General features: G+C 43.5%; 1 protein-coding gene across 1 annotated transcript; it reads left to right on the top strand.

The window, feature by feature from the left end:
- Positions 1–11686: 11686 nt before the first annotated feature.
- LOC134342060 (sterol 26-hydroxylase, mitochondrial-like) lies at positions 11687–68630 on the top strand (the record flags this gene model as incomplete). The annotated part of the gene is made up of 6 exons (XM_063039992.1): positions 11687–11884; positions 28725–28888; positions 43109–43275; positions 55213–55294; positions 62679–62885; positions 66060–68630. Coding segments are annotated over 6 exons (935 nt in total), but the record flags the coding sequence as incomplete, so codon positions are not given.
- Between the last annotated feature and the right edge of the window lie 3459 nt (positions 68631–72089).

Below are 72089 nucleotides of genomic sequence, written 5' to 3'. Positions count from 1 at the left end.
ACCTGGAGTATTGTGTGCAGTTTTGGTCCCCTAATCTGAGGAAAGACATCCTTGCCATAGAGGGAATACAAAGAAGGTTCACCAGATTGATTCCTGGGATGGCAGGACTTTCATATGAAGGAAGACTGGATGAACTAGGCTTGTACTCGTTGGAATTTAGAAGATTGAGGGGGATCTGATTGAAATGTATAAAATCCTAAAGGGATTGGACAGGCTCGATGCAGGAAGATTGTTCCCGATGTTGGGGAAGTCCAGAACGAGGGGTCACGGTTTGAGGATAAAGGCGAAGCCTTTTAGGACTGAGATTAGGAAAAACTTCTTCACACAGAGAGTGGTAAATCTGTGGAATTCTCTGCCGCAGGGAACAGTTGAGGCCAGTTCATTGGCTATGTTTAAGAGGGAGTTAGATATGGCCCTTGTGGTTACAGGGATCAGGGGGTATGGAGGGAAGGCTGGTGCAGGGTTCTGAGTTGGATGATCAGCCATGGTCATAATAAATGGCGGTGCAGGCTCGAAGGGCCGAATGGCCTACTCCTGCACCTATTTTCTATGTTTCTATGTTTCTATATGTTTATCAGTATAATAAATATAATAAATGTGTTGGCACGTGGTCCAGTGGTTAATGCGTTGGTCCAGTGATCTGAAGGACACTAGTTCGAGCCTCAGCTGAGGCAGCGTGTTGTGTCCTTGAGCAAGGCACTTAACCACATATTGCTCTGTGACGACACCGGTGCCAAGCTGTATCGGCCCTAGTGCCCTTCCCTTGGACAACATCAGTGGCATGGAGAGGGGAGACTTGCAGCATGGGCAACTGCCGGTCTTCCATACAATCTTGCCCAGGCCTCCGCCCTGGAAACCTTTCAAGGCGCAAGTCCATGGTCTCACGAGACTAATGGATGCTTATATATATATTAGTATAACATATATTATAACTACTATAAAGTCATCCACTGCATACTAAATATTTAATTGTCCTAAAGATTTAATCGCTTTGGAGGATTTCTTACTTTCAAGGGATAATGTCTTTCCTGACTGGATGGTGGGTGTGCTCTTTCTGCTCAGCTGAGGCTTGTGGCAGTGAAACAATCCCAGTTTCTGGGCCCTCCTCCGTGGTGGTTGTAGGAGTTGACTCTGGGACTGCAGCAAGTGGTTCTGACAGCTCTGGACACCTTTCTTCTCTAACATTTGACTCTGCTCTCCTCAACTGATCAATGTGTTGTCTCCGGATGATATCAGATGCAATTTCCACTGTTGCAGTTCTGTCCTTAATCTTTCCGAGTTCCCACTTTTGATCACCTCTGTAGTCCCTTGTCAGGACTGCTTGTCCAGGAGTGAAACATCAAATTCCTTGTTTGAGGGACTGCTTGTGCTGCATACTCCTTGAAAGTGAGTCTAGGTTGTGGAATCAGTTCAGCGAATTCATCCACACTGGTTCAGGAGCCTGATGGTTGTGTAATAACTTCCTGAACCTGGTGGTGTGGGACCCAAGGCTCCTGTACCTTCTTCCCGATGGCAACAGCAAGAATAGACTGTAACCTAGATCAGGGGTTCCCAACACGTATAGGCTAGATCCTGAAAAGAGTTTTCCTCACGGACACTACTAGGCCAATGAGGAACTTCGCACAACCACGCTATCTAGCGCCAATACCTTAGACGTGAAAATCTTTCCTCACCAAACCTGGGAAAAGCACTCAAACGTTGTTCTCTTTAGAATATGGTAACTTTTCTTTCTACTCCACCCGTACAAAATGATGTCACCATTTTCTCTTAGAGGCACAGGCTGCTGTTTTAACATCACCAAGTGCACTTTAACAATAAATAATGATACTCACTGGTCACCTGGTTACATGTATAATGTCTATCATCCATTACTGTATAATATCACAGTAATTCTTGCACTATCATCTTATCAGTGTGAATTTGTAAATCTTATAATCTTTGACTTGTTAATATTGTACATCTTATTTTAAGGTATTTTTTATTCTTCCTTACTTCTAATATTTATACCTGTGCATTTGTAATGCTCCTCGAAATATATTCAGTTCATCAGCCATTTCCTTGTCCCCCATTACTACCTCTCCAGCACCATTCTTCAGCAGTCTGATATCTACTCTCATCTCTCTTTTACACTTTATTTATCTGAAAAAACTTTATCTGAAAAATTTATCTGAGAAAACTTTATCTGAAAAATTCGGATTGGAGGATTGTGACTAGTGGTGTCCCACAAGGATCTGTTCTGGGACCTCTACTTTTTGTGATTTTTATTAACGACCTGGATGTGGGGGTAGAAGGGTGGGTTGGCAAGTTTGCAGATGACACAAAGGTTGGTGGTGTTGTAGATAGTGTAGAGGATTGTCAAAGATTGCAGAGAGACATTGATAGGATGCAGGAGTGGGCTGAGAAGTGGTAGATGGAGTTCAACCCGGAGAAGTGTGAGGTGGTACACTTTGGAAGGACAAACTCCAAGGCAGAGTACAAAGTAAATGACAGGTTACTTGGTAGTGTGGAGGAGCAGAGGAATCTCGGGGTACATGTCCACAGATCCCTGAAAGTTGCCTCACAGGTGGATAGGGTAGTTAAGAAAGCTTATGGGGTGTTAGCTTTCATAAGTCGAGGGATAAAGTTTGAGAGTCATGATGTAATGATGCAGCTCTATAAAACTCAGGTTAGGCCACACTTGGAGCACTGTGTCCAGATTTGGTCGCCTCACTATAGGAATGATGTGGAAGCATTGGAAAGGGTACAGAGGAGATTTACCAGGATGCTGCCTGGTTTAGAGAGTATGGATTATGATCAGAGATTAAGGGAGCTAGGGCTTTACTCTTTGGAGAAGGAGGATGAGAGGAGACATGGTAGAGGTGTACAAGATAATAAGAGGAATAGATAGAGTGGATAGCCAGTGCCTCTTCCCCAGGGCATCACTGCTCAATACAAGAGGACATGGCTTTAAGGTAAGGGGTGGGAAGTTCACGGGGGATATTAGAGGGAGGTTTTTTACTCAGAAAGTGGTTGGTGCGTGGAATGCACTGCCTGAGTCAGTGGTGGAGGCAGATACACTCGTGAAGTTTACTATATATATTAGACAGGTATATGGAGGAATTTGAGGTGGGGGTTTATATGGGAGGCAGGGTTTGAGGGTCGGCACAACGTTGTGGGCCGAAGGGCCTGTACTGTGCTGTACTATTCTATGTTCTGTGTATTCTCTTTGATATTATTGACCAGCTTCACTTCATATTTCATCTTTCCTTCCTTATAGTTTTTCCGTTGCTCTCTGTTGGTTTTTAAAAGCTTCCCAAAAATGCCCTCTCTTTTGTTTTTATGTTGTCTTTGACTTTCCTTGTCGGCCACGGTTGCCTCATCCTCCCTTTAGAATACTTCTTTGCCTTTGGATATCCTGCGCCTTCCAAATTGCTTCTAGAAACTACACCCATTACTGTTCTGTCATCACCTCTGCTAGAGCCTCCTTCCAACCAACTATGGCCAGCTCATCTCTCTTGCAATATAATTCCCTTCACTTCACTGTAATACTGATACGTCTGACTTTAGCTTCTTCTGCTCAAACTGCAGGGTGAATTCTATTATGTTATGATCACTGTCTCCCAAGGGTTCCTTTACCTTGACTTTCCTAATCAAATCTTCATCATTACACAACACCCAATCTAGAAAAGCCTTTCCCCTCATGGGCTGTACCACAAGCTGCTCTAAAAAGCTACCTCGTAGGCATTCTACAAATCCTCTCTCTTGGGATCCAGCACCAACCTGATTTTCCCAATCTACTTGCATATTGAAATCCCCCATGACTATCATAACACTGTCCTTTTTACCTGTCTTTTCTATCTCACATTATAATTTATAGCCTACATCTGGTTACTGTTTGGAGGCCTGTCTATAACTCCTATCAGGGTCTTTTTACCCTTGCAGATTTTAACTCTACCCACAAAGAGTCTACATCTTCCAATCTTGTGTCATCTCTTTCTCAGGATTTGATATCATATCTTACCAATAGAGCCATGCCATCCACTCTGCCTGTCCTTTCGATACAATGTGCAACTTTGAATGTTACACTCCCAACTATAATTTTCTTTTTGCCATGACTCAGTGATGCCCAGGACAACATGCTTGCCAGTCTGTAACAAGATCAGCTTCCTTATTCTATATCCTGCATGCATTCAGATAACACCTTTTGTCACCCTTTTCCATTTTGTCCTGTTACGTACCCCGTAACTGGGTTGCCAAACCAGCAGAAATGGATCACTCAGTTGGAGTCTGGATTACTAGAACTAAGAAAGTTTTATTAAGAAACAAGCAACACAGTACTCTACTTAAAAGGATAATAAATGCAACAGTTCAGCAATGATAAACACACATGTACACAGAATTAAGATAACAGGATTAATCAAGCTCTATCGTTGTCTAGGGGTAAATGACCAGTCTCAAAGTGACGCAAAGTTCAGTTCAATTTAGTTCAGTTCAGTTCGCAGTAATTGCTGCCGTGGCGATGGACAGTGGGGGGATGGAGAGAGAGAGCAAAAACGAATGAATATTCAAGGCTTCCAGACAGACCTTCGCAGTCAGCTTTCGGGTGAGTCCTTTGTGATGTCATCTGAGGTCACCGACCGTGACCCCTCCGTTTCCAGATACGATCGTTTCCCTGTGCTGAACCTGGCACCCAGGCAAGGGTGGACACACACCAGGTTCCCGCCGATCGTGCCTTTCCACCCTATGCGTTTATGGTCCGGTACTTCCCACCGACTCGTGAGAGGCGCACCGCTTCCAGGGTCTTGTTACCTCGGGTGTCGTGTGTGTCCTGCCTTAGCGAACCTGTCCCTTTTTATCCCCCTGCTGGGGTATCGCCTGTCCATCACTTCAAACAGTTCAGGGTTCAAAGGGGGAGCCGCTCTAGACAGCTCTCTCTCCCGTCCCTTCATTGCACATCTCCAAATGCTGCCCCATTGTTTTCCTTATCTCTCTCTCTCCTGAAGACAGGTGGCAGACCAACTGCTGACTTCACAGGACAGCTAACATCTTAATCTATGTGTATTCCTGTCACAGTCCCCATGTTGAAACTCATCCCACTGCCTGCAATCTTGCCTTGCCATCTGCCTGTTCTTTCTGACCACACACCACATGTGCTTGTATACCAACTGCCCTGGATGCCATCCTCCTGCTAAATTAGTTTAAATCCTCTGGAGCTGCTCTAGCAAACCAGACTGCAAGGATATTGGTCCCCCTTCGGTTTAGCTATAACCATTCACTTTTGTACAGGTCATTCCTTCCCCAGAAGACATCCCAATGGTTCAAAGTTTTGAATTTCTCCCCACTGCACCAGTCCCTCAGCCACACATTCATCTGAATAATCAACCTATTCTTACTCTCACTGGCATGTGGACCTCCGAGGATACTACTTTGGAGGTCCTGCTTTTCAGCTTTCGAACTAGATCCCTAAATTCTCTCTTCAGGAACTCCTCCATTTTCCTACCTTGTCATTGGTTCCAGTATGTATCAAGACTTTTGGCTTTCCACCTTTCCCCTTCAGAATGCCATGGACCCAATCCGAGACATCCTTGACCCTGGTACCCGGGAGGCAACATACCACCTGGGTCTCTCTATTGCGTCAACAGAGTCTTGTGTCTACTCCTCTAACAATGGAATCCCCCATTCTCCCTCCTTCCCTTCTGATCCACAACACCACAGACCTGGTTGCTGCAGAAACCTCTTGGTAGGTCATCCCCCTCAACAGCATCCAAATAATAAGTATTGAGGGGATTGGCCACAGGGGTACTCTTCACTGGCTGCCTATTTCCTTTCCCTCTCCTGACAGACATCCACTTATCTGCCACCTGCAACTTAGGGCTGACTACCTTTCTGTAGCTCCGATCTATCACCTCCTCATTTGCCCATATGAGCTGAAGGTCATTGACCTGCAGCTTCAGTTCCTTAGCACATTCTCTGAGGAGCTGTAACTCAGTGTACTTGGTGTGGATGTAGATATCTGGGAGGCTGGGGGTCTCCCAAAGTTCCCACATCTCACACAAAGAACACAACACAGCCCCTGCAGCCATTCTCACTGCACTAACTGTGCCCTAAAGGATGAAAAATGAAGAAGAAACTTACCTCATCCAAGCCTGTACTTTCCTCAACCTTTTAAGTCAAAGCCTCCCCACTGCAACACTGGCCCACTCCAACAATGGCCGCTCCACTTGTCCCTACTTTATTTTTATTTGGGTTGTCCATTAAATACTTGCAAATGTTGTGAGCATTTGTGTCCATCACACTCTCGGGCAGCATACTCTAAAAGTGATCCAAAGTTCCTCAAATCCCTTACAATCTTTTAACCCTTAGCCCATGTCTTCTTATTTTAGACAGCTCTGCTAAATGGAAAAGTCTCTTTCTTTCTTTATAAATCTTTTTATTGAATAAGTATACAAAAAAGGTAAGCCATATAAACATTAATACAATGTTAAAGTATAATAAAATTCCAAAAGGTATCAATACCAAAAAAAATACTACAAACAATGTAATTTAAACATAAGAAACCAAGATAACATAATAGTATACTAAATTTTAAATATATCAATGGAAAAAAAAGAAAAAAAAACCCCCCAAAAAAAACCCACCGTGCTACTAACTAAAAGCAAAGCAAAGCAATGGGCTAACTTGAAACCAAACAGAGTTAAACTTAAAATTACGTCCTCAATCCCGACCTCCATTAAAAACAGTGAAAAAAAAACAAGAAGGGTAAATATTACATTAAATGAAAATATCGAATAAAAGGTCCCCAAATCTGTTCAAATTTAAATGAAGAACCATAAAGGTTACTTCTAATTTTCTCCAAATTCAAACATAAAATCGTCTGAGAAAACCAAAAAAAGGTAGTTGGAGCATTAAGCTCTTTCCAATGTTGTAAAATACATATTTTCGCCATTAAAGTAAGAAATGCAATCATTCTACGGGCTGAAGGGGAAAGATTACTAGAAATTTTAGGTAGTCCAAAGATAGCAGTAATAGGGTGAGGAGAGATATCTATATTTAATACCTTAGAAATAATATTAAAAATATCTCTCCAAAAAGTTTCCAAAGTAGGGCAAGACCAAAACATATGAGTTAAAGAGGCTATCTGCCCCGAACATCTATCACAGAAAGGATTAATATGCGAGTAAAAACGCGCTAACTTATCTTTGGACATATGTGCTCTATGAACCACTTTAAATTGAATTAGGGAATGTTTAGCACAAATAGAGGAAGTATTAACTAATTGTAAAATCTGCCCCCAATCATCCACAGAAATGGTAAGCCCCAATTCCTGTTCCCAATCTACCCTAATCTTATCAAATGGAGCTTTCCTAAGTTTCATAATAATATTATAAATCATAGCCGATGCACCTTTCTGACATGGATTGAGGTTAATTATCGAATCTAAAATATATGTAGGAGGAAGCATTGGAAAGGAAGAAAGTATAGTACTTAGGAAATTCCTAACTTGTAAATATCTAAAAAAATGTATTCTTGATAAGTTATATTTATTAGATAATTGTTCAAAAGACATAAGGGAACCATCTAAAAATAAATCCAAAAACCGTAAAATACCCTTAGTCTTCCAAGTTTGAAAAGCGCGATCCGTAAAAGAGGGAGGAAAAAATATGTTACCTAAAATAGGAATCACTAACCCGAATTGATTAAGATCAAAAAATTTTCTGAATTGAAGCCAAATGCGCAAAGCATATTTAACTATCGGGTTAGAGACCTGCTTAAGGCGTTTCGAATCAAAAGGGAGAGAGGAGCCTAAAATAGAGCCAAGTGTATAACCCGGAACAGATTGTAGTTCCAATGCTACCCATTTAGGAATAGATAGTATATCCTGGTCAAGTAACCAAAATTTCATATGTCGAATATTAATAGCCCAATAATAGAATCTAAAGTTAGGTAATGCTAAACCTCCATCTCTCTTAGCTTTCTGTAAATGTATTTTACCCAGTCTCGGATTCTTATTCTGCCAAATAAATGAAGAAATTTTAGAGTCAACTTTATCAAAGAAAGATTTTGGAACGAAAATTGGTAATGCCTGAAACACATATAAAAATTTTGGCAAAAAAAACATCTTAACTGCATTAATACGACCAATCAAAGTTAAATATAAGGGAAACCATTTAGATGAAAGTTGAGTAATATGGTCTATTAATGGTAAAAAGTTAGTCTTAAATAAATCTTTGTATTTACAAGTAATTTTAATCCCAAGATATGAAAAATAATTATTAATCAATTTAAATGGAAATTTATAATATAAGGGAAGATGTTTATTAATCGGAAAAAGTTCACTCTTACTAAGATTTAATTTATAACCTGAAAAAAAACCAAATTGTGCTAATAACTCTAAAACAGCAGGAATGGATTTCTCAGGATTAGAAATATATAAAAGTAAATCATCAGCATAAAGTGATAATTTATGGGACTTTAATCCCCAAGTTATCCCAGTAATATTTGAAGATTCTCGAATAGCAATTGCAAGAGGTTCTAATGCAATATCAAATAATAGGGGACTAAGAGGACAGCCTTGTCGAGTACCTCGAAAGAGAGGAAAAAAAGGTGAGTTTAAAGAGTTAGTACGAACCGAGGCTACAGGGGAATGATATAACAGTTTAATCCAGGATATAAATTTCAAGCTAAAATTAAACATTTCAAGCACCTTAAATAAATAAGGCCATTCTACTCTATCAAAAGCTTTCTCGGCATCTAAAGAAATAACACACTCAGGAACATTTTGTGAGGGAGTATAAACGATATTTAACAATGTACGAATATTATAAAAAGAGTAACGACCTTTAATAAAACCCGTTTGGTCTTCCGAAATAATAGAAGGAAGTACTTTTTCTAGTCTATTTGCTAATAACTTAGAAAAAACTTTAGAATCAACATTTAATAAAGATATTGATCTATAAGATGCACATTGAGAAGGGTCTTTATCCTTCTTTAGTATTAGAGAAATTGATGCTCTATTAAAAGATTCAGGAAGTTTACCAAGTTTCAGAGAAGCCTCAAAAACCCTACAGAGCCAAGGGATCAATAAAGAAGCAAAACATTTATAAAATTCAACGGTAAACCCATCCGGGCCAGGAGCTTTCCCCAGATTCATAGAAAAAATAACATTCTTAATCTCATCTCTTAATGGAAGTATCTAATAAAGAAGACATATCCTGTGAAATCTGAGGGAAATCTAACTTATCTAAAAAATCATTCATATATTTAGAATCTCGAGGAGACTCTGATTGATATAAAGAAGAATAAAAATCACAAAAGGTTTGATTAATCCCCACATGATCCAGTATCAATCGATCATTTTGGTTATAAATCTGATTGATTTGAGATTTAACATAATTAGATTTCAATTGATTAGCCGGCAGCTTGCCAATTTTGTCACTGTGAACATAAAAGTCACTTCTTGTTTTCTTTAATTGGTTTACAATCGAGGACGAGAGTAGTAAACTGTGTTCCATTTGAAGTTCAGTTCTTTGTTTGTATAACTCCTCAGAAGGAGCCATAACATATTTCTTATCAATTTCTTTAATCTTGTCCACAATTGCCATCTCCTCCTGCTTCTGTTTCTTCCTCAAAGCAGCAGAATACGAAATAATCTGACCCCGAATATAGGCTTTAAAAGTGTCCCAAAGAGTGTTAACCGAAATATCCTCTGTATGGTTAATTGTAAAAAAAAGCTCAATCTGTTCATTCATAAAGTTAACAAAGTCCGAGTCCTGAAGCAACAGCGAATTAAAACGCCATTGTCTATTATTTGGTATATTGGCCATAATTTTAATAGAAAGCTTAAGTGGAGCATGATCCGAAATGGTTATAGAATCATAATCACATTTAATCACTGAAGGAATAAGACGGGAATCAATAAAAAAATAATCAATTCTTGAATAGGAATGATGAACATGTGAAAAGAAGGAAAAATCTTTTTCCTGAGGATGCAGAAAACGCCAAATGTCCGTCGACCCAGAATCAGAAAGGAAAAAATTAATCAAATTTGCAGATTTATTAGGTAAGGTCCGTAAAGGAGCCGAACGGTCCAAAGCTGGAGACAAACAGGTATTAAGATCTCCGCCCCAGATCAATGAAAACTCGTTCAAATTCGGAAACTGATTAAACAATGATTTATAAAATTCCGGACAATCCATATTAGGAGCATAAACATTAACCAAAACTACTTTTTTATTAAATAGTAAACCACTAACCAATAAAAATCTACCATTCGGATCAGAAATAATATCCTGTTGTATAAAAGTAACTGAGGAATCTATAAAAATAGAAACGCCTCGAATCTTAGCATTGGAGTTCGAATGAAATTGTTGTCCCTTCCAGAATTTAAAAAAACGTAGTCTATCCCCCCTCCATACATGGGTCTCTTGTAAAAATAAAATTTGTGCTTTAAGTCTCCGGAACACTTTAAAAACTTTTTTCCTTTTAATAGGATGATTAAGACCGTTAGTATTCCAGGAGACAAAATTAATAATAGACTCCATAAATCCTAAAGTCAACCCACAACAAGGAGGATTGACGATAGGCTCGACCCACGAACCCGGAGAGGAAACAGAACATACGAAAGATACCGGGAAAAAGGACGCAACCAGTACTTCAATAATGTATATAGCCCAAAGAGAAAAAAACTAAAACGTGAAGCCCCTCCCACCACCCGCCGCCCCAAGACCCCAAGGCAAAATCTAAAGCAGACCCGCCCAAAAGAAGCAAGCGCTAAAACTACCCCCATGACTTCTGGTATACGCTCCCTAAAAAAAAGGTATAAATATGAAAAAGATCAGCTAATTGTAAAACAGTAAAAAAGTAAAAAAAAGGTAACTCAATTAAAATACACACACAACAGAACAAAAGCCAGAAAATATATATTAAAAAAAACCACAATAAACCCCAAACCCATGAATAAACACAACAACAAGAAAAAATAAGATTATTGACATAAAGTGGTTATAAAAAGCAAAACAGAATAAAATTTAAAAAAACTACAAAATTTAAGGCCACACAGGAAATACGTAAGATGACAAAAAGGAAGTAACCACCCAGAATCCCCTGGGAAAAGAAAGAAATGACGCAGTTGAAAAGGAAGTTTAGCAACCATATTAAGAAATCAAAAATAAACTTTTCTGCCCAAATAGGGCACGAAAAAGTTAAAACCAACCAATTCACAGCCTCCGATCAACGGAGATTAAAAAAAATAGCAATTAAGATGTTGAAGGTGAAAGTTGATCCAGATAACTCTGGGCATCCGATGGAGAATCAAAAAATCGAAAGACTCCATCTGACATGCGAATCCTTAGACGTGCAGGGTACAGCAGCGCTGGTCTTAAATCCATCTTATAGAATTCCGACATCACAGATCTGTAGCGAACCCGTTGGTCCCAGATTGGTTTACTGAAATCTTCCACGAATTGGAACCTAAGATCCGAAAAATCAATGAAACCTTTAGATCGAGCGAATCGAAACAGTCTCTCCTTGTCTAAATGGAAAAGTCTCAGAGTTCAAAGTAAATTTATTATTAAGGTACATTTTATATATATATATATATATATATATATATATAAAATCACCATGTACCCTGAGATTCATTTCACAATAGCATCAATGAAAATGCACATAAATGCTGACAATACTTGTTCTACCTTGTTTTTCCTAGGAATCTGCACCATACTGTTTGAAACAAGAATGGGCTGTTTGGAGGAAACTATTCCCGAGGAGACACAGAAGTTTATTGCGTCTGTCCTTGAGATGTTCTACTACTCAGCTTTACTCCCTTTCATTCCCAAAGCAATGTGGAAGTACATTCAGGCCTGGGAAAAGTTTATAGCTGCGTGGGACTATATCTTTTATATCAGTAAGATGAAATTAGTTGTGTTGTTATTAATTTGAGCAGGTTGGAAACAGGACAAGTTGATGGGGCACTGGCACCATTGATCCTCTTCTTCTTTGGCAGTCCCGTGGGAGTCAGGATGACTTACTTTTACCAGAGCTGAAAGTGAGAGATGCTTTGAGTCACAGAACACAGAAACAGGCCCTTTGACCCATCTAGTCTGTGCTGAGCCATTAATCTGTCTAGTCCCATTGATCTCCACTTGGATCATAACCAATGTTCCCTCTAATTTTTAGTAGTCAGTGTGTGCAAATATCTTATGTTGTGCAATTTTTTTTCCTGGGACAAAAGTATGTGCGCACTGAATGCACACATGGGACAGTTTATGTAGGTTTACAAAATACTTAACATAAAACTGCACAGAATAACAACAAAATAACATACATATTTAAGTCATGCACTCATAAAAGTTGCTGGTGAATGTAGCAGGCCAGGCAGCATCTATTGGAAGAGGTACAGTCGATGTTTCGGGCCGAGGCCCTTCGTCTAATTGAAAGAAGAGCTAGTAAGAGATTTGAAAGTGAGAGGGGAGGGGGAGATCGGAAATGATAGGAGAAGACAGGAGGGGGAGGGATGGAGCTAAGAGCTGGAAAGCTGATAGGCAAAAGGGATACGAGGCTGGAGAAGGGAGAGGATCATGGGACTGGAGGCCGAGAGAAAAAGAAAGTTGGGGGGAGCCCAGAGGATGGGCAAGGAGTTATAGTGAGAGGGACAGAGGGAGAAAAAAAGAGAGGAAAAAAAGGAGAAAGAAAAAAAACATAAAAATAAACAAACAAACAAACAAACAAACAAATAAATAAATAAGGGATGTGGTACGAAGGGGAGGAGGGGCATTAACGGAAGTTAGAGAAGTCAATGTTCATGCCATCAGGTTGGAGACATTTAATTTTTATCATATTTAAATCACTCTTATTTTTTCTCTCTCCTGTCTTTGGCATTTACCCATTCTTTGCAAACTCTATCTCGACTAATAGAACTTCCGTCCCATTGATAGCTTTTGATTCTCATTAGCATATCCAAATGACATTCACCTAAATGGTTTCTCAGCTTGTTTTTGAGTTGATTCATTAGGCTAAAACCTCGTTCACAGTCCGCATTAGACGCAAGAAAGGTTCCCCCAGTGTCCATCATCTGTGCAAGGTCACAAAACTGTTCATTTTGAAGTACAAATGCCATCATTTGAGCTAAGTTTGAAATCAATTTGGATTTAATTTTTTCTTGCACGGAAAATTTGAAATCATTAACTATTACAATATTTTCTGCTAGAAGATCAAGATATTTTAGACATAAGGCATTAACTTGTTCATCACCAAATGTGAAGTCATAATCTGCAATTACGGAGACATCAAAAGCTGACCATTCTTGTACCTCAACTTTGATCTCCTCTGGGTTTGATCGTTTTCGCTGTTGCTCATCTGCACTCAACCCTAACATGTGTAGCATTCCTGTAACGGGTAATGATGGGTTCTGTTGCCTGAGCTTTTGTACACCGTCCAAATGTGATTTATTTGCCAAATGACGCTTCAAAACGTCAAGTTTCCAAATATCATCCCACTTCTTTCCACTAGCAAATTCTCCAGCAACTTTTGCATCACGACAATACAAACAAATAACTCCAGTTTTCGAATCATAAATAAATATTTCTCGTAGCTGAACGTTCATGACCTCATGAGCTTTCGGTGTAGCAATTTCTACTATTTTGTTAAGCCTGTCATGGTCTGGTCCGAAGTTCGCCTTCCGGTTCACGGTCTGGTCTGTGGACTCTGGACTCCGGGTCTTCTGGCTGTCCCTTGTTTCGATTGGACTTAACCATAAGCACCTGATGCTCATCTGGGGGCTGGGAATATAAGTTGCCCTGGGATCGAGGGTGGTCATCTTGTCAGTGTCCCTTTGGAGCAATCCGCTGGTGGAAGGCTAGTGCAGTCATCAGGATATGGATTTGGCTGTTCTGCAGCCTGCCGAGGTTACCGGCTGCCGCGAGTCTTGGAGCCGTCCTGGACCTAGCTCCCTTCCTGTCCCTTGCCTCTGTCGTGTAAGCCAGGCTGATTGCCGTTACCCTGCGGTTGGTTCTGCCCCTTCCTGTCCCTTGCCTCCGTGGGGTAAGTCAGGCTGATTGCCGTTACCTTGCGGTTGGTTCTGTCCCTTCCTGTCCCTTGCCTCTGTAGGGTAAGTCAGGCCATCCTGCTGTTACCCGACGGATGGACCCATCCCACCTTGGTGTGGACAGAAAGTTGAATCCCGACTCTATATCTATGTATTGTCCAGTCTCATGTTAGTGTTGTGTTAAAAATGAGTCCCGGCTTTTTGAAGGATAAGTCTTGAGACCCCGGCCTCATCCAGTCCTAGCCTAGCTTTGGGGATCTGAGCCCAAGGCAAAACCCAGGTTCTGGGTCCTTGTCCAGTCTCTGGCTCGGAGTCCAAGCCCAGGCTCCTAGTCCGTAGTTCCTTGTCCGAGTTCCCTGTTTCTTGTCCATGTCCTAGCCCAGGTCCTGCATCCTAGTCCCGTTCCTAGTACTTCAGCGTCTGTGTCTTGCATTTGGGTCCGTTCCCAACGCCCCCATTGTGACAAAGCCATTCAACTTTAAACAAATTTGCAGTTCTTTTGCGCTTCATGCCCTTTGCTTCTTTGGAACGTGACATAGTGAATCAATATTTTTTCCAATAAAAACTTAGTAAGCTATCTACAGGATTTGAAACAGATCTTTGTAAACTTTACGATATGAACACTGTCTATCAAACATGGCTGCCGCCGCGATGCAACTGTACAAACCGGAACAGGAGAGGTGAGGTGCCGTAAATTAGTGACATTCATTGTGGTATTTGAAAAACCGACTGATTAGTTAACAGAAGCAGTTAGCTAAAAGATTATTTTCCATAAGTATAATTATTAACTACTACAGTATTTTAGGTAACTAACTTTTTGTGCACACATTAACTTCCTTTCTGCACTGGTTGAAAAATGTGTGTGCACGTGCACACACGCACAGTTTAGAGGGAACTATGATCATAACCCTCCATACCTACCCCCCATCCATGTAATTTTCCAAATTTCTCCTAAATATTAAAATATTGAAGGGGAATGTGAAGGGAAACTTCTTCATTCAGGGAGTGGTGAGAGTGTGGAACGAGCTGCCAGCACAAGGGGTGCATGCGAGCTGGATTTCAACGTTTAGTAGATAGCAGGGGTATGAAGGACTATGGTCCAGGTGCAGGCCAACGGGACTAGGCAGTTTAAATGGTTCAACAGGGACTAGATGGGCCAAAGGGCCTGTTTCTGTGCAGCATTTTTCGATGACTCTAACTTCCCCTCAATTCTTCCACTCACCTCTACACTAGGGACAATTTACACTGGCTAATTAACCTACCAACCCACATGTCTTTGGGATATTGGAGGGGAACACTGCACATGGGGGAACCCATGCAGTGAGAGGGAAAATATGGAAACTCCACACACAGCCTGACGTCAGAATACAAACCCTCTTCACCTTCTTTAACATGAAGAGTAAGAGGCAGATTTAAAGTGGTTGTATGTAATAAAATGCTTTGCCTTGTTTTAAATAGAAGAATGTTTAAATGTTTATCAAAATGTTTAACAGAAAACTGGCGGGGAACATAAAAACGGACTGTAAAAGCTTTTATAGATATGTAAAAAGGAAAAGACTGGTAAAGACAAATGTAGGTCCCCTGCAGACAGAAACAGGTGAATTGATTATGGGGAGCAAGGACATGGCAGACCAATTGAATAATTACTTTGGTTCTGTCTTCACTAAGGAGGACATAAATAATCTTCCAGAAATAGTAAGGGACAGAGGGTCCAGTGAGATGGAGGAACTGAGTGAAATACATGTTAGTAGGGAAGTGGTGTTAGGTAAATTGATGGGATTGAAGGCAGATAAATCCCCAGGGCCAGATGGTCTGCATCCTAGAGTGCTTAAGGAAGTAGCCCAAGAAATAGTGGATGCATTAGTGATAATTTTTCAAAACTCGTTAGATTCTGGACTACTTCCTGAGGATTAGAGGGTGGCTAATGTAACCCCACTTTTTAAAAAAGGAGGGAGAGAGAAACCGGGGAATTATAGACCGGTTAGCCTAACGTCGGTGGTGGGGAAACTGCTGGAGTCAGTTATCAAGGATGTGATAACAGCACATTTGGAAAGCGGTGAAATGATCGGACAAAGTCAGCATGGATTTGTGAAAGGAAAATCATGTCTGACGAATCTCATAGAATTTTTTGAGGATGTAACTAGTAGAGTGGATAGGGGAGAACCAGTGGATGTGGTATATTTGGATTTCCAAAAGGCTTTTGACAAGGTCCCACACAGGAGATTAGTGTGCAAACTTAAAGCACACGGTATTGGGGGTAAGGTATTGGTGTGGGTGGAGAATCGGTTAGCAGACAGGAAGCAAAGAGTGGGAATAAACGGGACCTTTTCAGAATGGCAGGCGGTGACTAGTGGGGTACCGCAAGGCTCAGTGCTGGGACCCCAGTTGTTTACAATATATATTAATGACTTGGATGAGGGAATTAAATGCAGCATCTCCAAGTTTGCGGATGACACGAAGCTGGGTGGCAGTGTTAGCAGTGAGGAGGATGCTAAGAGGATGCAGGGTGACTTGGATAGGTTGGGTGAGTGGGCAAACTCATGGCAGATGCAATTTAATGTGGATAAATGTGAAGTTATCCACTTTGGTGGCAAAAATAGGAAAACAGATTATTATCTGAATGGTGGCCGATTAGGAAAAGGGGAGGTGCAACGAGACCTGGGTGTCATTATACACCAGTCATTGAAAGTGGGCATGCAGGTACAGCAGGCGGTGAAAAAGGCGAATGGTATGCTGGCATTTATAGCGAGAGGATTTGAGTACAGGAGCAGGGAGGTACTACTGCAGTTGTACAAGGCCTTGGTGAGACCACACCTGGAGTATTGTGTGCAGTTTTGGTCCCCTAATCTGAGGAAAGACATCTTTGCCATAGAGGGAGTACAAAGAAGGTTCACCAGATTGATTCCTGGGATGGCAGGACTTTCATATGAAGAAAGACTGGATGAACTGGGCTTGTACTCGTTGGAATTTAGAAGATTGAGGGGGGATCTGATTGAAACGTATAAGATCCTAAAGGGATTGGACAGGCTAGATGCAGGAAGATTGTTCCCGATGTTGGGGAAGTCCAGAACGAGGGGTCACAGTTTGAGGATAGAGGGGAAGCCTTTTAGGACCGAGATTAGGAAAAACTTCTTCACACAGAGAGTGGTGAATCTGTGGAATTCTCTGCCACAGGAAACTGTTGAGGCCAGTTCATTGGCTATGTTTAAGAGGGAGTTAGATATGGCCCTTGTGGCTTCGGGGATCAGGGGGTATGGAGGGAAGGCTGGGGCGGGGTTCTGAGTTGGATGATCAGCCATGATCATAATAAATGACAGTGCAGGCTCGAAGGGCCGAATGGCCTACTCCTGCACCTATTTTCTATGTTTCTATGTTTCTATAATTTTAAGGTGACTGGGGGAAAGTATAGAGGGGATGTGAGAGGTAGTTTTCTTTACACAGAGAGTGGTGGATGCATGGAACGCCATGCCAGGTGTGCAGGGGCGGTGCTAAGGTGGTGCTAGCTGGGGCTATAGCCCCAGCAGAAATTGCAATAGCCCCACCGAGAAATTAACTGCAGCTGCTTTGCTTTCTCTGTATAGTTTTGAATACAGCTTGTTTCTCCAGTTGATCTAGTGAAACAGCACCCCCAATTACCATGGCAGCCACGCAGCAATAAAGTTATAAGCTCTGTCAGATCCACTCTACACTTCTCCTTATTCATTCGTTGTCAATGTCTTGCCATTGCTGTCCTCAGATCAGTAAAGCTGATCTAAGATCACTTAAGGTGGTGATGTCACTCACACGAGAGATTGATAGTATACATCCAGGCACAGATCCATGGTCTTGCGAGACTAACGGATGCCACATGCACACACACACACACACACACACACACACACACAGACACACACACACACAGACACACACACACACACACACACACAGACACACACACAGACACACACACACACACACACACACACACACACACACACCACATTGTGCTCTTACAAGCGAGCGTGGGCCTGGCACGTGCATTATTTTGGCCGGCGTGAAAAATGGATCGATTTTTAGCGAGAAAATAACCTCATCCAGAGGAATCAGTGGTGTCTCAGCCTGAGTCTGTCTTAATTGAAAATGACATGCAGAAAGAAGTAAGTGGGGATGAGAATGACAGCAGTTCACCGAAGGAGTGTGAGGGTGAAGTAGAGGAACAAGAAATGGAACGGGAACCAGAAGAGAACGTGGCTGAAGCTGCTCTTAGTGCTAGTGGGAATACTGTTACTGATGTTAGCCAGCAGCATGAGGAAAGACCCCGTCAGCCAGCATTGAGAAAGTACCCTTCGCTGCTCGCAACAGTTTGGCAATCAGCAAACGAGTTTTATTCATGGCTGGTTTGGCCTGTACACCTGGCTGGAATATTGAATCATAAAAGATGCTACGTTCTGCTTCGCATGCAGCATTTCCTGTGTGGAGGACATGGGTTCCGTTCTGAGTCTACCTTCACTGTCACCGGTTACCGCAATTGGCGGAAAGCTACAACAGCTTTCAAAACCCACCATGTAAGTGCAGCTCATAAGTTTGCTATGGAGGCATGGGCCAAATTCAGATTGAGAAAACAAGACAGTTCAAGATTGGGAAATATGCTTGACAAAGGACATGCAAAGATTGTCCAAGAAAATAGTGAGTATATGGGAGCTGTGGTTGAGTCTCTACGCTATACTGCGTGCCAAGGCATTGCCCAGCGAGGACACTGGGAGAATGATGGATCTGGCAATAGGGGAAACTGTGTTGAGTTGCTCAGTGTTATTGGGAAGTTTGATTAGACTGTAGCTAAAAAAATAAAGGACAATCCTGGAAATGCGAAAAACACCCATCACGATATCCAAAATGAAATTATGGGTATTATGGCAGATATGGTCAGACGTCAAATAAGCGCAGAAATTAAGGAGGCTGGACATTTTGCCATCATGGTGGATGAAAGTAAAGACTTGAGTAAAAAGGAGCAAATATCAGTGGTGGTGCGGTATTTGCATAATGAAACAGTGCTTGAAGAATTCTTGCACTTCACTCCAGCAGAAGGATTGGACGCAGAGTCGCTTCGTAAAAGCATTGAACAGACACTTGCCCAGTGTGTTATTGATAAGAACGCGTGTACAGGTCAGTGTTATGACGGGGCGGCGGTGATGTCCGGGTGCAATAACGGGGTACAAGAGAGGTTCAGGAAAGAGGTCCAGCAGGCATTATATATACACTGCCATGCTCACAGACTTAACCTTGTTTTAGTGGATGTTGTGAGCAATGTACCACAAGCTGGTGAGTTTTTTGAAACTGTGCAGCTGCTTTACAATCAACTTTCCAGCTCTTGGCTCCATCTCTCCCCCTCCTGTCTTCTCCTATTATTTTGGATCTCCCCCTCCTCCTCCCACTTTCAAATCTCTTACTAACTCTTCCTTCAGTTAGTCCTGACGAAGGGTCTCGGCCTGAAACGTCGACTGTACCTCTTCCTAGAGATGCTGCCTGGCCTGCTGCGTTCACCAGCAACTTTGATGTGTGTTGCTTGAATTTCCAGCATCTGCAGGATTCCTCGTGTTTGCGTTTTTAAATTCACTACTGCGAAGCCTCTTCCGGTGATGCCTACACTGAAGAAGTTTAAATCTTCTCTTCGACGGGAGTTCAGTGAAACCATCATTCACTGCTCCCCATCTGTAATTTCTTCGGCTCTTCAACTTTTCGACCACGTTTTGACTCAGACTCGCTATCACAGCCATATATCCTTTCTTGGCCCTTTTGCCAATCACCTGTCCAGCTCTTGGCTCTATCCCTCCCCCTCCTGTCTTCTCCTATCATTTTGGATCTCCCCCTCCCCCTCCCACTTTCAAATCTCTTACTAGCTCTTCCTTCAGTTAGTCCTGACGAAGGGTCTCGGCCCGAAATGTCGACTGTATCTCTTTCTAGAGATGCTACCTGTTCACCAGCAACTTTGATGTGTGTTGCCCTTTTCAAACTCTGTTGCCCACGATCTTTTCATGAAGAAACAGAGAGAACTGGAATCAACTGCACAGACCATGGAGTTGAAGAAATTGTCAGATACACGCTGGGCATGGCAGTATACAGCTTTGTGGGCTATAAGGAAATCACTCCCTGCCATTCTAGCTACACTACAGGATATTATGGGTCAACCAAATGCACGGAGGAAAACGGAGGCCAGAGCTGTAAATGGACTGATTGACGAGCAGTTTGCTTTACTTCTCACTCTGTTTGAGGATTTATTCCAAGTCACCAAGTTCATGTCAGACCAGCTACAATCCTCCAGTTTGGAAATTTCATCCACTGTGGACTTGGCTCAGTCTATTATCGATGCACTCTCAGCAAAACGGGGAGAGGAATCATGGAGTGAAATTCAGACAAGAGCTAGGGACCTGTGCATCAAGGCCGGTATACAGAGCAGACCACGTGAAAGGAGACAGGCCCAGCCACCCCACCACCTACACGATTTTGTTGTTAAGGCCCAAACTGAATGCACACTTGTCACATCCTCTGATGACCTTCGCAACCACTGGTTCTATCCAGTTATAGACAGACTTCTGACTGAAATGAAAAGACGGTTCTCAGTTGAGACTAGGCGTGTTCTGACTGGAGTCTCAGCATTGAGTCTCAAACAAAAGTTCTTCCGAGACAAGAATTGTCTTTGGCCAATGGCCCAATACTATGGAGTGACTGAGGTGAACCTGACTGCAGAGCTACATCAGGTTCGGCGTCTGCTGGAAACAAAAGCAAGGACAGACAGTGAATGACACAGTGGAATTTCTAGCTCTAATGAGACCCTACCGCGATGCATTTATAGATTTATACAAACTAATCTGCAGATCACTGACTCTGCCCGTTACATCTGCCTCATGCGAACGGAGTTTCTCTTGCCTCAGATGCATCAAAAACTACTTAAGGAACAGCAGCGGCTATGCTCGGAACAACAATTTGGCTCTGTTGGCCATAAACAGCCAGAGGACCAAAGCACCTGACATCCAGAAAATCATTGATGCTTTCAACGTCAATCACAACAACAGACGAATTGTGCTTCTCTGAAAACATTAATGGTGAGTGCAGATGATTTTTTAAAAATTTGGGCCAAGACTAATGCTGATTATTATTATTATTTTGTGGTGGATACCCCATAGTCCTTATGATTCCTGCAAATCCTAAAATATTACATTTACTGCTATAAGCCTACTGGTTTTGCTTAGACTTCCAAGCGGTGATTCTGTTGATTTTTGTTTTAAATTCAGTAGCCTAATTAACTGAGGTGTTGCATGGTCAGAGTATGATTTGTCCAACTCCTGGTAAAGCCTTGCATCTGTTGTTTGCCTTATTTGATTTTAATAATGGTGTATCTTTTGGCATTGTCTGTCTATGTAATGCAAATAGCAGTGGACATTGTGGGTTAGTGTTGTGTTTTTCAGTTGAAAAGCCACACATTTGACGCTGATTGCGGGATTGGTGTGTGATTCATGTTGTGCGCTGTGGGTCAGATGCTCTGTTGGTTTGTTTGTTTATGCTCTGTGTAGCCCGGGTTGTCTCCGATGCTGCTGACACTGTCACAGTTCACTTCTATATTAGATCTATCAATTGCTGTTGCTTGTGAATCAACGGAGGCATCTATAGTCGCACATAATGCTTGAAACTGGCTTTTTAACGCCACACGTCTGGCCTTGTGAATACATATTACCATACAGTGCATCCCTCAGCACCATCACTGAATAATTCAGCCTCTCCGTAGCACCAGCAAGAACAAATCTCTGGTGCCGCCACTGCAGGTGTGGTGGTAGAGGCAGATACATTAGACATATTTAAGAAACTCTTAGATGGATGATAGAAAAATGGAGGGCTGTGCAGGAGGGGAGGGTTAGATTGATCTTATCGTAGTTAAAAGATTGGCTGAATGTAGTGGGTGGAAGGGCCTGCTGTAATTTGAATCTGAACCTGTGAGCATTATGTGCTGATTCCAAAAGTGCTTAAAGAAATAAAACTGCAGCCAAAAAAGTACAGGAAGTGGAAGGGGCCCCGTCCTGGAGAATGGTCTGCTAGTGGGTGTGCATTGTAAAATGACTCTTAATTCCCAGGCACTGTCAACCATTTACACACCTGTATTGCTGACGCATCCTTCTCCCTCCCCTGATGAGTTATTTAAAGTTTAAAGGAGATTTATGAGGCCACAGTTTCCTGGGACAGTGCCAGAGAACGTAAAGGAAGCAGATATCACTGTGGCGTTGAAAAGACACAGAACACAGATCAATACTGTACAGTACAGGCCCTTTAGCCCATGATGTTGTGCTGACCTTTTAGCCTGTTCCAATATCAATCTAACCCTTCCCTCCTACATAGCCCTAATTTTTTTTATCATCCGTGTGATTATCTAGGAGCTTCTTAAACGCCGGTAATGTACCTGCCTCTACCACCACCCAGGGCAAGGCGTTCCACAGACCCGCCTACTCTCTGTGTCAAAATCCCACCTTCTGCATTTTGACAGGCACATGAATGTGAGAGCTATGGATCACGTGCAGGCAGATATCCAGTTTAACTCTGCATCGTGGTTGGCTCCGTCATTGAAAGACCTGTGCTGTACATTACACTCAGTGGCCACCTTACTGGGTGCATTCTGTGTCTAACTAACTGCCCACTGGGTGTATGTCCACGGTCATCCACTTCAAGGTTCTACACCTTGTTGATTCAGAGATGTTCTTCTGCACACCAGTGTTCTTTGAGTTACTGTTGCCCTCCTGTCAGCTTGAACCAGCCTGGCAGCGCTCGGCTGAACTCTCTCGTTTGCCCACAGCACTGCTGCTCACGGGATGCTTTTTGTTTTTCACACAATTCTCTCTAAACTCTAGGCTGTTGTGCATGAAAATCTCAGGAAATCAGAAGTTTCTGAGATATTCAAAACATTCTGTCTGGTGCCAACAATCATTTCAAGATCAAAGTCACTTAGATCACATTTCTTCCCTATTCTGATGTTTGGGCTGAACAACAGCTGAGCTTCCTGACCATGTCTGCATGCTTCTATGCATTGAGTTGCTGCCACATGATTGACTGATGAGGTATTTCCATTACTGATATGAACCATAGAACCATAGAAACTACAGCACAGAAACAGGCCCTTTGGCCCTTCTTGGCTGTGCCAAACCATTTTCTGCCTAGTCCCACTGACCTGCACACGGACCATATCCCTCCATACACCTCCCATCCATGTATCTGTCCAATTTATTCTTAAATGTTAAAAAAGAACCCGCATTTACCACCTCGTCTGGCAGCTCATTCCATACTCCCACCACTCTCTGTGTGAAGAAGCCCCCCCTGTATGTACAGATGTGCCTAATAAATAGGCTACAGGAACAGATGTTCTACGCACGTTCAATGTTCCAGATGATGGCACCCATGATCTCTTGTATCTACAAACAGTAACTTGTCCAAATGTTGTACTTCACTGATTTATACTGCCCTGTATTCTAATGTGCACCATTCGGAAATGGTATTGGTATTAACATAGTAACATAGAAAACATACAGCGCAATACAGGCCCTTCGGCCCACAAAGCTGTACTGAACATGTCCCTATCTTAGAACTACCTAGGCTTTACCCATAGCCCTCTATTTTTCTAAGCTCCATGTAGCCAACAAGGTGTCTTTTAATCTCTTAAAAGGCCCTATCGTTTCCGCCTCCACCACTGCTGCTGGCAGCCCATTCCACGCACTCACCATGCTCTGCGTAAGAAAACTTACCGCTGACATCTCCTCTGTACCTACTTCCAAGCACGTTAAAACTATGCCCTCTCGTGCTAGCCATTTCAACCCTGGGGACTATCCACATGATCAATGCCTCTCATTATCTTGTACACCTCTATCAAATCACCTTTCATCCTCCGTCTCTCCAAGGAGAAAAGGCCAGGATCACCCAACCCATTCTCATAAGCCATGTTGCCCAATCCAGGCAACATCCTTGTAAATCTCCTCTGCACCCTTTCTATGGTTTCCATGTCCTTCCTATAGTGAGGCGACCAGAATTGAGCACAGTACTCCAAGTGGGGTCTGACCAAGGTCCTATATAGCTGCAACATTACCTCTCTCCTCTTAAACTCAATTCTATGATTGATGAAGGCCAATGCACCGTATGCCTTCTTAATCACATAGTCAACCTGCATTGCAGCTTTGAGTGTCCTATGGACTCGGACCCCAAGATCCCTCTGATCCTCCACACTGCCAAGAGTCTTATCATTAATACTATATTCTGCTGTCATATTTGACCTACCAAAGTGAACCACCTCACACTTATCTGGGTTGAACTCCATCTGCCACTTCTCAGCCCAGTTTTGCATCCTATCGATGTCCAGCTGTAACCTCTGACAGCCCTCCACACTATCCACAACACCCCCTACCTTTGTGTCATTAGAAAATTTACTAACCTATCCCTCCAGTTGCTCATCCAGGTCATTTATAAGAATCACGAAGAGAAGGGGTCCCAGAACAGATCCCTGAGGTCACCAGCCTCCATGCAGAATATGACCCGTCTACAACCACTCTTTGCCTTCTGTGGGCAAGCCAGTTCTAGATCCACAAATCAATGTCCCCTTGGATCTCATGCCTCCTTACCTTCTCAAAAAACCTTGCATGGGGTACCTTATCAAATGTCTTGCTAAAATCCTTATACACTACATCTGCAGCTCTACCTTCATCAACGTGTTTAGTCACATCCTCAAAAAATTCAATCAGGCTTGAAAGGCACAGCCTGCCTTTGACAAAGCCATGCTGAATATTCCTAATCATATTATGCCTCTCCAAATGTTCATAAATTCTGCCTCTTAGGATCTTCTCCATCAACTTACCAACCTGAAGTAAGACTCACTGGCCTATAATTTCCTGGGCTATCCCTACTCCGTTTCTTGAATAAGAGAACAACATCTGCAACCCTCCAATCCTCCAGAAACTCTCCTGTCCTTATTGATGATGCAAAGATCATTGCCAGAGGCTCAGCAATCTCCTCCTTCGCTTCCCACAGTAGCCTGGAGTACATCCCGTCTGGTCCCGGTAACTTATCCAACTTGATGCTTTCCAAAAGCTCCAGCACATCCTCTTGCTTAATATCTACGTTCTCAAGCTTTTCAGTCCACTGCAAGTCATCCCTATAATGGCCAAGATCCTTTTCCGTAGTGAATACTGCTATTTCGTTCGGTTCCATACACACTTTTCCATTGTCACACTTGATTGGTCCTATTCCCTCACGTCTTATCCTCTTGCTCTTCACATACTTGTAGAATCCCTTGGGATTTTCCTTTATCCTGTCCGCCAAGGCCTTCTCATGGCCCCGTCTGGCTCTCCTAATTTCATTCTTAAGCTCCTTCCTGCTAGCCTTATAATCTTACAGATTCCTATCATTACCTAGTTTTTTGAACCTTTTGTAAGCTCTTCTTTTCTTCTTGACTAGATTTACAACAGCTTTTGTGCACCACGGATCTTGTACCCTACCATCCTTTCCATATCTCATTGGAACGTACCTACTCTCTTAGAACCCCATGCAAATAGCCCTGAACATTTGCCACATTTCTTCAGTACATTTCCCTGAGAACATCTGTTTTCAATTTATGCTTCCAAGTTCCTGCCTGATAGCCTCATAGTTCCCCTTACTCCATTTAAGTTATCGTATCTCCCTCCAATGTTATGGTAAAGGAGATAGAATTTTGATCACTATCTCCAAAATGCTCCCTGACCAGGTTCATTTCCCAATACCAGATCAAGTACAGCCTCTCCTTTTGTAGGCTTATCTGTATATTGTGTCAAGAAACCTTCCTGAACACACCTAACAAACTCCACCCCATCTAAACCCCTCACTCTAGGGAGAGGCCAATCAATATTTGGGAAATGAAAATCTCCCACCGCAACAGACCTGTTATTATTACTCCTTTCCAGAATCTGTTTCCCTATCTGCTCCTCGATGCCCTGTTACTATTGGGTGGTCTATAAGAAACACCTAGTAGAGTTATTGACCCCTTCCTATTCCCAACTTCCACCCACAGAGACTCCGTAGACAAACCCTCCATGACTTCCTCCTTTTCTGCAGCCATGACACTATCTCTGATCAGCAGTGCCATGCACCTACCTCTTTTGCCTCCCTCCCTGTCCTGTCTGAAACATTTAAAGCCTGGCACTTGAAGTAGCTATTCCTGCCCCTGCACCATCCAAGTCTCTGTAATGGCCACAACATCATAGCTCCAAGTGCTGATCCATGCTCTAAGCTCATCCGCTTTGTTCATAATATTTCTCACATTAAAATAGACACACCTCAAACCATTGTTCTGAGCGCATCCCTTCTCTATCACCTGCCTATCCTCCCTTTCGCACTGTCTCCAAACTTTCTCTATTTGTGAGCCAACCTCCTTTTCCTCTGTCTCTTCAGTTTGACTCCCACCCCCCAGCAATCCTAGTTTAAACACTCCCCAACAGCCTTAGCAAACCTTCCTGCCAGGATATTGGTCTCTCTTGGAATCAAGTTCAACCCGTCCTTTTTGTACAGGTCACACCTGCCCCAGAAGAGGTCCCAATGATCCAGAAATCTGAATGCTTGCCCCCTGCTCCAACCCCTCAGCCACGCATTTAACCTCCACCTCATTCTATTCCTATACTCACTGTCACGTGACACAGCCAGTAATCCTGAGATTACTACCTTTGAGGTCCTGCTTCTCAACTTCTTTGCTAACTTCCTGTTGTCTTTTTTCAGGACCTCCTCCCTTTTCCTACCTATGTCGTTGGTACCAATATGTACCACGACCTCTGGCTGTTCTCCTTCCCACTTCAAGATATCGTGGACGTGATCAGAAACTTCCCGGACCCTGGCACCTGGGAGGCAAACTACCATCCGCGTTTCCCTCCTCCGTCCACAGAATCACCTATCTGACCCCCTAACTATAGAGTCCCCTATCACTGCTCCCATCCTCTTCCTTTCCATGCCCTTCTGAGCCACAGGGACAGACTCTGTGCCAGAGGCGTGGCCACTGTTGCTTCCCCCAGGTATGCCATTCCCCCAACAGCACTCAAGCAGGAGTACTTATTAAGGGGGACAGCCACTGAGGAACTCTCTAGTACCTGCTTCTTGTCCTTCCCTCTCCTGACTGTTACCCAGTTCTCTGTCTCCTGTGGTCCCGGGTGACTATCTGCCTTTAGCTCCTCTCTGTCACCTCCTCACTCTCCCTGACCAGATGATATTGGTTTATCATTGTCACATATACCAAGATACAGTTACAAAAACTTGTCTTGCATCCTGTTCATTGGGATCAGAACATTACACAGTGCAGAACAAGCTCAAACAATAACAATGCAGGGTAAAGTAACAGCTTGAGGGAAAGTGGTGGAGTCCAAGTAAACAATAAGGTACAAGATCATAATGGGGTAGATTGTGAGGTGAAGATTCCAACTTGCCATTCAAGGGAACTATTTAATAATCTTATAACAATGAGTAGAAGCCATCCTTGAGCCTGGTGGTGCATGCTTTCAGGCTATTGTATCCTCTACCTGACAGGAGAGAGAAGAGAGAATGTTTGGGGTAGGTGGAGTTTCTGATTATACTGGTTACTTTACTGAGACAGCGAGAAGTGCAGACAGGGTACTTGGAAGGTAGTTTGGTTTCCATGGTGTACTGAGCTGTGTGCACAACTCTCTGCAGTTTCTTGTGCACAGTTGTTGTCAGTCCAAGCTCTTATGCATCCAGATAGGATGCTTTCTATGTTGCATTGACAAAAGTTGGTAAGGGTTGATAAGGACATGCTGAATTTCTTTAGTCTCCTGAAGAAGTACTAACTGGTTGATCTTTAAATTAGTTTACAAACCATAACAGTGATCAATTTCTGTAGAATAGGGGTGGTCATAGGTGCTCTTTGTGATTTTTTTATAAGTGACTTGGATGAGGACGTAGAGGGGTGGATTCATAAGCTTTCAGATGACACCGAAAGTTGGTGATGTTGTGGGATTCCAACTCTTGCAGATCTGCTAGTGCTTCAGAGGTGCTGAGAATTGAACTTCTGGAGTTCTGCTGGAGGCAAGGGACAGGGGAGTTCGATTTCTGCAGGCCTGCTGAAGCTTGTGGACTGTGGGGAGGTCAATTCTTGTAGGTCTGATGGAGGTGAGGGACAGGGGTTAATTAAATTACTCAGGTCTACTGGAGGTGAGGGACAGGGGCAAGTTCAATTCCTGCAGGTCTGCTGGAGGTGAGGAACAAGACATTCTATTCCTGCGGGTTCGCTGGAGGTGAAGGACAGGGGAGTTCAAATCTTGCAAGTCTGCTAGAGGTGAAGAATGGGGAGTTCAATTCTTGCAGGTTAGCTAGAGGTAAGGGATGGAGATTTGAATTCATGCAGAATTGCTGGCACTTGTGTGGTGTGGGGAGGTCAATTCCTGCAAGTCTGCTGGAGATATGGGACATGGAAGAGTTCACCTCCTGCAGGTCTGATGAGGTCAGGGACAAGAAGTTTCCAAATCCTGCAGATCTTCTGGAGCATGAGGGTGGGGGAATGCCCAACTCCTGGGGATCTGCGGGAGTTGTCAGACAGTCAGGGGAGTTGCTTCAGCTCCTGCTGGTCTGCTGGAGCTGTGGCATGGATCCCACTGATCTGCTGGTGCTGCATGCTAACCGCCAATATTTTACTGGATCTAACGAATTGCACATCTTTGATCTTTAGCTGAGAAGCTCGTCAACAAGAAGATAAAGGAGATCCAGGAGAAAATGGAGAAAGGAGAAGAAGTGAGTGGGGAATATCTCACATACCTGTTGACCAACACCAAAATGACGCCCTCGGACATCTACGGCAGTTTGTCTGAATTACTGATAGCTGCAGTGGATACGGTAAGAGAAGCGGGTTCGTTAATAATGTTTAGATCAAAAAGAACAAAATTCAAAGTTCAAAGTAAGTTTATTATCAAAGATAGTATGTATCACCATAGACTACCCTGAGATTCATCTTCATGCAGGCATTTCAGTAGAACAAGAAACGCTATAGAATGAATGAAAAACTACACACAAACACTGGTAAACAAGCAATGTACAAAAGAAAACAAACTATGTAAATACAAAAAAAATCACTAAATATATGAATAATTTTGACCAAATGAGTTATAGAGTCCTTGACTGTGAGTCCATAGTTCGAGGAATTAGTTCAGTGTCAAATCCATGTCTGTGAGTCCAGAGATTGTGAATCAGTTCAGGGTCTTTCAATATTTTTATTAGTTTCTACATAGAAGAATACAGAGTACAAGAAAGAATATATAACGGTAAAAAAAACTACCAATTACCAATATATGGTGTATATTAAAATGGGAATGTCAGTTTTTAATAAATCCAATCCGATAGTCAGAATTAATAGACGGTAAAATATTTTCAAATCTACGAGCCAGAACTTTAGAAAGAATTTTAGTATCAACATTGAGTAATGAAATTGGCCTTTATGAAGAGCATTCAGTTGGATCTTGTTCTTTTTCAGGATAAGCGAAATAGAAGCTTCAGAAAAAGATTGAGGCAAACTATCCAATTTGAAAGAATCCATAAAGACTAAGTGTAACTGCGGTATAATTAATGAAGAAAAAGCCTTATAAAATTTTCCAGAAAATCCATCTGGACCTGGAGCCTTCCCCGAGTGTAATGAATGTATAGCCGCGGCGATTTCCTCATAAGAAATGGGTTGATCCATCTGTTTGCAATTATTTGCAGAAAGTGCAGGGATATTGAATTGATCTAGAAAATTAATCATTACAGTATTTTCAGAATAATCAGTTGTCCTATCACCAATAGTTTTGCAAATTTCTTTAATTTGTCATTTAACTGCAGAAGTTTTTAATTGGTTAGCCAATACTTTGCCTGATTTACCTCCGTGAATGTAAAATTGAGTTTTATCTTTAAGAAGTTGAGTTTCAATTGGATATGTTAACAGAAGATCATATTTAGTTTTAACTTCAACACATCTTTTATATAAAACAGGATCTGGAGCTAGAGCATATTTTTGATCTAATTGTTTCAATTGATTGGCTAATTCAATTCTTTCTTTATTAGCTTTATTCTTAACATTCACAGTATAAGAAATCATTTGTCCTCTAATATAGGCCTAGAAAGTATCCTATGCAATAAGATTAGAAGTCTCTTCCTTTTTATTCTCTTCAAAAAGACAAAATAATATGCTTCTCTAGAAATTTTTAAAAATTCCTTATCAGATAACAAAGTTGTATTAAAACACCAAAATCTATTGGTTTGAGGAAGACCAGGGAGTTTTAAAGATAGAAATATAGGAGCATGATCTGAAACAGCAATCTCTTTATATTCACAGGAATGAACTAATGAAATCATTTGACTATTGACAAAAAAGATCAATCCTGGAATATGTATGATGAACATGGAAAAAAAAATGAATACTCCCTATCTAAAGGATATAAAACACACCAAACATCAACTATACCACACTTCAATAAAAAGGATTGAATAAACAAAGCTGACTTATTTAGAGATGCTGGTTTAAAAGATGATCGGGCTAAAATTGGGTCTAGCCAACAGTTAAAACCTCCTCCCATCACCAAAGAATAAAGATACAGTTCTGATAAAAATGAAAAAAAGTGCTTGAAGAATATTGGATCATCTACATATGGAGCATACACATTGGCAAATACTGTTAATTTATTATCTAGTTTTCTTGAAATTATAAAAAATGTCATTAGTATCAGACACTACTTTATGTTGGACAAAGGAAAATATATTATCTGTAAGAATCGAAACTCCTCTAGATTTGGCCTGAAACAGAAGAGTGAAAACAAAGTCCATTTCAACGGCTAAAAAAATGTAGGTTATCACATTTGCGTATGTGAGTTTCTTGTAAAAAAACATAATAGGGACCTTAAATTTCTTAATATAAGCAAATATCTTATTATGTTTAACAGGGTGATTTAACCGTTGTGCGTTAAAACTGAGTAAATAAATAGTTTGGTCAATTTTTAATATTATTTAAAGGAAGGGTTAAAATGTAAGTTAAAAAGCAAGCCATAAACTTTGAGAAATGGTAACCAAGCAACAAGTTGGCTAAAAGTTTGAAAACAGCTTCTGGGGGAAAAAAACAGTTCAGTGTCGATTCCGTGACAGTGAGTCCCGAGATTGTGAAACATTTCAGTGTCGAATCGGTAACCGTCACTCCAGAGATTGTGAAACAGTTCAGTGTCGAATCAATGACTGTGAAGTCCAGAGACTGTGAAACAGTTCAGTGTCTTCCAATATTTTTATTAGTTTCTACATAGAAGAATACAGAGTACCAGAAAGTATATATAAAGGTAAAAAAAACCTACCTATTACATTATCTATTCATAATAACAATCTCATTACCCCGTATTCATGTAAGATAGTCAAAGTTGTATTGAAATATACTCATTTATTACAAAAAAAAAGGTCTGACCCCTACCAAGACCGAAGCTGTTTATTAAGGAGAAAAAAAAGTAAAATACCTTCTTGTATGATAATAATTAATAATAGCTAACATCTAAATTTAAACAACGAATTGAGGGTTTTGAAAGTTTTGAAAATAATTCAGAAAAGGTCCCCACAATGTTTGAAAGTCTTGATGAGATTCAGAAATTGAACAACGAATCTTTTCTAAATCTCAGCCTGATATAACATCGCATGAGTAGGAAGAGGAACATCTTTTCATTTAAACCAAAGTGCCCTCCTAGCTATAAGAGAGCTAAAGGCCAAAATATTTAAATCAAATGTGTTCAGCTTGATATCTTGCCCAGCAACAATACCAAATAGGGCCATCAGAGGTATAGGCTTAAAATTGACTTTGAAAAGTAAAGAAAAAGATTGAAAAACTTCCTTCCAATATTTTTCAACACATGGATAAGTCCAAAACGTATGAATTAATGAAGCTTCTCCATTATTACATCTGTCACAGTAGGGAGATATATCCGAATAAAAATGAGATAGCTTATCTTTAGTCATATGGACTCTAAGTATCACCTTAAATTGTATGAGGGAATGGTGAGCACATAGCGCTGAAGTATTAACCAGTCTAAAAATTTCATTCCAAGTTTCCTCAGATATTGATGTCTGTAAATCTTTTTCCCAGAGATTCTTAATTTTGTCTAAAGGAACATTCCTCGTCTCTAGTAATGTACCATGAATATTAGATATTAAACCATTATAAAAAGGAGTCAAACTAAAAACTACATCTAGTAAGTTCTTATCTGAGTTTATAGGATTAATTGAGATCTTAGAAAGTCTCTGATTTGTAGATATCCAAAAAAAGTGAGTTTTGGGTAAGCTATATTTAGCTGACAATTGCTCAAATAAAAAAAGATTTCCTCCAACAAACAGATCCCAAAAACATTTAATACCCAACCTGTTCCATTCTTTAAAAACTAAATCAGTCACGGAGGTTTAAAAAGATTAGAATAAATGGGACTAGAAAGGGAAAATCTCAATAAACCAAAAAGTTTTCTAAATTGTATCCAGATCCTCAGAGTATGTTTAACTATTAAATTATCAGTTAGTTTACTTACAAATAAAGGAACTGAGGATCTAAGAAGAAAAATAATAGAAAATTTATTAACAGAGTTTGCTTCTAAAGAAACCCACACCGGACAGTCTACACGATTAATATAATATAGCCAAAATGTAAGATATTAGAAACATAGAAACATAGAAAATAGGTGCAGGAGTAGGCCATTCGGCCCTTCGAGCCTGCACCGCCATTTATTATGATCATGGCTGATCATCCAACTCAGAACCCAGCCTTCCCTCCATACCCCCTGACCCCTGTAGCCACAAGGGCCATATCTAACTTCCTTTTAAACATAGCTAATGAACTGGCCTCAACAGTTTGCTGTGGCAGAGAATTCCACAGATTCACCACTCTCTGTGTGAAGAAGTTTTTCCTAACCTCGGTCCTAAAAGGCTTCCCCTCTATCCTCAAACTGTGACCCCTCGTTCTAGACCTCCCCAACATCGGGAACAATCTTCCTGCATCTAGCCTGTCCAATCCCTTTAGGATCTTATACGTTTCAATCAGATCCCCCCTCAATCTTCTAAATTCCAACGAGTACAAGCCCAGTTCATCCAGTCTTTCTTCATATGAAAGACCTGCCATCCCAGGAATCAATCTGGTGAACCTTCTTTGTACTCCCTCTATGGCAAAGATGTCTTTCCTCAGATTAGGGGACCAAAACTGCACACAATACTCCAGGTGTGGTCTCACCAAGGCCTTGTACAACTGCAGTAGTACCTCCCTGCTCCTGTACTCGAATCCTCTCGCTATAAATGCCAGCATACCGTTCGCCTTTTTCACCGCCTGCTGTACCTGCATGCCCACTTTCAATGACTGGTGTATAATGACACCCAGGTCTCGTTGCACCTCCCCTTTTCCTAATCGGCCACCATTCAGATAATATTGTATATTAATTGCCCAGTAATAAAACCTAAAATTAGGTAAGGCTAAACCTCCAGACTTTTTAGGTTTTTCAAGATGAACTTTATTTAAATGAGGATGTTTATTTTTCCATATATAGGAGGATAAAATAGATTCAAGAGAGTCAAAAAAGTATTTAGGAATGAAAACGGGTAAAGCCTGAAAAACATATATAAGTTTAGGTAGTATTCATTTTAATATAATTAGCTCGTCCAATCAATGATATTGAAAGAGGTGACCAATTTAATAATATCTTTTTAACATGGTTCAATAAAGTAAGAAAGTTTTCTTTAAACAAGTGTTTGTAATTCGTAGTGATTATTACACCCAAATAAGTAAATTGATTCCTTACAATTTTAAAAGGGAGATTAGTATTAATTGATACCAAATTATTTAAAAGAAATAATTCATTGTTATGTAGGTTCATAGAAACATAGAAACATAGAAAATAGGTGCAGGAGTAGGCCATTCGGCCCTTCGAGCCTGCACCGCCATTTATTATGATCATGGCTGATCATCCAACTCAGAACCCCGCCCCAGCCTTCCCTCCATACCCCCTGACCCCTGTAGCCACAAGGGCCATATCTAACTCCCTCTTAAACATAGCCAATGAACTGGCCTCAACAGTTTCCTGTGGCAGAGAATTCCACAGATTCACCACTCTCCGTGTGAAGAAGTTTTTCCTAATCTCGGTCCTAAAAGGCTTCCCCTCCATCCTCAAACTGTGACCCCTCGTTCTGGACTTCCCCAACATCGGGAACAATCTTCCTGCATCTAGCCTGTCCAATCCCTTTAGGATCTTATACGTTTCAATCAGATCCCCCCTCAATCTTCTAAATTCATATCCTGAAAACTGGCTAAAACGGGAGAGCAAAGAAAGTACACAAGGTAACGAGGTCTCAACATTAGAGATAAAAAGCACTATATCATCAGCATAAAGCGAGATTTTGTGGGTGATACCTTTCCTTAAAATACCACAGATATCACTAGATTCTCGAAAAGCAATGGCAAGGGGCTCTAAAGCTATATCAAAAAGCAAAGGACTCAATGGATAGCCTTGTCTAGTTCTGCGGTAAAGTTTAAATGGTTTGGAATTTTGAAAATTAGTAGGAACCCGAGCAGAAGGAGATAAATAAAGTAATTTAATCCATTGAATAAAATTTGGTCCAAAATTAAATTTTTCTCAGGTTTTAAATAAATAATTCCATTCAACCTGATCGAAGGCCTTCTCAGCATCTAAGGATATCATACATTCCAATATCTCCTGAGAAGGAGAGTAAGTAACATTTAATACACGGCATATATTAAAATGGGAATGTCAGTTTTTAATAAATCCATTCTGATCGCCAGAAGTAATAGAAAGAAAAATATTTTCAATTATACAAGCCAGAACTTTAGAAAGAATTTTATTATCAGCATTGAGTAATAGAAACATAGAAAATAGGTGCAGGAGTAGGCCATTCGGCCCTTCGACCCTGCACCACCATTTATTATGATCATGGCTGATCATCCAACTCAGAACCCCGCCCCAGCCTTCCCTCCATACCCCCTGACCCCTGTAGCCACAAGGGCCATATCTAACTCCCTCTTAAATATAGCCAATGAACTGGCCTCAACTGTTTCCTGTGGCAGAGAATTCCACAGATTCACCACTCTCTGTGTGAAGAAGTTTTTCCTAATCTCGGTCCTAAAAGGCTTCCCCTCTATCCTCAAACTGTGACCCCTCGTTCTGGACTTCCCCAACATCGGGAACAATCTTCCTGCATCTAGCCTGTCCAATCCCTTTAGGATCTTATACGTTTCAATCAGATCCCCCCTCAATCTTCTAAATTCCAACGAGTACAAGCCCAGTTCATCCAGTCTTTCTTCATATGAAAGTCCTGCCATCCCAGGAATCAATCTGGTGAACCTTCTTTGTACTCCCTCTATGGCAAAGATGTCTTTCCTCAGATTAGGGGACCAAAACTGCACACAATACTCCAGGTGTGGTCTCACCAAGGCCTTGTACAACTGCAGTAGTACCTCCCTGCTCCTGTACTCGAATCCTCTCGCTATAAATGCCAGCATACCATTCGCTTTTTTCACCGCCTGCTGTACCTGCATGCCCACTTTCAATGACTGGTGTATAATGACACCCAGGTCTCGTTGCACTTCCCCTTTTCCTAATCGGCCACCATTCAGATAATAATCTGTTTTCCTAATTTTGCCACCAAAGTGGATAACTTCACATTTATCCACATTAAATTGCATCTGCCATGAATTTGCCCACTCACCCAACCTATCCAAGTCACCCTGCATCCTCTTAGCATCCTCCTCACAGCTAACACTGCCACCCAGCTTCGTGTCATCCACAAACTTGGAGATGCTGCATTTAATTCCCTCATCCAAGTCATTAATATATATTGTAAACAACTGGGGTCCCAGCACTGAGCCTTGCGGTACCCCACTAGTCACTGCCTGCCATTCTGAAAAGGTCCCGTTTATTCCTACTCTTTGCTTCCTGTCTGCTAACCAATTCTCTATCCACATCAATACCTTACCCCCAATACCGTGTGCTTTAAGTTTGCACACTAATCTCCTGTGTGGGACCTTGTCAAAAGCCTTTTGAAAATCCAAATATACCACATCCACTGGTTCTCCCCTATCCACTCTACTAGTTACATCCTCAAAAAATTCTATGAGATTCGTCAGACATGATTTGCCTTTCACAAATCCATGCTGACTTTGTCCGATGATTTCACCGCTTTCCAAATGTGCTGTTATCACATCTTTGATAACTGACTCCAGCAGTTTCCCCACCACCGACGTTAGGCTAACCGGTCTGTAATTCCCCGGTTTCTCTCTCCCTCCTTTTTTAAAAAGTGGGGTTACATTAGCCACCCTCCAATCCTCAGGAACTAGTCCAGAATCTAACGAGTTTTGAAAAATTATCACTAATGCATCCACTATTTCTTGGGCTACTTCCTTAAACACTCTTGGATGCAGACCATCTGGCCCTGGGGATTTATCTGCCTTCAATCCCTTCAATTTACCTAACACCACTTCCCTACTAACATGTATTTCGCTCAGTTCCTCCATCTCACTGGACCCTCTGTCCCCTACTATTTCTGGAAGATTATTTATGTCCTCCTTAGTGAAGACAGAACCAAAGTAATTATTCAATTGGTCTGCCATGTCCTTGCTCCCCATAATCAATTCACCTGTTTCTGTCTGAAGGGGACCTACATTTGTCTTTGCCAGTCTTTTCCTTTTTACATATCTATAAAAGCTTTTACAGTCAGTTTTTATGTTCCCCGCCAGCATTCTCTCATAATCTTTTTTCCCCTTCCTAATTAAGCCCTTTGTCCTCCTCTGCTGAACTCTGAATTTCTTCCAGTCCTCAGGTGAGCCACTTTTTCTGGCTAATTTGTATGCTTCTTCTTTGGAATTGATACTATCCCTAATTTCTCTTGTCAGCCACGGATGCACTACCTTTCTTGATTTATTCTTTTGCCAAACTGGGATGAACAATTGTTGTAGTTTAAATGCTTGCCATTGCATATCCACTGTCAATCTTTTAAGTGTTACTTGCCAGTCTATCTTAGCTAATTCACGTCTCATACCTTCAAAGTTACCCCTCTTTAAGTTCAGAACCTTTGTTTCTGAATTAACTATGTCACTCTCCATCTTAATGAAGAATTCCACCATATTATGGTCACTCTTACCCAAGGGGCCTCTCACGACAAGATTGCTAATTAACCCTTCCTCATTGCTCAAAACCCAGTCCAGAATAGCCTGCTCTCTAGTTGGTTCCTCGACATGTTGGTTCAAAAAACCATCCCACATACATTCCAAGAAATCCTCTTCCTCAGCACCTTTACCAATTTGGTTCACCCAATCTACATGTAGATTGAAGTCACCCATTATAACTGCTGTTCCTTTATTGCACACATTTCTAATTTCCTGTTTAATACCATCTCCGACCTCACTACTACTGTTAGGTGGCCTGTACACAACTCCCACCAGCGTTTTCTGCCCCTTAGTGTTATGCAGCTCTACCCATATCGATTCCACATCTTCCCGGCTTATGTCCTTCCTTTCTATTGCGTTAATCTCCTCTTTAACCAGCAACACCACCCCACCTCCTTTTCTTTCATGTCTATCCATCCTGAATATTGAATATCCCTGAACGTTGAGCTCCCATCCTTGGTCACCCTGGAGCCATGTCTCTGTGATCCCAACTATATCATAATCATTAATAACAATCTGCACTTTCAATTCATCCACCTTGTTACGAATGCTCCTTGCATTGACACACAAAGCCTTCAGGCACTCTTTTACAACTCTCTTAGCCCTTATACAATTATGTTGAAAAGTGGCCCTTTTTAATGCTTGCCCTGGATTTGTCGGCCTGCCACTTTTACTTTTCTCCTTACTACTTTTTGCTTCTACCCTCACTTTACACCCCTCTGTCTCTGCACTGGTTCCCATCCCCCTGTTGTGAACTAACCTCCTCACGCCTAGCCTCTTTAATTTGATTCCCACCCCCCAACCATTCTAGTTTAAAGTCACCTCAGTAGCCCTCGCTAATCTCCCTGCCAGGATATTGGTCCCCCTAGGATTCAAGTGTAACCCGTCCTTTTTGTACAGGTCACGCCTGCGCCAAAAGAGGTCCCAATGATCCAAAAACTTGAATCCCTGCCCCCTGCTCCAATCCCTCAGCCACGCATTTATCCTCCACCTCATCGCATTCCTACTCTCACTGTCGCGTGGCACGGGCAGTAATCCCGAGATTACTACCTTTGCATTCCTTTTTCTCAACTCCCTTCCTAGCTCCCTATATTCTCCTTTCAGGACCTCATCCCTTTTCCTACCTATGTCATTGGTACCTATATGTACCACGACCTCTGGCTCCTCTCCCTCCCACTTCAGGATATCTTGAACACGATCAGAAATATCCCGGACCCTGGCACCAGGGAGGCAAACTACCATCCGGGTCTCTGGACTGCGTCCACAGAATCGCCTATCTGACCCCCTATCGAGTCCCCTATCACAACCGCCCTCCTCTTCCTTGCCCTACCCTTCTGAGCTACAGGGCCGGACTCTGTGCCGGAGGCACGGCCACTGAAATTGGCCTTTATGAAGAGCATTCAGTTGGATCTTGTTCTTTTTCAGGATAAGCGAAATAGAAGCTTCAGAAAAAGATTGAGGCAAACTACCCAATTTGAAAGAATCCATAAAGACTAAGTGTAACTGCGGTATAATTAATGAACAAAAAGCCTTATAAAATTTTCCAGAAAATCCATCTGGACCTGGAGCCTTCCCCGAGTGTAATGAATGTATAGCCTCGGTGATTTCCTCATAAGAAATGGGTTGATCCATCTGTTTGCAATTATTTGCAGAAAGTGCCGGGATATTGAATTGGTCTAGAAAATTAATCATTACAGTATTATCTTTAGGGGAATCAGAACTATAAAGTTTAGAATAGAATTCTCTAAGGGTATCATTTATTTCAGAATAATCTAATTTCAGAATAGTCCTATCACCATTAGTTTTGCAAATTTCTTTAATTTGTCATTTAACTGCAGAAGTTTTTAATTGGTTGGCCAATACTTTGCCTAATTTATCTCTGTGAATGTAAAATTGAGTTTTATCTTTAAGAAGTTGAGTTTCAATTGAATATGTTAACAGAAGTTCATATTTAGTTTTAACTTCAACACGTCTTTCATATAAAACAAGAATTTGAGCTGGAGCATATTTTTGATCTAATTGTTTCAACTGATTGGCTAATTCAATTCTTTCTTTATTAGTTTTATTCTTAACATTCGCAGTATAAGAAATAAATTGTTCTTTCATATAGGCCTTGAAAGTATCCCATACAGTAAGATTAGAAGTCTCTTCCTTTTTATTCTCTTCAAAAAACAAAATCATATGCTTCTCCAGAAATTTTAAAAATTCCTTATCAGATAACAAAGTTGTATTAAAACGCCAAAATCTGTTGGTTTGAGGGAGACCAGGGAGTTTTAAAGATAGAAATATAGGAGCATGATCTGAAACAGCAATCTCTTTATATTCAGAGGAATGATCTGATGAAATCATTTGACTATCGATAAAAAAAATCAATCCTGGAATATGTATGATGAACATGGGAAAAAAAACGAATACTCCCTATTATATAAAAAACACCAAACATCAACTATACCACACTTCAATAAAAAGGATTGAATAAACAAAGCTGACTTATTTAGAGATGCTGGTTTAGAAGATGATCGGGCTAAAATTTGGTCTAGCCAACAGTTAAAACCTCCTCCCATCACCAAAGAATAAAGATTCAGATCTGATAAAAATGAAAAAAAGTGCTCAAAGAATCCCGGATCATCTACATTTGGGGCATACACTTTGGCAAATACTGTTAATTTATTATCTAGTTTTCCTGAAACTATAACAAAATGTCTATTAGTATCAGACACTACTGTATGTTGGACAAAAGAAAGTGTATTATCTGTAAGAATCGAAACTCCTCTAGATTTGGCCTGAAAAAGAAATGTGAAAACGAAGTCCATTTCAACGGCTAAAAAAATGTACGTTATCACATTTGCACATGTGAGTTTCTTGTAAAAAAATAATAGGGACCTTAAATTTCTTAATATAAGCAAATATGTTATTATGTTTAACAGGGTGATTTAACCTTTTTGCGTTAAAACTGAGTAAATTAATGGTTTGGTCCATTTTTAATATTGTTTAAAGGAAGGGTTAAAATGTAAATTAAAATGCAAGCCATAAACCTTGAGAAATGGTAACCAAGCAACAAGTTGGCTAAAAATTCGAAAACAGCTTCTGGGAAAAAAAACCTGTTACGTACCCCGTAACTGGGTTGCCAAACCAGCAGAAATGGATCACTCAGTTGGAGTCTGGAGTACTAGAACTAAGAAAGTTTTATTAAAGAAATAAGCAACACAGTAATCGAAAGGATAATAAATGCAACAGTTCAGCGATGATAGACACACATGTGCACAGAATTAAGATAACAGCATCAATCAAGCTCTATCGTTGTCTAGGGGTACATGACCAAATTTCAAAGTGACTCAAAGTTCAGTCCAGTTCAGTTTGCAGTAATCGTTGCCATGGTGATGGACAACGTGGGGGAAGAGAGAGAGAGAACAGGAACAACTGATCATTCAGACACGGCTTCACTCACAGACTGGCGATATGGCTCACAAGCAACTTTTGGGCGGGTCCTTGGTGATGTCACCTGAGGTCACCGACTGTGACCCCTCCTCCAGATGCGGTCGATCCTCTGCAGTGAACCCGGCACCCAGGCAAGGGCGGACACACACCGGGTTCCCGCTGATCGTACCTTTCCACCCTGGTCGTTGTCTGGTACTTCTCACCCACTCGTGAGAGGCGCACCGCTTCCAGGGTCTCGTTACCTCGGGTGGCGTGTGTCCTGCCTTAGCGAACCTGTCCCTTTTTATCCCCCTGCTGGGGCATCGCCTGTCCACCACTTCAAACAGTTCAGGGTTCAAAGGGGGAGCCGCTCCAGACAGCTCTCTCTCTCCCACGTCCCCTCATTACACATCTCCAGACGCTGCTCCATTGTTCCTTATCTCTCCTTCCCCTGAGGGCAGGTGGCAGACCACTTGCTGATGTCACTGATGCTAACCCAGGCCAGCAAACATCTTAATTTTATGTGTATTCTCGTCACAAACCAATTCAGTGTCGAATCCGTGACAGTGAGTCCAGAAATTGTGAAACATTTCAGTGTCGAATCTGTGACTGTCAGTCCAGAGATTGTGAAACAATTCAGTGTTGAATCAATGACAGTGAGTCCAGAGTCCGTGAAACAGTTCAGTGTTGAATCTGTGACTGAGTCCAGAGATTGTGAATCAGTTCAGTGTCGAATCAATGACTGTGAATCCAGAGACTGTGAATCAGTTCAGTGTTGAATCCGTGACTGAGTCCAGAGATTGTGAATCAGTTCAGTGTCGAATCAATGACAGTGAATCTAGAGACTGTGAATCAGTTCAGTGTTGAATCCGTGACTGAGTCCAGAGATTGTGAAACAGTTCAGTGTCAAATCCGTGACAGTGAGTCCATAGATTATGAATCAGTTCAGTGTGGAATCAATGACTGTGAGTTCAGAGACTGTGAAACAGTTCAGTGTGGAATCAATGACAGTGAGTCCAGAGACTGTGAAACAGTTCAGTGTGGAATCAATGACTGTGAGTCCAGAGACTGTGAAACAGTTCAGTGTCGAATCAGTGACCGTGATCTCGAGATTGTGAAACAGTTCAGTGTCGAATCAATGACTGTGAGTCCAGAGACTGTGATACAGTTCAGTGTCGAATCAATGACTGTGATTCCAGAGATTGTCAATCAGTTCAGTGTCGAATCCGTGACTGTGATTCCGGATATTGTGAATCTGTTCAGTGTCGAATCCTTCGCAGTGAGTCCATTGTTTGTGGAATCACTTCAGTGATGAGGTGAATGAAATTATCCGCACTGGTTCAGGAGCCTGATCGTTGTGGAGTAATTACTGTTCTTGATCCTGGTGGTGTGGGACGCTAAGGCTCCTCTACCACCTGCCTGACAGCTGCTAGAAAAGAGCATGGCCTGGATGGTGGAGTTCCTTGATGACGGTTGCTGCTTTTTTATGGCAATGCTCCAAGCTCAGCCTCTCAGCTGAATCTTGAAGCTGAAACCCCTTATCCCTTAAACCCATTCTGTATTAGGTACCAATGGTAATTGGGTAAATCTGCATAGAAACAGCCTCTTTGGGCCAAAATCTGCTTCAACGATCAGTGGATGTTCGGCTTCCAGCACCTCAAGGCTCTCCAGCCTCCAGAATCGCACTGAGATCTGTTGAATATTGAAAAGCCTGGACAGTGTGGCCATGATCTCCTGTAGTTGTGGAGTCGAGGGCCAGAATGTAGATTCTCAGAAAACGAGGATGTTTCTTTAGAACAGAGATAAGGAGGAATTTCTTTAGCCAGAGGGTGGTGAATCTGTGGATTTTATTGCCACTGAGGGCTGTGGAGGCCAAGTCGTTGGGTATATTTAAAGTGGAGGTTGTTCTGTTTTATTAATTTATTGAGATACAGCACGGAATAGGCCCTTCTGGACATTTGAGTGGTGCTGCTGAGCAGTCCTCCGATTTAACCCTAGCTAATCACGGGACAACTTACGGTGACCAATTATGATATGTCTTTGAACTGTGGGAGGAAACCAGAGCACCTGGAAGAAACCAGAATGTAGAAATTCCTTACAGGCGGTGGGTGGGATTTGAACCTTGATCACTCAAACTGTAAAGCGTCGTGGTAACTTCCATGCTACCGTGCTGCCCCAGTTCTTGATTAGTAAGGACTTGTGAAAGGTTATGGAGAGAAGGTAGGAAAATGGGGTTGAAAGGAATAATGAATCAACCATGATACAGATTCAGCCAGAGCAGATTCGATGGGCTGAATGACCTAATTCTGTTCCTATATCTTATGGTCTTGTGGATGGTAGAACAATGGAGGGCTATGTGGCAGAGAAGGATTAGATTGGACTTAGAGCAGGTTAAAAGGTCAGCACAACGTCATGGACAGAAGAGCTTGTACTGTGCTGTGGTGTTCTGTGTAAGCTCTAGTGAAGGAATTGTCTTTCCCTTTCAGACATCAAATACAACCTCTTGGATCCTGTACAATCTGGCAAAGGAGTCATCCATTCAGCAGCAACTGTATGAAGAAATCAACAGCGTTACTCCTGGAGACCAAATTCCACTCGCCAAGGATTTCAGCGACATGCCCCTGTTGAAAGCGGTGGTCAAAGAAACCCTTCGGTAAGACATGGGTTTCTGTTCCTACTCCTCTGGTCTCACTCTTCTTTGCAATAATTTACTTCTAGGAGAATGGAATGGGAGATGCTAATACAAGGGAGCATAATTTTCAGATGAAAGTATAGGAGGGATGTCAGAGGTAGGTATTTTACACAGAGAGAGTAATGTGTGGACCACCCTGTCAAGGGTGGTGGTAGAGGCAAATACATTAGGGAAATTTAAGAAACTCTTAGATAGGCACGTGGAATATAGAAAAATGGAGGGTTATATAGAAGGCTAGATTGATCAAGGTTAGAGTAGGTCAAAAGGGTGGCACAACATTGTGGGCCATAAATTCTGTACTCTGCTACAATGTTCTATGCTCTGTGTTTCAGGGAGAAGGCAGGAGAATGGGGTTGAGAGGGAAAATAAATCAGCCATGATAGAATGGCAGAGCAGACTTGATGGCCGAATGGCCTAATTCTACTCCCATGTGGTATGGTTTTATGGAATGGTCTGTGGGCTGGAAAGATTAAGAAGGTACGAGCCAAGTGTAGGAAAATGGGACTAACTTACACTGTAGATAAGCAACTTGGTCAGCAAGGGAGGGTTGGGCTGAATAGCCTGTTTCTGAGCTGTATCAATCTTTGAATCTATGACCGAATCTGTGAACAGCAGAGCCAGTTTAAAGGGGCCAGTGGCGTTATCCTACTCCTGTTTGCTATGTTTTAGTGAATCTCTGACCTGCACGAGAGTATTTAAGGTGAGAGTGGTTAAGTACAAAAGAGATGCCGGGGCAAGATTTTTTACACACAGTGATGGGTGTCTGGAACAGACTGTGGTCAAGGGGAGAGCATATAAACTCCCTGAGTGGACGCAGGTATCACTGGAGCATCTAAGAGACTTTTAGACCGTATGCAGTGAAGGGGTCTGATCAATCCCCAGGGAACAGGGATCATTGCTTTAATTAGTTGAGCTCATCATGGGCTGTGGAGCCTGTCCTGTGCCATGTGATACACACGTTCTATGCAATTGTTCAAATCAAATTTATTCCCTGTTGTGTGAAGAAAAATACCTTGGTTGTGTCCTGCATTAACACTTTCCATAAGACCATAAGACCATAAGACAATAGAGCAGAAGTTGGCCATTCAGCCCATCGAGTCTGCTCCACCATTTTATCATGAGCTGATCCATTCTCCCATTTAATTCCACTCCCCCACCTTCTCACCATAACCTTTGATGGCCTGCCTACTCAGATACCTATCAATCTCTGCCTTAAATACACCCAATGACTTGGCCTCCACTGCTGCCTGTGGCAACAAATTCCATAGATTCACCACCCTCTGGCTAAAAAAATTTCTTCGCATTTCTGTTCTGAATGGGCACCCTTCAATCCTTAAGTCATGCCCTCTCATACTAGACTCCCCCCTCATGGGAAACAACTTTGCCACATCCACTCTGTCCACACTTTTCAACATTCAAAATGTTTCTATGAGGTCTCCCCTCATTCTTCTAAACTCCAAGGAATACAGTCCAAGAGCAGACAAACGTTCCTCATATGTTAACCCTCTCATTCCCGGAATCATTCTAGTGAATCTTCTCTGTACCCTCTCCAACGTCAGCACATCCTTTCTTAAATAAGGAGCCCAAAACTGCCCACAGTACTCCAAGTGAGGTCTCACCAGTGCCTTATAGAGCCTCAACATCACATCCCTGCTCCTATACTCTATTCCTCTAGAAATGAATTCCAACATTGCATTCGCCTTCTTCACCACCGACTCAACCTGAAGGTTAACCTTAAGGGTATCCTTTACAAGGACTCCCAAGTCCAGTTGCATCTCAGAACTTTGAATTCTTTCCCCAGACTATTAGATAATAGTCTGCCCGTTTATTTCCAACTACAAACTGTGCTTCAGTGTCCCCCTCCCTCCATTCCCTTCATATTCATGTGTCTACCTAAAAGCCTCTTGAACCCCTGCTTCCACCATAACCCCAGGTAACCCATCTACCACTCTCTGCATAAACAGCTACCCCTCACATCACGTATAAGCTTAACCCCTTTTACCCCTCTAACCTTAAAAGTACGCTTGTTGGTGTTAAACCTTTATACCTGGGGAAAAGATTCTGAAGTATCAAACACCAGAGAAGAGATTTATGTAAACCAACTTATCTGAGCTGCTGGGTATGAATTTGACAGGTTTTGGGAAGCATCTTAAGTAATGTTATGTTGAGATTTATAGAGGAAATTCTGAAATATGGGATCTCTGTTGGATTGTGAAATTTGCTACACGTTCTTAATCATACGATAGGAAATAAATCTGCTTGTTTGTGCTCTGTCGTTAAGGTCATAACCGATCTTTTACCTTGGTTCCCACTTTCTGCACTAATATCGCATCTCTTTAGCATAAACATAGGGAGTATTCTATAGGCCCCCTGGTAGCAGCAGAGAAACTGAGGAGCAGATTGGGAGGCAGATTTTGGAAAAGTACAAAAATAACAGGGTTGTTATCATGGGTGACTTTAACTTCCCTAATATCGATTGGCACCTGATTAGTTCCAAGGGTTTAGATGGGGCGGAGATTGTTAAGTGTGTCCAGGACAGATTCCTGTCACAGTATGTTGACAGGCCGACTAGGGGGAATGCCATACCAGATCTAGTATTAGGTAACGAACCGGGTCAGGTCACAGATCTCTCAGTGGGTGAGCATCTGGGGGACAGAGACCACTGCTCCCTGGCCTTTAGCATTATCATGGAAAAGGATAAAATCAGAGAGGACAGGAAAATTTTTAATTGGGGAAGGGCAAATTATGAGGCTATAAGGCTAGAACTTGCGGGTGTGAATTGGGATGATGTTTTTGCAGGGAAATGTACTATGGACATATAGTCGATGTTTAGGGATCTCTTGCAGGATGTTAGGGATAAATTTGTCCCGGTGAGGAAGATAAAGAATGGTAGGGTGAAGGAACCATGGGTGACAAGTGAGGTGGAGAATCTAGTCAGGTGAAAGAAAGTATGAAGTTTAAGAAGCGAGGATCAGATGGGTCTATTGAGGAATATAGGGTAGCAAGAAAGGAGCTTAAAAAGGGGCTGAGAAGAGCAAGAAGGGGGCATGAGAAGGCCTTGGTGAGTAGGGTAAAGGAAAACTCCAAGGCATTCTTCAATTATGTGAAGAACAAAAGGATGACAGGAGTGAAGATAGGACCAATTAGAGATAAAGGTGGGAAAATGTGCCTGGAGGCTGTGGAAGTGAGCGAGGTCCTCAATGAATACTTCTCTTCGGTATTCACCAATGACAGGGAACTTGATGACGGTGAGGACAATATGAGTGAGGTAGATGTTCTGGAGCATGTTGATATTAAGGGAGAGGAGGTGTTGGAGTTGTTAAAATACATTAGGACGGATAGGTCCCCGAAGCCTGATGGAATATTCCCCAGGCTGCTCCAAGAGGTGAGGGAAGAGATTGCTGAGACTCTGGCTAGGATCTTTATGTCTTCATTGTCCATGGGAATGATACTGGAGGATTGGAGGGAGGCAAATGTCGTCCCCTTGTTCAAAAAAGTTAGTAAGGATAGTCGGGGTAATTATAGACCAGTGAGCCTTACGTCTGTGGTGGGAAAGCTGTTGGAAAAGATTCTTGAGATAGGATCTGTGGGCATTTAGAGAATCATGGTCTGATCAGGTCAGCATGGCTTTGTGAAGGGCAGATCATGTCTAACAAGCCTGATAGAGTTCTTTGAGGAGATGCCCAGGCATATAGATGAAGGTAGTGCATTGATGTAATCTATATGGATTTTAGTAAGGCATTTGACAAGGTTCCACATGGTAGGCTTATTCAGAAAGTCAGAAGGTATGGGATCCAAGGAGGTTTGGCCAGGTGGATTCAGAATTGGCTTGCCTGCAGAAGGCAGAGGGTCATGGTGGAGGGAGTACATTCGGATTGGAGGGTTGTGACTAGTGGTGTCCCACAAGGATCAGTTCTGGGACCTCTACTTTTTGTTACGACCTGAATGTGGGGGTAGAAGGGTGGTTTGGCAAGTTTGCAGACGACACAAAGGTTGGTGGTGTTGTGGATAGTGTAGAGGATTGTCGAAGATTGCAAAGAGACATTGATAGGATGCAGAAGTGGGCTGAGAAGTGGCAGATGGAGTTCAACCCGGAGAAGTGTGAGGTGGTACACTTTAGAAGGACAAACTCCAAGGCAGAGTACAAAGTAAATGGCAGGATACCTGGTAGTGTGGAGGAGCAGAGGGATCTGGAGGTACATGTCCACAGATACCTGAAAGTTGCCTCACAGGTAGATAGGGTAGTTAAGAAAGCTTATGGGGTTAGCTTTCATAAGTCGAGGGATAGAGTTTAAGAGTCGTGAGGTAATGATGAAGCTCTATAAAACTCTGGTTAGGCCACGCTTGGAGTACTGTGTCCAGTTCTGGTTGCCTCACTATGTAGGAAGGATGTGGAAGCACTGGAAAGGGTACAGAGGAGATTTACCAGGATGCTGCCTGGTTTAGAGAGTATGCATTATGATCAGAGATTAAGGGAGCTAGGGCTTTACTCTTTGGAGAGAAGGAGGATGAGAGGAGACATGATAGCGGTGTACAAGATATTAAGAGGAATAGATAGAGTGGACAGCCAGCGCCTCTTCCCCAGGGCACCACTGCTCAATACAAGAGGACATGGCTTTAAGTAAGGGTTGGGAAGTTCAAGGGGAATATTAGAGGAAGGTTTTTTACTCAGAGAGTGGTTGGTGCATGGAATGCACAGCCTGAGTCAGTGGTGGAGGCAGATACACTAGTAAAATTTAAGAGACTACTAGACAGGTATATGAAGGAATTGAAGTTGGGGGGTTATATGGGAGGCGGGGTTTGAGGGTCGGCACAACATTGTGGGCCGAAGGGCCTGTACTGTGCTGTACTATTCTATGTTCTATGTTTTATGTTGTTCATTCTCTCAATACCAAAAGCCTCACCAAGAGCTGTTAGGGCGGGTTTAAACTAATTTGGCAGGGGGATGGGAACCGGAATGATAGAGCGGAGGAAGGGGAAAACAGAAGTAAATCTAAGACAGTGAGCAGTAAAGATGTCAGGAAAGACAGGCAGGTGATGGGGCAAATTTGTAGCCATTGGGATGAGTTGCAGTGCAATAAACTTGCAGTGAAATCAAAGCGTAAAGTACCAAATACTGGTCTTAAGGTGTTATACTTAAATATACGCAGCGTAAGGAATAAGGTGGATGCTCTTGTTGTACAGCTACAGATTGGCAGGTATGATATTGTGGCCATCACTGAGACGTGGCTAAAGGTTGCATGTCTCTGGGAGCTGAACGTCCAAGGATACACGGTGTATTGGAAGGATAGGAAGGTAGGCAGAGGGGGAGATGTGGTTTTATTGGTAAGAAATGATATTAAATCATTAGAAAGAGGTGATATAGGATCGGAAGGTGCAGAATCTTTATGGGTTGAGCTAAGAAATCGCAGGGGTAAAAGGACCCTGATGGCAGTTATTTATAGGCCTCCAAACAGCTGCAGGGATGTGGACTACAAATTACATCAGAAAATAGAAAAGGCTTGTCAGAAGAGCAGTGTGATGATAATTGTGGGGGATTTTAACATGCGAGTGGATTGGGAAAATCAGGTCGGCACTGGATCTCAAGAGAGAGAATTTGTAGAATGTCTGCAAGATGGCTTTTTAGAACAGCTAGTTGTTGAGCCCACTAGGGGATCGGCTGTACTAGATTGAGTATTGTGTAATGAACCGGAGGTTAATTAGAGAGATTGTGAAGGAACCCTCAGGAGGCAGTGATCATAACATGATTGAGTTCACTGTGAAATCTGAAAAAGAGAAGCTGAAATCCGATGTGTCGGTATTTCAGTGGAGTAAAGGAAATTACAGTGGCATGGGAGAGGAACTGGCCAAAGTTGACTGGAAAGGGACACTGGCGGGAAAGAGGGCAGAGCAGCAGTGGCTGGAGTTTATGCGAGAAGTGAGGAAGGTGCAAGACAGGTATATTCCAAAAAAGAAGAAATTTTTGAATGGAAAAAGGATGCAACCGCGGTTGACAAGAGTAGTCAAAGCCAAAGTTAAAGCAAAGGAGAGGGCATACAAGGAAGCAAAAATTAGTGGGAAGACAGAGGATTGGGAAGTTTTTAAAAGCTTACGAAAGGAATCTAAGGAGGTCATTAAGAGGGAAAAAATTAACAATGAAAGGAAGCTAGCAAATAATATCAAAGAGGATACTGAAAGCTTTTTCAAGTATATAAAGAGTAAAAGACAGGTGAAAGCAGATATAGGACCGATAGAAAATGATGCTGGAGAAATTGTAATGGGAGATAAGGAGATGGCGGAGGAACTGAACGAGTATTTTGCATCAGTCTTCACTGAGGAAGACATCAGCAGTATATCGGACACTCAAGGGTGGCAGGGAAGAGAAGTTTGCGCAGTCACAATTACGACAGAGAAAGTACTCAGGAAGCTGAATGGTCTAAAGGTAGATAAATCTCCCGGACAAGATGGAATGCACCCTCATGTTCTGAAGGAAGTAGCTGTGGAGATTGCGAGGCAATAGCAATGATCTTTCAAAAGTCAATAGATTCTGGCATGGTTCCAGAGGACTGGAAGATTGCAAATGTCACTCCGCTATTTAAGAAGGGGGCAAGGAAGCAAAAAGGAAATTATAGACCTGTTAGCTTGACATCGGTGGTTGGGAAGTTGTTGGAGTCGATTGTCAAGGATGAGGTTACAGAGTACCTGGAGGCATATGGCAAGATAGGCAGAACTCAGCATGGATTCCTTAAGGGAAAATCCTGCCTGACAAACCTATTACAATTGTTTGAGGAAATTACAAGTAGGCTAGACAAGGGAGATGCAGTGGATGTCATATATTTGGATTTTCAGAAGGCCTTTGACAAGGTGCCACACATGAGGCTACTTAACAAGATAAGAGCCCATGGAATTACGGGAAATTTACATACGTGGATAGAGCATTGGCTGATTGGCAGGAAAGAGAGAGTGGGAACAAAGGGATCCTATTCTGGTTGGCTGCCGGTTACCAGTGGTTTTCCACAAGGGTCCGTGTTGGGGCCGCTTCTTTTTACATTGTACATCAATGATTTGGATTATGGAATACAGGTTTCCGAGGACGGACTTCCGGGTCATCAAGGGAATGGCGGCGTAAGGAAAAGGTCTCTCGACAAAAAAGAAGGTAAACTGCCCCAAAATCGAATTTAGACAAATACTTAATATTGCATAACTATATTAATAAAAGGGGCAAGGATGATGTCTAAGAACAAGATTAAAAAGTCCGCTCCGAAGGCTGATAAACATAAAGAGATGCAGCAAGGCAACGGGCCTAGCTCCCCCACGGCAAGCCAGGACGGAGATAATGAGGGGGAATCGGTGACTCTGTCTTTGACTCTCGGAGAGATTCGCGAGTTCCGACAAGATAACAGCAAACAGCTGGAAGATATTAAAGGAGAAATAGTAAAAACTAACTCGCGGATAGATGAAGCCGAAGCGAGGATTGTTGGAATTGAAGAGAAGCTACAAAACGCCGAGAAAGTGATAGCAGAAATGCTGAAGCTACAAGACCAGCTCCAGTGGAAACTAATAGATCAAGAAGGCCGCTCGAGAAGGGAAAATGTGAGGATCTACGGAGTTCCCGAAGGAACCGAAGGTAAACCCAGATTGATGATTCCCTTCGTGGAGAAGCTGCTTAGAGAGAACCTTGATATACCGGCCGCAAAAGACCTACAGATAGAAAGGGCTCACCGCGCGTTGGCACCACAGCCTCCGGCAGGCGCCCAGCCCAGATCGATTCTGATCAGATTTCTCAGTTACAGAACGAAGGAAGAGGTGCTTAAAAGAGCATGGCAAAAGAAAGGTTTCATGTGGAACAACTGCAAAATCAGTTTAGACCACGACTACGCACCGGGGATTCTTGCCAGACGGAAGGAATATACGGAAACACGGAGAGTCCTGAAGGAAAACAACATCAGATTCCAGACCCTGTATCCAGCTCGGCTGAGAGTCTTTTACGACGAAGGGACAAAAACTTACGCTACGGTGGAGGAGGCAACGTTGGACCTGGCGGACCGGGGACTACCTATTAAAGTTATCACCCAACCGGAGTCGCTACTGGAGAGGATTCGGCAGAAGTCGTGGCAGTTAGTGGGGCGAGGACGCTCCACTCGAACCAGAGTGTCAAACTACAAGGAAAAGCTGCAAATATTCAGACGCGAATGTACCGAGAATACAGATTAATTAAGAGAAATGACTGAAAAGAGTAAATCGGACTTAAAAGTAAAATGAAAACTGGTAACTGAAAATAAACTAGGCGGAATAACTTGAATGATAGCAATATAGTCGAGACATAAATAGGAGAAAATTCTCTATGACTATTCAAACTGCTGAGGGCCCTCTAACACAGGGTGAAGATAGAGGTTATCCCTCTGAACTGAGGCGGGTCGGTGCTCAGGCCTCACTGTGGGAAGTCGGGAAAAATTTTCAAATGTTATACGTTCAGAAATGTCTAGGGTGTGGTTATATGTCTTGGTTTACTGTTGAGAAGGGATTGCTTACTGCTTGGTTAGAAAAGGAGAGTGCTTTTTTTCTACTAGAGAAAAATGCAAACTGAATTGGTAAAAATAATTTCCTATAATGTTAATGGGGTTTTGAATCCAATTAAAAGAAATAAGATTATGTCTAAATTGAAAAAAGAGAGGGCACAAATAGCTTTCCTCCAGGAAACACATATGAGCCAATCTGAACATGGAAAATTAAAAAGAATGGGCTTTAAGCACGTATTTTATTCATCATATAAATTGAGTCACAAAAGAGGGGTAGCTACTATAATATCAAGTACTCTTAATTATGAACATATTTCAGAGACTAGAGACAAAGGAGGACGGTTTGTAAAAATCACAGGAAGAATAGAAGGTACAGAAATAACATTGCTGAATGTTTATGCTCCTCCAGGGAGTGAATGGTCATTTTATAGACACATTTTTGACCTAATGGTCAGTTCTCGAGGGGTAGTAATTTGTGGAGGGGATTTTAATATTAGATTAAATCCTATATTAGATTCTTCAAGAATAGTTACTCAGAATAAACCTCTGACTCGGAAAGTGAATTCATTGATGGAGGAGTTGGGAATTATAGATGTCTGGAGGGAATTACACCCTACTAGTAAAGATTATACATATTACTCTTTCCCTCATTCAGCTTATTCAAGGATAGACTATTTCTTTATCTTTAATACAGATAGACTCAGGATAAAAAACTGTAATATTGGAATACAGGTTTCCCCCACCATCCGAAGGTAGAGCGTTCCTACGAAACGGTTCGTAAGCCGAAATGTCGTAAAGCGAATAAGCAATTACCATTTATTTATATGGGAAAATTTTGTGAGTGTTCGCAGACCCAAAAATAACCTACCAAATCATGCCAAACAACATATAAAACCTAAAATAACAATAACACATAGTAAAAGCAGGAATGATATGATAAATACACAGCCTCTATAAAGTAGAAATACTTTTTCACAATCATTACTGCACTGTTCTCCGTAGCGAAAATCGCACGCAAGCGCCGTCGGCAGAAAATCTCATACAAGCGCTGTTGGCAAAAACACGCGCAAGCGCTCTCCCTAAGCTATGAAGCTGCCAAATCATACCAAATAACACGTAAAAATACACAGCCAATATCAAGTAGAAATAATGTATGTACAGTGTAGTATCACTTACTGGAATTGGGAAAACAGCGCCAAGCACACTGATGATGGTGTGTCAGACTGAGTCGTCGCAGGTTGGCTGGTGCAGTGGCCCCCACCCTCCATTGCCACGAAGAACGCAAGGGTCCGGCGGTAGCCAGGAGGTACACAGCACATTTTTAAGAAAAAAGCCGAAACAAACATGCTAATTAATTAGATGCCGCCTGTAATTGTTGGCCCAGATCAGTGCTGATTTCCGATTGCATCGTCTCTGAACTGGGCCGACAATTACGTGTCGGCGGCACCTAATTAATTAGCATGTTTATTTCGGCTTTTTTCTTAAAGATGTGCTGTGTGCCTCCCGACTACCCTGGCATTCTCCGCGAATCGGTACAGTATCTGTCCGTGGCCTGGGTGCTGGGGTGGTGGGACACTGGGGTGTCATCTTGTCACCTGTTTCCATTAGGTCAGGCGGCTCATCTTCTTCTACCTCTGCCCGCCTCGATGTCGAAGGTCGAGGTTCGTCGTCTGCTGTGGCTGATGTGGAAGGCTTGCTTGACTGCTGAGCCTCACGCATTTTTCTATCACACAGTTCTTTAATAAGGACTCAAACCATCCTGCAAATATCCCCTAAACCGACGTACCCTTTCAAAATTAACGTCATACTTTATCATTACTCATTCGGTTTCGATTGTTATCCTTTTTCCTTCTAATTGCATCAGCTCTTCATTTGCCAGTTCTTGGTGATGGGATGCCAAAACCTCTTCAACATCATGTTTGTAAGCTTCCACAAGCCAAACTCACGTTGTCCTTACTTCATTCACCACGATCGAAACGCTTAATTATGTCTAGTTTTACCATAAGTGTAACACCCTTACGAGCCCTTTCAGGCTTTTCCAATACCATAGAACTCATCTTGCAAACGGCTCCTCACAGGCATGTGTTAAAGCAATGCAGTTCCCAATCCGGGGGAGAGTGGCTGATTTTTTTGCCCGCTGATTTTTTTATCGCATGCTGAATCTTTTTTTTGTAACAGTGAAAACACCTACTGAAAGTGAAAATAGGGTACTAATGTAGGTCTTTCGTAACAGTGAGGTTTCGTAAAGCGAACGTTCGAAAAGCAGTGGACACCTGTAGATGGCTTTGTGGCTAAGTTTGCTGACAATACGATGGTAGGTGGAGGGGCCGGTAGTGCTGAGGAAACAGAGAGTCTGCAGAGAGACTTGGATAGATTGGAAGAATGGGCAAAGAAGTGGCAAATGAAATACAGTGTTGGAAAGTGTATGGTTATGCACTTTGGCAGAAGAAATAAACGGGCAGACTATTATTTAAATGGGGAAAGAATTCAAAGTTCTGAGATGCAACGGGACTTGGGAGTCCTTGTACAGGATACCCTTAAGGTTAACCTCCAGGTTGAGTTGGTGGTGAAGAAGGCGAATGCAGTGTTGGAATTCATTTCTAGAGGAATAGAGTATAGGAGCAGGGATGTGATGTTGAGGCTCTATAAGGCACTGGTGAGACCTCACTTGGAGTACTGTGGGCAGTTTTGGGCTCCTTATTTAAGAAAGGATGTGCTGACGTTGGAGAGGGTACAGAGAAGATTCACTAGAATGATTCCGGGAATGAGAGGGTTAACATATGAGGAACGTTTGTCTGCTCTTGGACTGTATTCCTTGGAGTTTAGAAGAATGAGGGGAGACCTCATAGAAACATTTTGAATGTTGAAAAGTGTGGACAGAGTGGATGTGGCAAAGTTTTTTCCCATGAGGGGGGAGTCTAGTACGCGAGGGCATGATTGAAGGGTGCCCATTCAGAACAGAAATGCGAAGACATTTTTTTAGTCAGAGGGTGGCGAATCTATGGAATTTGTTGCCACGGGCGGCAGTGGAGGCCAAGTCATTGGGTGTATTTAAGGCAGAGATTGATAGGTATCTGAGTAGCCAGGGCATCAAAGGTTATGGTGAGAAGGCGGGGGAGTGGAACTAAATGGGAGAATGGATCAGCTCATGACAAAATGGTGGAGTAGACTCGATGGGCTGAATGGCCGACTTCTGCTTCTTTGTCTTATGTCTTATATCAAAAGTAAACCTCTTCTCCACTCTCCACATCCTCCCTATCAACCTTCTCTGTACAGTGTTCTCCTCACTATGAGCCCTTGTCATTTCCCGTGACCCTTGCTCGTTTGCTTCCTCTCAGAATGCAAGCACATTCTAAGTTTGCCCACAAGGGGAGTAACCCCTTCTCTTTCCTTGTCCTAGGTTGTACCCAGCGGTGCCTGGCAATGCTCGTATAATAGCGGAGAATGATCTCACGGTTGGAGGATACCACTTTCCTAAAAACGTGAGTGCAAGCTGAAGCAATAACATGTCTGTTCCTTAGCGCATGGTCAAAGGTATCGCACCCCAGTGAATTATTATGGCCGTGTATACACTGGGCACAGATAATGCAAATAGCTACAATCTTTTCCCAGGATAGGGGAGGCCAAATCTCAAAGGCAAAGGTGCATCACAGCTTGGTACGGCAACTGTTCTGGGTGAGGACACAAGTAACTGCTGAGAGTTGTGGACACAGCTCAGCACATCACAGAAAGCAACCTCCCCTTCACGGACTCTGCCTCAGTAAAGCAGCCAGTATAATCATAGACCCTACTCACCTGGACACTTGGAGTATTGTGAGAAGTACTCACCTCTTCTCCCCCCTCTCCCATTGGGCAGAAGACCATAAGATATAGGAGCAGAATTAGGCCATTTGGCCCATCAAGTCTGCTCCACCATTTCATCATGGCTGATCCATTTCCCTCTCAGCTCCAATCTCCTGCCTTCTCCCCATAACTAACCCTTCATGCCCTGACTAATCAAGAATCCATCAACCTCTGACTTAAATATACCTAATGGCTTGACCTCCACAGCCACCTGTGGGAACAAATTACACAGATTCACCACTCTCTGGCTTAAGAAATTCCGCCTTATCAGTTCTAAATGGATATCCCTCTATCCTGAGGGAGTGCCCTCTGGTCCTAGACTCCCCCACTATAGGAAACATCCACTCTATTAAGGCTTTTTAATATACGATAGGTTTCAATGAGATCCCCCCACCCCTCATTCTTCTGAATTCCAGTAAGTACAGGCCCAGAGTCATCAATCGGTCCTCATATGGTAACCGTTTCATTCCTGCAACCATTCTCATCAACCTCCTCTGAACCATCTTCAATTTTAGCACATCCTTAGATAAACAGCCCAAAACTGCTCACAATACTCCAAGTGAGGCCTCACCAGTGCCTTATAAAGCCTCAACATTACTTCCTTGCTTTTATATTATAATCTTCTTGAAATGAATGCTAACATTGCATTTATCTTCCTCACCACCGACTCAACCTGCAAATTAACCTCGCAAACACGAGGAAATCTGCAGATGCTGGAATTTCAAGCAACACACATAAAAATTGCTGGTGAACACAGCAGGCCAGGCAGCATCTCTAGGAAGAGGTACAGTCAACGTTTCAGGCCGAGACCCTTCGTCAGGACTAACTGAAGGAAGAGCTAGTAAGAGATTTGAAAGTGGGAGGGGGAGGGGGAGATGCAAAATGATAGGAGAAGACAGGAGGGGCAGGGATGGAGCCAAGAGCTGGACAGGTATGCCAATCAACTGTCAGCTTTCAGCTTCCTTAGTAATAAGCAACTGCACTCACTTTTGCCTCCTGCCACTCTTGAACTTATAGCATACTGCTTGTGTCTTACTCAGTGAATACTGATGCAAAAAACGTACTCAGTTCATCCGCCATTTCCTTGTCCTTCATGACTACCCCTCGAGCATCATTTTCCAACAGTCCAATATCCACTCTCACCTCTCTTTTACTTTCAGTCCTGTATTAACTCTTCTTGATTTTGTCCTCCTTTTACGTTGCAACTCATCCAGTTGACTGCAATTTTGCCCTGGGTCCATTCCCACTGAACTGATTGTGACCCTGAGGCTATTCACACTGAACTGATGTGACCCTGAGGCTATTCACACTGAACTGCCTGTGACCCTGGGGCTATTCACACTGAACTGCCTGTGGCCCTGGGGGTATTTCCACTGAACTGCCTGAGACCCTGGGTCCATTCACACTGAACTGCCTGTGACCCTGGGGCTATTCACACTGAACTGCCTGTGGCCCTGGGTCCATTCACACTGGACTGCCTGTGGCCCTGGGGCTATTCACACTGAACTGCCTGTGGCCCTGGGGGTATTTCCACTGAACTGCCTGTGGCCCTGGGTCCATTCACACTGAACTGACTGTGACCCTGGAGATATTCCCACTGAACTGACTGGGACCCTGGGTCCATTCCCACTGAACTGACCATGACCCTGGGGCTATTCACACTGAACTGACTGTGACCCTGGGTCCATTCACACTGAACTGACAGTGACCCTGAGGCTATTCACACTGAACTGACTGTGACCCTGGGGGTATTCCCACTGAACTGACTGGGACCCTGGGTCCATTCACACTGAACTGACTGTGACCCTGGGTCCATTCCCACTGAACCAACAGTGACCCTGGGGATATTCCCAGCACACTGACTGTGACCCTGGAGATATTCCCACTGAACTGACAGTGACCCTGGGGCTATTCACACTGAACTGACTGTGACCCTGGAGATATTCCCACTGAACTGACTGGGACCCTGGGTCCATTCACACTGAACTGACCGTGACCCTGGGGCTATTCACACTGAACTGACTGTGACCCTGAGGCTATTCACACTGAACTGACTGTGACCCTGGGTCCATTCACACTGAACTGCCTGTGGCCCTGGGGCTATTCACACTGAACTGCCTGTGGCCCTGGGGGTATTTCCACTGAACTGCCTGTGGCCCTGGGTCCATTCACACTGAACTGACTGTGACCCTGGAGATATTCCCACTGAACTGACTGGGACCCTGAGTCCATTCCCACTGAACTGCCCGTGACCCTGGGGCTATTCACACTGAACTGACTGTGACCCTGGGTCCATTCACACTGAACTGCCTGTGGCCCTGGGGCTATTCACACTGAACTGATGTGACCCTGGGGATATTCCCACTGAACTGCCTGAGACCCTGGGTCCATTCACACTGAACTGACAGTGACCCTGAGGCTATTCACACTGAACTGACTGTGACCCTGGGGGTATTCCCACTGAACTGACTGGGACCCTGGGTCCATTCACACTGAACTGACTGTGACCCTGGGTCCATTCCCACTGAACCAACAGTGACCCTGGGGATATTCCCAGCACACTGACTGTGACCCTGGAGATATTTCCACTGAACTGACAGTGACCCTGGGGCTATTCACACTGAACTGACTGTGACCCTGGAGATATTCCCACTGAACTGACTGGGACCCTGGGTCCATTCACACTGAACTGCCTGTGGCCCTGGGGCTATTCACACTGAACTGACTGTGACCCTGGGGATATTCCCACTGAACTGCCTGAGACCCTGGGTCCATTCACACTGAACTGCCTGTGGCCCTGGGGCTATTCACACTGAACTGATGTGACCCTGGGGATATTCCCACTGAACTGCCTGAGACCCTGGGTCCATTCCCACTGAACTGACAGTGACCCTGGGGCTATTCACACTGAACTGACTGTGACCCTGGGTCCATTCACACTGAACTGCCTGTGGCCCTGGGGCTATTCACACTGAACTGACTGTGACCCTGGGGATATTCCCACTGAACTGCCTGAGACCCTGGGTCCATTCACACTGAACTGCCTGTGGCCCTGGGGCTATTCACACTGAACTGATGTGACCCTGGGGATATTCCCACTGAACTGCCTGAGACCTTGGGTCCATTCACACTGAACTGACAGTGACCCTGAGGCTATTCACACTGAACTGACTGTGACCCTGGGGGTATTCCCACTGAACTGACTGGGACCCTGGGTCCATTCACACTGAACTGACTGTGACCCTGGGTCCATTCCCACTGAACTGACCATGACCCTGGGGCTACTCACACTGAACTGACAGTGACCCTGGGTCCATTCCCACTGAACTGACCATGACCCTGGGGCTACTCACACTGAACTGACAGTGACCCTGGGTCCATTCCCACTGAACTGACAGTGACCCTGGGGATATTCCCACTGAACTGACTGTCACCCTGGGTCCATTCCCACTGAACCAACAGTGACCCTGGGGATATTCCCAGCACACTGACTGTGACCCTGGGGCCATTGCCACTGAACTGACAGTGACCCTGGGGCTATTCACACTGAACTGACTATGACCCTGGGGCCATTCCCACTGAACTGATTGTGACACTGGGGCCATTCCCACTGAAGTGACCGTGACACTGGGAATATTCCCACTGAACTGACTGTCACCCTGGGGCCATTCCCACTGAACTGATGTGACCCTGGGGCCATTCCCTCTGAACTGACTGTGACCCTGGAGATATTCCCACTGAACTGACTGTGACCCTGGGTCCATTCACACTGAACTGCCTGTGACCCTGGGGGTATTCCCACTGAACTGACTGGGACCCTGGGTCCATTCCCACTGAACTGCCTGTGGCCCTGGGGCTATTCACACTGAACTGATGTGACCCTGGGGATATTCCCACTGAACTGCCTGAGACCCTGGGTCCATTCCCACTGAACTGACAGTGACCCTGGGGCTATTCACACTGAACTGACTGTGACCCTGGGTCCATTCACACTGAACTGCCTGTGGCCCTGGGGCTATTCACACTGAACTGACTGTGACCCTGGGGATATTCCCACTGAACTGCCTGAGACCCTGGGTCCATTCACACTGAACTGCCTGTGGCCCTGGGGCTATTCACACTGAACTGATGTGACCCTGGGGATATTCCCACTGAACTGCTTGAGACCCTGGGTCCATTCACACTGAACTGACAGTGACCCTGAGGCTATTCACACTGAACTGACTGTGACCCTGGGGGTATTCCCACTGAACTGACTGGGACCCTGGGTCCATTCACACTGAACTGACTGTGACCCTGGGTCCATTCCCACTGAACTGACCATGACCCTGGGGCTACTCACACTGAACTGACAGTGACCCTGGGTCCATTCCCACTGAACTGACTGTCACCCTGGGGATATTCCCACTGAACTGACTGTCACCCTGGGTCCATTCCCACTGAACCAACAGTGACCCTGGGGATATTCCCAGCACACTGACTGTGACCCTGGGGCCATTGCCACTGAACTGACAGTGACCCTGGGGCTATTCACACTGAACTGACTATGACCCTGGGGCCATTCCCACTGAACTGATTGTGACACTGGGGCCATTCCCACTGAAGTGACCGTGACACTGGGAATATTCCCACTGAACTGACTGTCACCCTGGGGCCATTCCCACTGAACTGATGTGACCCTGGGGCCATTCCCTCTGAACTGACTGTGACCCTGGAGATATTCCCACTGAACTGACTGTGACCCTGGGTCCATTCACACTGAACTGCCTGTGACCCTGGGGGTATTCCCACTGAACTGACTGGGACCCTGGGTCCATTCCCACTGAACTGCCTGAGACCCTGGGTCCATTCACACTGAACTGCCTGTGACCCTGGGGGTATTCCCACTGAACTGACTGGGACCCTGGGTCCATTCCCACTGAACTGATTGTGACACTGGGGCCATTCCCACTGAAGTGACCGTGACACTGGGAATATTCCCACTGAACTGACTGGGACCCTGGGTCCATTCCCACTGAACTGACTGTGACCCTGGGTCCATTCATACTGAACTGCCTGAGACCCTGGGTCCATTCACACTGAACTGCCTGTGACCCTGGGTCCATTCCCACTGAACTGATTGTGACACTGGGGCTATTCACACTGAAGTGACCGTGACACTGGGAATATTCCCACTGAACTGACTGGGACCCTGGGTCCATTCACACTGAACTGATGTGACCCTGGGGCTATTCACACTGAACTGACTGTGACCCTGGGTCCATTCACACTGAACTGACCATGACCCTGGGGCCATTCCCTCTGAACTGACTGTGACCCCACAGATGAGGAATGAATAATAATGAAGAAGAAGAAATTTACTGGATAATTACCTCAGCAAAGCCTAATCTCACCTAAGCTCAATGAGCCAAAGCCAAGGGCTCTCCACTCTAACTCTGGCCAACTCACACAATGGCCACTCTGTCTGCTTTGCCTTATATTTATTCACCCTTGAAAATGAGTCCAGTTCACTGAATGGCCACTGTCCAAACTCCGGAAATTGCTGCAAAGTGCTTTAAAAAAAATCTTTAATTGCAGACCTGTGTGAGTTGCCTCTTTTTCTCACACTCCGTTCACTGCCTGGCTGCAATTCAAACTCTGAACACCGCCACAGAAAACTGCTTTTTCAATCTTCAATCGTGGGCCTGTGTGAATTCACCCCTTCTCACACTCCGTTCACTGCCTGGCCGCAATTCAAACTCTGAACACTGCCACAGAGAACTGCTTTTTTAATCTTCAATCACAGACCAAGTAAAGTTGCTTCTTCTCGTGCTCCCATCCACTGATTGGCCACAATTTAATCTCCCTACATATAAAAGCCTGGACGCACATGAATTTAGGCTTAAGGGCAGTTTACACCCTGTTGTTAGAAGACTATTAAATGGTCCCTAGCATGATAACTTAGACTCTTGACCTCACAATCTACCTTGCTATGACCTTGCATCTTATTGTTTACCTGCGCTGAACTCTCTCAGTGGCTGTTACACTCTATTCTGCATTCTGTTACTGGTTTAACTTGTTCTACCTCAACACACTGTTTAATGATCTGATCTGTTTGAACAGTAGTGAAGGCAAGTTTTTCACTGTACCTCAGTGTACATGTGACAATAATAAACCAAATTACCAAATGAGGACTACTTGTAATGTCACAGACCAGTACTTGTAATGTCATAAACACGAGGAAATCTGCAGATGCTGGAATTTCAAGCCACACACATCAAAGTTGCTGGTGAACACAGCAGGCCAGGCAGCATCTCTAGGAAGAGGTACAGTCGACGTTTCGGGCCAAGACCCTTCGTCAGGACTAACTGAAAGAAGAGCTAGTAAGAGATTTAGTAAGAAGACCAGTACTACTTGTAATGTCATAGACCAGTACTTGTAATGTCATAGACCAGTACAGCACAGAAACAGGTCTTTTGGTCCATCCAGTCCATTCTGAACTATTATTCTTCCTAGTCTCATTGACTCTTACTTGGACGATAGCCCTCCATATCTCATCCATCCATATATTTACCCAAACTTCTCTTAAATTTTGCAATTGTATCTGCATCCTCCACTTCCTCCATTTCTGTTAAATATCACACCATTTACCCTTAACCCATTATCTCTAGTTCTAGTCTCACCCAACCTCAGTGGAAATAGCCAGCTTATATTTACCCTATCTATATCCCTCATAAATTTTCCTCTATCAAATTTCCCCTCATTATCCTATGGTCCAGGGAATGAAATATTTAACCTTTCTCTATAACTCAGGTCCTCAAATCCTGGTAACATCCTTGTAAATTACTTTGTACTTATTTCGTCTTGTTGATATCTTTCCTGTAGGTAGATGACCAGATCGACAGAAGTTCACCATGTGAATTTATGTTTGCCAAGTTTGTAGTGTACTATGCCACTGTTGCAGACGGCTGATTTTTATGACATTTTATACGCTCTGTTATTGACAAAAAGCCAGAAGGCTCACCCTCCTTGCTTTCTCCACAGACTCTCTTCCACTTCTGTCACTATGCTGTGGCTCTGGACGACAGCAACTTCAAGGAACCACAGCGCTTCCAGCCCGAACGCTGGCTCCGTGGCATGGCCGGGGTGAAGAAGCCTCACCCCTTTGCTTCCATCCCCTTTGGATATGGCACCCGTTCCTGTCTGGGGAAACGCGTGGCTGAGCTGGAGATGTACAGTGTGGTCTCGCAGGTAAGTGGCTGCCGTTGAGGGGTGTGAAGAAAACCTGGGCAAATGGGACCTGTTCAGTCAGCATGGGAAATTGGTAAATTGGTTTATTATTGTCAGATAGAACATAGAACAGTACAGCACATTACGGGCCCTTTGGTCCACAATGTTTAACATACTCCAATATCAACTTAAACCTTCCCTTCATCTATATGCCTAGGAGTTCCTTAAATGTCCCTAATGTATTTGTCTCTCACGCCACCTGCTGGTCAGTGTGTCAAACCTACTTCACCCCCCCACCCCCACCATACTTTCCTCCACTCATCTTAAAAGTTGTGCCCTCTTGTATTAGCCATTTCAGTCCTGGGAAAAGGCCTCTGGCTGTCCACTCTGCCTATTCCTATTAACATTTGGTAATCTTGTACACCGCTATCAAATCACCTCTCATCCTCCCTCGCTCGAAAGAGAAAACCACTAGTTCATTCTACCTATCCTCATAAAACGTGGATTCTAATCCAGGCAACATCCTGGTAAATCTCCTCTGCATCCTCTCTAAAGCTTCCACGTCCTTCCTATAATGAGGCAATGAGAACTGAACACAATACTCCAGAGTTTAATAGAGCTGCAACATTAACTCATGGGACTTGAACTTAATCCCCCAAATAGTGAAGCCTAACATACCAAACACTTTCTTAATCACCCTATCCACTTTGAGGGATCTGTGAACATGAATCCAAAGGTCTGTCTGTCCTTTCACACTGTTATAGAATCCTAGCATTTAAGTTCAACGTGAATCACTTCACACTTTTCTAGATCAAACTCTCAGCTCAGCTCTGTATCCTACAAAGTCCCGTTGTAACGTATGACAACTTTCAAATTAACCCACAACACCACCATCCTTTGTGTCATTTGCACCACCTTGGTTCCATGTATCAAGGCACAGTGAAAACTTGTCTTGCATACTTGCACCTGCATGTCAGAGGTAAGCTTTTTACACAGAGAGTGGTGGATGTGTAGAAAGCCCTGCCAGGGGTGGTGGTAGAGACACATACATTTGGGGTATTTAAGAGACTTTTAGATAGGCACATGGATGAAAGAAAAAATAGAGTGCTATGTAGAAGGAAAGGGTTAGATTAAACTTGGAGTAGGCCAAAGGGTTGGCACAACATCGTGGGCCAAAGGGTCTGTACTGTTTTATGTTCTAGACTGTTCATTGAGATCAGACCGTTGCACGGTGCATTGAGCTGGTACAAGGTAAAACAATGACAGAATGCAGAATGAAGAATTAAAGTTACAGAGAAGGTGCAGTGTAGGCAAGCAATAAAGTGCAAGGCCATAATTTATTTTTTAAACTTATTTTAACTTATTTTTTATTCTTTCTACTTGTCTTCTAATATTTATATCTGTGCGCTTGTGATGCTACTGTAACACTGACATTTCCTTTGGGATCAATAAAGTATACGTCTATCTGATAGAGACTGTGAGGTCAAGAGTCCATCTTATCACGTTAGGGAACCATTCAGCAGTTTTACAACAGTGGGACAGAAGCTGTCCGTCCATTGTAGAGTCCAGCATACTGAGGCAGCAGCGTTCCCTTGCTGAATGAGGGTAAGGGAATGGAGAGAGCAGACACACCACTGTGACAGTGGGGCTGATGGGGTTAAACTACAAGGCTGGTTGAACAGATTTAGACTGAGGAGTGACCATAATGTTCATCAAAGTGCATGTGTTAAAATATACTACATTGCGATTCAATTCCTTTCAGCTATTTACAGGCAAAAGGGGAATACAATAGGATTTAAGCATCAACAGATAATGACTGACAACCAATGTGCAAAAGACAAACTATGCAAGTACAATAAATAAGTAAATAAATAGATAAATAAATGAATAATACTGGGGACATGAGTTGTGAAGTCTTGAGAGTGAATCCACAGGTTGTGAAATCAGTTCAGAATTGTGGTGAGTGATGTTATCCATGCTGGTTCACAGCCTGATGGTTGTAGGGTAAATAATTGTTTCTAAACCTTGTGGTGTGGGAGAAAAACACAGGGTGAAGGGGGCTAGAGGGTGACTAGTGTTGGGGGACATGGTTAGATCAAGAGGACTCAAAATCATTGTGCACCACAGCACAGAAATACACTTTACAGCCCATGCTGAACTGTTATTCTGCTAAATCCCATCCACCCACACCTGCTCCATAGCCACCTGAACCACTGCCATCCATGTACCTATCCAAACTTCCCTTAAATATTGTAATTGAACCCACATCCATCACTTCTGTGGCAGCTCGTTCCACACTTTCACCACCCTCTGAGTGAAGAAGCTTCCCCGTAAATGTTTCACCTTTCGCCCTTAACCTATCACTTCTAGTACTTGTCTCACCCAATCTGAGGGGGAAAATCCTGCAGGCATTCATGCTGTCTACCCACTCATAATTTTGTAGAGAAAAGGGACAGATGTGGACAGGTTAACTGAAACTGCAGTGTTTCTGTCGGGTTGTAGAGTAACGAGATGGAATGTGAAGTGATGTTCCTTTAGTTTTTTTAGCCATCCCCTGGCAGGTAAGGAGCTGTGATAGGCTGCTGAAAGAGGAGCTTTACTCGTCACGTGTACGTACGTAGAAACATTGGAACATACATTGAAATGCATTGTTTGCATCAACGACCAACAGTCCCAGGATGTGCTGGGGGCAGCCCACCACTGTCACCAGGTTTCCAGCACCAACACAGCGTGCCTACAACTTGCTAACCTTAACCCATACGTCTTTGGAATGTGGGAGGAAACTGGAGCACCCAGAGGAAACCCATGCAGTCTCAGAGAGAACGTACAAACTCCTTACAGACTGCAACAGCAATTGCAGCCCAATCTTTCAATCACTGGCAATGTGCCATGCAGGAGGGGAGAGTGCAAAAATCTGGGACTGGATAGGTGAAGGCAACAAAGGGCTGCTGGATGATGAAATCTGATTGGAGAACAAGATGGAGCATGGAACTGAGGAAGGAGTTGGGAATAGTGGGAGAGGGGCGAGAAACAGTGTAATGGGGGACAGGGTTGGAGTAAGTCCAGGGAAAATGGTAAAGATCCAAAGAGGAGGAGTGGGTTACCTGAAATTGGAGAATTCAGTGCTCATGCCATCAGGTTTATCACTTGTGCTGTCCGTGCCTGACTTCAGTCTCTGCTCTCTTCTTCCCCCAGCTGATCAAGAACTTTGAAGTCCGACCAGATCCTTCGGGAAGAGGGGTTAAGGCCAAAACCAGGACACTGCTTGTCCCTGGAAGCTCCATCAACTTGCAGTTCATCGACAGGGTGTGAATGACATCTCAACTCCTTCCTGTCCTTCTCCCTGGGTCTGTCTTTTGAGGCTAGCAACTCCTGTCATACCAGACTAATGAACACACCATCAAGGCAGAGCGGTCGGCTCTCTCATCAGGCTCTATGTGCCTCTTCCACCCCCTCCCCCCCCGCCTCCATTTCCCAATACGGTTCAAAGTTCAAACGTTAAAAGCAAATTCATTATCAAACTCTGTATTCCAAATACAACTTAGAGATTCATTTACTTGCAGGCATCCACAGGAAAATAAAGAAATAAAACAGAATCCATGGAAAACCAGACAGACTCCCTCAGAGTGAGTCTACAGGCTGTGGAGTCAGTTCCACACTAAGGTGAGTGAAGCCATCCACGTTGCTCCAGCCACCCAATGGCTGTTCCTGAACCTGGTGACGTGGGACACAAGACTCCTGCACCTCCCATTCAATGGCAGTTGCAAGAAGAGAGGGAGATGGGTCAAACACAGGCAGGCAGGGTGGGCTGAGATGGGGGATCTTGGCCTCATGGTGTAATTGATTGATTCTTGTCAGTTCTGCTGAGGTAGAGTGAAGAACTTTTCATGCCATCCATTTCATCAGATTAGTACATTGAACCAGTACAACAGGAAAAACAGAATAAAGTGTTACAGTTAGAGAGAAAGTGCAATGCAGGCGGACAGTAATATGCAAGTCCATGACGAGGTAGATTGTGAGGTCAAGAGTCTGAAAGCACGTACCACCACGATCAAGGACACCTTCTAATCTGCTGTTATTAGACTCTGTCCTCCTCTGTGCTTCAACTTTCATTCTTTGACCTCTGGACTCGCCAGCTCGAGAATCAACCTCCAGAATTGCTGACCTTGAGGCTTTGACCTCTAGACTTACTGACATTGGGTCTTTGATCTCCAGACTCACTGACCTTGAGGCTTTGACCTCTAGACTCACTGACATTGGGTCTTTGATCTCCAGACTCACTGACCTTGAGGCTTTGTCCTCCAGTCTTCAACTTCTGCACTCGCCAGCCTCTGGGCTTTGAGCCACACCCTCAGTATTTGCCAATCATCCTCATGCCTCCAAAACCAGGACTCACTAACCTTGGACCTCCGACCCCAGAACAAGAACCGAGTGTCCTGTATCCACATAGTACTTTCATACTTTCACCCAGCAGCTCTCTCACACGGCAATCATATGTGATACAGCTTTGGGCTCTTGTTGAGAGTTACATGTTAACCTGTGAGTGCAGATGAAGTTAATTGTACTTTCGATAGTCAAAATGTAACTTTGGGCCTGAGATCTCTTGACCTGTATTTTCAGCCTGTGTATCTATGAATGTTAGAACATAGAACAGTTCAGTATTCGGCCATTTAGCTGACAATGTTGTGCCAAACCAGCTAAAAATCAAATCAAAAGCACCCAAACACAAATCTCCCCTACCTACACCATGACCATATCCTTCCATCTTCCTCACATCCATGTGCCTATCCAAAAGTCTCTTAAAATCCTCAGATGTATTTGCCTCTATACCAGGCAGCACAATCCAGGCATCCACAACTTTCTGAGTAGAAAAAAACTTACCCCTCTATCCCCTTTGAACCTACCCCACTCTCACCTTCAATGCATGCCCTCTGGTATTAGACATTTCTACCCCAGGAAGCAGATACTCTCTGTCCACTCTATCTGTGCCTCTATCAGATAGAGTGTAAACCTCTATCAGATATCCCCTCAGCCTCTGACGCTCCGGAGAAAATAACCCAAGTTTATCCAGTCTCTCGTGATAGCACATGTCCTCGAAACCAGGCAGCATCCTGGTAAACCTCTTCTGCCCCTCTCCAAAGCCTCAACATCCTTCCTGTAGTGGGATCACCAGAACTGTATGCAATACTCAAGATGTGGCCTGACCAGAGTTTTATGAAGTTGCAACATAACCTCCTGACTTTTGAACACAATACCTCGACTAATAGAAGCAAGCATTCCATAAGCCTTCTCAACCAGCTTATCGACCTGTGTAGCCACTTTCAAGGAGTTAAGAATCCCAAGATCTCTTTGCTCAGCAACACTGTTAACAGTGTCCTGTCTTCTGGCACTTGCCCCACCGAGGTGCAACACCTCACATTTACCATTTCTCTGCCCATAACTGTAACTGATCTATATGGTGCTGTTTTCTTTGCCAGTCTTCTACACTGTCCACAACTCCACCGATTTTGGCATCATCCACCCATATATATTTTCATCCAGATCATTTATATACTGTATTAACCTTTTTATTTGTTACCTGTTTATATATTAATCTTTTTCTTTGTTACCTGTTAGGTCAAAATAGAAAGCAAAAGAATATCAGAATTTTTAATTATGTGTTAACCCTTTAAATTGCCTGTAGTTACTGAATGATGTTTATCTACAAAATGTACGCGCATTTACTTTCCCTTTTAGGAACAATAAAACCAGAGTCAACTTTATCATCACTGATATATGTTGTGAAATTTGTTGTTTTGTTGCAGCTATACAGTGCAATACATTAAAAACATATGCAAACATGAGATTCTGCAGATGCTGAAAATCCAGAATAACACGAGACCTGATAAAGACTCTTATCCTGAAACATCGACTGTTTACTGTAAGAAATGAAAAAAATATATATGTGGTGAAAAAAGAGAGCACAATATCGTTCATGAGTTTGTGGACTGTTCAGATGTCTGATGATGAAGGGGGAAAAGCTGGTTCAAAAACATTGAGTGTGTCTCTTCCAGCTCCTGTAACTTCTTCCTGATGGTAACAATGAGAGAAGGTCATGTGCCGGATGGTGCTTTTCCTCTGATAGATACTGCCTCGGTGAGGCATTGTCTTTCACTAATGTCCTTGATACTGGGGAGGCTGGTGCTCATGATGGAGCTCGTTGAGTCTGCAGCCCTTTGCAGTCTTTTCAGTTCCTCTGCAGTGGCCCTCTATACCAGTGACCCCCAGTACCAGTGGCCCTCTCTACCAGTGACCCTCTGTACCAGTGGTCCTCTATACCAGTGACCCTCTGTACCAGCGGCCCTCTGTACCAGTGGTCCTCTATACCAGTGACCCCCAGTACCAGTGGCCCTCTCTACCAGTGACCCTCTGTACCAGTGACCCTCTGTACCTGTAGCCCTCTCTACCAGTGGCCCTCTATACCAGTGACCCTCTCTACCAGTGGCCCTCTGTACCAGTGACCCTCTCTACCAGTGACCCTCTGTACCAGTGACCCTCTATACCAGTGACCCTCTGTACCAGTGACCCTCTCTACCAGTGACTCTCCGTACCAGCGGCTCTCTGTACTAGTGACTCTCTCTACCAGTGACCCTCTGTACCAGTGACCCTCTGTACCTGTAGCCCTCTCTACCAGTGACCCTCTGTACCAGTGACCCTCTGTACCAGTGACCCTCTCTACCAGTGACCCTCCGTACCAGCGGTCCTCTGTACCAGTGACCCTCTGTACCAGTGGCCCTCTGTACCAGTGACCCTCTGAACCAGCGGCCCTCTGTACCAGTGACCCTCTATACCAGTGGCTCTCTGTACGAGTGACCCTCTGTACCAGTGACCCTCTATACCAGTGGCCCTCTGTACCAGTGACCCTCTGTACCTGTAGCCCTCTCTACCAGTGGCCCTCCGTACCAGTGACCCTCTCTACCAGTGACCCTCTGTACCAGTGACCCTCTGTACCTGTAGCCCTCTCTACCAGTCGCCCTCTGTACCAGTGACCCTCTATACCAGTGACCCTCTCTACCAGTGACCCTCTGTACCAGTGGCCCTCTCTACCAGTGACCCTCTGTACCAGTGACCCTCTGTACCAGTGGCCCTCTGTACCAGTGACCCTCTCTACCAGTGATCCTCTCTATCAGTGACCCTCTGTACCAGTGGCACTCCGTAGTGGCCCTCTGTACCAGTGACTTTCTGTACCTGTGGCCCTCTGTACCAGTGACCCTCTGTACCAGCGACCCTCTGTACCAGTGGCCCTCTGTACCAGTGACCCTCTCTACCAGTGATCCTCTCTATCAGTGACCCTCTGTACCAGTGGCACTCCGTAGTGGCCCTCTGTACCAGTGACTTTCTGTACCTGTGGCCCTCTGTACCAGTGGCACTCTGTAGTGGCCCTCTGTACCAGCCGGTGATGCAACCAGGCAGAATGCTCTCCACTGTCGAAATTTCCTAGTGTCTTCGGTGACATACCAGTTTCCTCAAACTCTGAATGAAATATAGCATGCTGCAGTAAAAGAGAGCTACTCAACTGTTTATTATTGGGCTGGGAGCTGAATGAGCTAGATCATTTTATCCAAGAGCATACGAACATGAAAACTTTGTTTAACAAAATTAAATGAGAACATAGTCCAGTACAGCATAGTACGAGCCCTTTGGCCCATGATGCTGTGCTGATCTATATAAACGGACTCCACCATCAGTTCAACCCTTCCCTCCCACACAGCCCAGAACCCTGCATCTTTCTTACATCCACATGCCTATCGAAGAATCTCTTAAATCAGCTTCAACCACCACTATAGCAGTGCATTCCAGTGCCCACTATTCTCTGTTTTGAAAAAAACAACCTCTGACATCTCCCATTATCCTGAGAACAAGAGAAGCCTCCTTCTCGATAACTTCAGGGTGTCCCAAAGTGTTTCACAGCCAGTTACAAGATCTTTAATCTTCTGTCGCTTCAATGGGTCCTGGAGATTTTCTGCCTTTAGTTTTATTAATTTTCCTTGCCTCTCATGAAAGGAATTGTCAGAGTCATAGAGCACTAATGCACAGAAACAGGCCCTTTGGCCCATGTAGTCCATGCTAACTTGATATATTGCCGAGTCCAATCTACCCACACACAGACCAGAGCCAAACTTCCCTCATCCAAGGATCAAAGTTAAAAGTACATTTATTATCAAAGTATGTAGGCTTTATACAACCTTGAAATTAACTTCCTTGCAGGCAGCCATAAGTCAAAGAAATGCAATAGAACCCATTAAAAAAAAGCAGACTGTACAACCCCCAATGTGCAGAGAGAAAAAAATAAATCATACAAACAATAAAAGCAAACAGATAGCATTCAGAACGGAAGTCCACAACAGTGGGTCAACGGACACAAAACAACACACACAAAATACTGGAGCAACTCTGCAAGTCAGGCAGCGTCTATGGAAAAGCCTAAAAAGTTAATGTTTTGGGCCGAGACACTTCAGCCGTGAAAAGTCATCAATAGAAGGTGTTGGTCCGAAGGTCGGCTGTACTATTTTCCATAGATGCTGCCTGGCCTGCTGAGTTCCTCCAGCATTTTCTGCGTGTTGATCAGATTTCCAGCATCTGCTGACTTTATCATGTTTCCAGCCACAAACCAGGCATCACTGCTGCTCACTGGAGCCTCCCAGTTTCAGACCACAGCCTCGGTTCACCACACAGACGAATAACATTGTGGAGCAGCAAGCTGAACCTACCTGACTCTCTACTCTGGCCCCGTCACCCAAACCTTTAAACCTGGCTGGCCGTTTAAATTGTCCAAACCTTGAATCGTTCCTCACATTCAGACCTGGGCCATACTGGTTTGATACGATCTCAGACCTGGGCCATACTGGTTTGATACGATCTCACACCCAGGCCACACTGGTTTGAATCAATCTCAGACCCAGGCCATGCAGGTTCGATACGATCTCAGACCAGGCCAGACTGGTTCGATATGATCTCAGACCAGGGCCATACTGGTTCGATACGATCTCAGACACAGACCATACTGGTCTGATACGATCTCAGACCTCAGCCATACTGGTTCGACATGGTCTCAGACCCGGGCCATAGTGGTTCGATATGGTCTCAGAACCAGACCATACCAGTTTGATATGATCTCAGACCCAGACCATACTAATTAGATATGATCTCAGACCAGGGCCATACTGGTTCGATACGATCTTGGAC

The sequence above is a fragment of the Mobula hypostoma genome, unplaced genomic scaffold (genome assembly GCF_963921235.1).
Source record: "Mobula hypostoma unplaced genomic scaffold, sMobHyp1.1 scaffold_177, whole genome shotgun sequence".
Classification (NCBI taxonomy): domain Eukaryota; kingdom Metazoa; phylum Chordata; class Chondrichthyes; order Myliobatiformes; family Myliobatidae; genus Mobula; species Mobula hypostoma.
This window is presented reverse-complemented; position numbering and strand designations above follow the sequence as displayed.